The sequence below is a fragment of the Stylophora pistillata genome, chromosome 8 (genome assembly GCF_964205215.1).
Source record: "Stylophora pistillata chromosome 8, jaStyPist1.2, whole genome shotgun sequence".
NCBI lineage: Eukaryota > Metazoa > Cnidaria > Anthozoa > Scleractinia > Pocilloporidae > Stylophora > Stylophora pistillata.
In genome coordinates this window covers 770,670-842,024 of record NC_142526.1, presented here as the reverse complement: position 1 = coordinate 842,024, position 71,355 = coordinate 770,670, and the positions used below count along the sequence as shown (strand labels likewise).

The window sequence follows — 71,355 nt, the reverse complement described above, 5'->3', positions numbered from 1 at the left end:
CAAATAAGATATACCAAATACACGTAAAATATACTGACTACAGACTTTCGGAGGCCAATTCACGACGCCGCAGTTCTTCGCATTGTACTTGCAGGGACTGTATCTGATTTCTATGGCGTCGTACAGCTAGATAAATCTTTATAAATGCCACTGAGATTAACAGGTGAAAGAAAATCGAAGGAATATAGATGAGTGGGTACGCAATGTGCAACGGAACCCAGAACCACGTCAGCGAAAGAAATGCACTCAGCATCCAATTGAAGATAACCACAACAAGCACGCGGTTGTGAGTTACAAGTTCATGGTATCTTAAGTGAAGGTGAATGGCTAAGAACCTATCCAAGCTGATAGCTGCAACGCCACTCAAAGAAGCCATGCAAAACAGTACTGATAAAGCATACACTGTCTTGTAGAAAAGACATCCAGGAGATTGTTGCAACAACAACTTTACACAACCTGAAGTATACAATGGCTGAGCAAATATACCAATGCAAACATCTGAAACAGCAAGACTCATTAGCAAAGTCCTCAGAGATTTTGGTAAAAAGGATGTTTTTCGTACAGCGTGGATCATTAAAGCGTTCAACATTGTAGAAGTATAACTTGAGAAAAAGTTTAAGAGGACATTTGTGATAAACGCACTGCGAAGCTTTCTCGCTTCAGTAATATCTGGCCATAGTTGCAGCAAATATTCGCAAAATGAGTCTACCATCGTATGGCTTCTAATTACTTGCAGAATTGTATTGTGAATGTGAACTTGGCATCTATATCACGAAGTTTAAATTATGTCAGTTTCCTTCAAACGGGCGAAATTGGAATCACGGCCTCTTTTCTGTTTCCATCCGTTTTCACATGCACCTAGTTACATCTTTATTGTTGTGGAACCCAGTTTCAAAATTTCACTGCTCGTGTATTTGCTTTTGAAATCAATCAAAGCCTTCTACCTGATTACACAACAGAACGGCAAAATGAATGTCAGTGTTTACTTCCGAATGTCAATTTTTGAAATTTTAATGAATTTGCACCGAGCAAAAGGTTTTGAACTCACGGAGTTTGTCAGTGCAACATCCTATGTCTTATATATAAAATTAATTTGAGAGGGAAAGAAAATGTTTGTCTTATTTTATGAAAAAAAATAGGGAATAGAAAAAAAAAAACACACGTGCGAAAAGACCAAGTTAGCTTTCTCAATTTAGTTAAATAAATCATGATTTGATTTCATATAACATACAAGCAACTAAGGGATCCTCGCAAGAGGTCCTTATAGCCCCTTATACATTTTGGGCGCTTCTGTTTGATCTGCCAAGTCGTGTGTTGGAAACGAGACGAGGTTATTACTTTAGGTTAAAAAGAAACCCACAACATTTGCCTCCTTCCCAGTATGCGACTTTGTTCCTTAGTTGGTAGTAGCACCCAAAAAAAGTCTTTCAAGCTTCTTTTCTGCAATTTCTTCAATTGCACAGCAAACTTGCTGGTGTTATTTATTTCATTCCATGTTCGCTTTAGGTACAGTTTCTCATTTCTTTAAGTTTGAAGAATAAAATTAATTCCAGGCTCTGACACTGGTTTCCACAGTTACATGGCATGTGTTCATTAAATGCTGAACGCCCATTTAGCAGTATTTCAAAGAGCTAAGAGGATATAAGATATTTTGAAGGCAGTATTACTTGTAGTTTACTGCTGCTTAAAAGACATAGTCTGCGTGAAGAACCCGAATAACAAAAAGAAATTTTCAATTCAAAAAATACGGATAATTGAGCGTCATTTTGAGAATTTTCCTGAAGTGCATCGCAAAGTCGTAATTAAAAGATTCCAAAAAAGAGATAATAATGCTGAAGTAGAGCTTTTCTGGTGTTCTCCTATACTACATCGCGATTACAGAGAAAATTAAAGTACTATCAAAGACAAAGAGTGCATACCGTCCTTTATAATCCCACAGAAAGATTTAGTTCTTCGCAAAGGAGACATTTTAAAGGCCGAATGTCTAATAAGTTGGATGGCTGATCATTATTCTAATTATTATCGGCAGTGTGGTCACAACAGCGTTTCGGAATTTGTCTCATAGTCTCGCAGAGGCCTTGAATAAGAGTAAGGGAAATTTCATAAAATATTCTTGAAGGGTTAAGTGTGCCTCTGATATTAATGACAGTAACGGAGATAACAAAGGGCAAATAAAAAACAAATGAAACCAGATATACGTAGAAGACATTGAGGTCTCAAATGATAACCTAACCTTTCGCAAACTTTCCATGTAAGTGCTGAAAATGAGACAACGGTGGCCGCCATTTTAAATGTTACTTGGCAACCTAAACCCGCCGAATTTGATTCGACAAAATCTCAATCCTTTTTAATTTGTTTCATAGTAGTCTATAACAGCAGTAACGAATACTTAATAAATACTCACATAAATCGCCCCCTCCGCTGGATTTCTACATAGTTGGCTACCACAATATTTGTACTTCTTAGCTGCTTAGTTTGGGCTCCAGAATCTGTGTACTTTGTGAGAAATTTAGAAATAGGCTTTTCCTATTTCAAACGACTAGTACCTTGTTCAAACCTTGACTTGAATTTACAAATTATCTCAGAAAACCACTCAGGGTATTACTTTAGAAAGGGAATAGTGAAGTTCACTTCAACTGTCTCAAGCTTTTACAGCCGACCTTTAGCTAGCCATGTTTTTAAAACAGTCTTTCTGTAGTTCTAACATATTGAGTAGGGGATTCTTGATAACTTCCAGTTTTTAAAACATTTCATCCTGATTCCTTCTTCCCCTCTTCTTCCTCATGTTCTCTTTCCAGCAACTAATTGCTGAGACAAAATACTTGGGTTACTCAGAGCCATCATTGCAACTTTAGTTCATTAGCACAGTTGAAATAGATGAGAATGAATTGGGAATGAAATAACAATTCACGCTGGTTTTCAGTGATTCTATTTATTTAGTACTTTTTACCTTCAGAATGATTTAAACGTCTCCGGATACGGCAATAAAATCAAGGTTAGTGAAATTATTTACAGCACAGTTGTTTGGAAATACAATGTCCTCAATATCGCCAACACCCAATGTATATAAAAAAATAAGCAGTTTAATATTGCGTTTAGCCACTGATATAGTACAATTTTATAGCATTGGAAGGAACTAGAGTATGTGTAGTGATGTTAAAGGATAGTGCAAAACAGGAAACCTGTCGCATCCAACACATTTCTAGTGCCCTGTACCACAAGAGAAAGATGATTCAAGAATATAGTGCATAATTGACACTCAACCGATAATTAAATAGTAACAAATAATCATATTAGCAATGTGATAACAATGCTATAATAATAATAATAATAATAATAATAATAATAATAATGCTATAATAATAATAGTTACAGTAACGATAATAATGGTAACAATGTGAGGCGTGAGTAGTCCAGTGGTCAGTGTGATGGACTCTGGGTCGGTTGGCCCAGGTTCAAGTCCTGGCTGGGGCATGACGTTGTGTCCTTAAGCAAGACACTTCACTCACATTGCTTCGTCTTCTCGGATAAGACGTAAAGCCGTGGGTCCCGTCTCCTGCAGGGTCAGGGGCAGGAGACGTAAATTTCCCATGCACGAGATTACTGTGTAGTGGATGTCCTACCCGGGGGTGGGATGGGTGAGGTGAGATCGCTACATGGACTGCAGCGGCTGCCAGAGGCGCCTGATAAAAATGCTGACGTCCGATCTCAACCTTACGATACTGTTAAGCGCGACTGAATATATCCACATAGAAGTCTGCGCTATATAAATGTAAAAATGTAAATGTAAAATGTAAATATAGTAGTAGTAATGGCAATAATTTATAGGGTCTAGTACAAGAACCTCGCTGTTCCTCTATTTGTCTATGCTCTGGGCTTTAACAATGATTTAAATTATGTTTATTTCAAATTTTTGCTGTTAATTATAAATTATTTCTTTTATTTCATTCCATTTTTTTTTAGAATTATTGTCTCCTACAGCAACGCATTCCATGTTGTAGGATATTTCACCATGTTCATCATGTTGATTCCAGGATAATCCTATTCGATGGAATGATGGAACGGTGCAATATGGAATTAATACATAGAAAGTAAGTGATTCAGTCAGTGAGATACTCACTCATAAAAAGGCTACGAAGGTAAATGCTTCCCCAAAAGATGTGATATTTTGAACCGTTTTAGGCTGAAAACGGATTTATTAAAATGAACACTTCAGAAAATATCGAGCATATATTCAGGTGCCTTCAACATCACCCCTTATTTTTCTAATGAACATTTAAATTGGGATTCACCTTCATTTTCATAGAGGTGTTAACTTTTGGCATCAGCCTTTTTGTATGAATTTAGGAAACTACATTTGTCTCCTAACCGTACGTGGTTTTTTTTGTTGTTCGTAGCAAAAGCGTGTTCCTGACGCTGTTGAAATAGTCGTAATCTCGCGCGTAAACGACTCTTTCATGATCGACGGATAGAATAGTACAAGATTAGAGGTTTATATGTGATGCATTGTATAAAAGGAGAAAATCTACGAAATCACAATAAATTCCAAGATGGATCTAAAAATCAATGGTTCATTCCAAAAACCACAGCAGTCTAACTTTGTAATTTTCAACTACTATGATTTACAATAAGACCGATATGCTTTTGATAATCAATTCTCTTTTGAGGCAATAAGGGTGTTCTCTGGTCATGACAAAACGATTCTTACATTTTACGTAAAAAATATTGCATTTTCATGGGGCGGGTGGATTACAGCCGAATATTACTAATTTATGGAGGAAAAATGAAAAACATTATCGAAAGTAATAGGAATAAGGAACGAGATCGGGAAAGATCGATGAGTATCTAGAAGCTCTAAAAGTGTGAATAAAATCACAAACAAAACGTGGAACTCGTGAATACAAACATAATTTACCAAACGTCATGTTCATTGGGGATAAATGTTAAAAACAGGTGAAAGGTAAATTAACAATTTGCCGTCGGTGGTGCACTCAAAACCACGCAAACCATTTTTCGCTTCTGTTGGGAGCTTGACTTTCCCAGATGACCAGGAAGAGATAAAAGATTTTTTACGTTATGAAGGGCTGAAAACTGATATACTTTCTCTTATTGAGACAGTACAGGAGATACCGTTAAGCTTAGAATCGCTCTATTCAACATAAGTTACTATGGATACAGTGCAAGCAGAAAGTTACAATTGATGAAGAGAACAAAGATATCTAAATAAAAATCGGACATTAGCCAGGATGTCGGATTACAAATAATCCATAGACGTTATATTTGTTCAAAACAGACCGGATCGTTGTTGATCTTTCTCCAGTTATCTGTAATAATGTTTATTAGAAGTAAAGTCAACAAGTCTTCTTTAAATTGAATGAATTGTTAGTAGTAGTTAAGACAAAATGTTTCTTTTGACGAGTACCAGAGCGCATGAAAGGTACCCAAAATTGAATTGCTAGCAAATATATGAATTGCAAATTTGTTACATTGAATTTTAAAACTGGAAATAATCTCAAAAGTAAAATTTAATTATTTTGTTTTAATTAAACTATGTAATATAATATTGATTATTAAAAGGTAAAGTTCTGCTCGAAAAAAGATTTGTCATAATCCTTCAGTTCTATGCTTTGGTATTTTTTTTTGTTCTTTGCGTTCCTTGTTTGGTAATGGTGTGGAGACGCCTTAATCGTTGGGAGATGTTTGGCGAGTGGGCCCCCTCATGGTATCTTTTGGAGTGTATCTAAACAAAGTTCACTGCGTCTTTCATCTAATCTGGGTAGTTTTAGATATTAGAGAGCTTCTCTTTATGAAAGCGCGGGTGCGATGATTTTTAAGGCGTGTTTCTGTCGATCTACCTCTAAAGAGAGGTAAAAGGGAAAGGCGTGGTGGCATCCTACACAACAATTTTCAAGCGCAGATCGTATCAAGAATATATAAATTGTAATTAGGTCTTTCACCTCAACGCCCGTTCTGCTTAATAAATGAAGTATGTGGAGACGTTTAGAAACTTAATTGATAACAGTACCATTTATATGGTTGTTCCCCTTTAAGCTGTCACGAATCGCTAGTCAAAGTACTTTATGAGAGGTAACAAGTTCTACCAGTTGATTGTCGATCTTTACTAGTGGGAGTTCCGTAGTTTCCTAAAGAAAGCACATCTGCAATTCTTTTTTTTTTTTTTTTAGTGTTGAATTTCGTGTAACAACTTGAGCTGCAAGAGACGATGGTATTCAGACTTGATTGGGTCTTTGAATTACTGTTCGTTTCAAGACCTTCGGACAAAGATACATCGTCGACGCACTTTCCGATGCAAGTTTCATGCTTAGAAATGTTCAGTTTGTTGACCATTACCAGAAAATGTATTAGGAAGAGTTTTGTTTCTTGGGGAACATCGGCTTTAATTGGAAGCCAGTCAGCGATCGAGTCGCGCATTATGTATGTTGACTAATCGCCAAAAGGGTGTTAAAACTCTTTGTCGGCGGTTAGTCGAGAAATTTATCATCCATTGTATTAAGGATGCGCAAACTCCTAGGTCTAGAGGTTTTTGCTATAAGCCCATAATGTCCGATAAAGTCGAACGCTACAAAAAAGATATTTAAAAAGCAAAGGCGAAGATGGTGTACAGATGAATCAAGGTAAGAGAGCCAAGTATGAATCATGTCAAGTAAACAATAAGTTGTGGAAGTTCCCTTCCAACAACCAAACTGTTTTGGGTCGATTTTATCCTTAATTTCCTCTATTTACCATGTCAGCGCGAAGTCCTCGATTACTTTGGAAAGGCAAGGAGTCAGGGAGATAGGTGTGGTATCGCCCTCATCCCTGGGTGGTTGTACTCTCGAGATTGGCATGATGTTTGACTCTTTCCAGATTGTGGGAACAATGCCAGAACGTAGTGAAGTGTTGAAGAAGGTAATGAAAGGTTCAGCCAATTCTTAAGCAAACTCTTTAACGATACGAGACGGTACGTTATCCGGTCCTTGTGCCTTGGAAGGTTTGATGGCGAGCAATTTATTGTTCTTGCAGACTTCGTAGGCCTGGACAGTATTGACGTCATCAGCGGCAGGGAGAAAAGCCGGTAGTGTATAAATATCAAGAGGAGGAATTTCTTCATTAACTGAAATGTAGAACTCGATTAAACTTTTAGCGAGATCTTCTTGACTAATGGTTCTCCCCTTACGCTCCAGTTTGAAGTACGACTGAAGACTTTGTAGATTGGCCGGTTATTTTGTCGAGAATTTTCCACCACTTGCGGGAGTCCTTGTCGTTGCCGGACGACAATTTTACTCGGCTGACTCGATTTTTTTTAATGACTTTATTCGCTCGCGATACTCCAAACTCAACTCAACTCTCTTCTAGACACGAGAACGTGGCCCATAGTAACGAGCCGACCTGTCAACTCACATAGCAATGCAAAAAATAAATAAATAAATAAATAAATGTACAGGAAGCGGGAGGAACAGTCCTCTTTCTTTAAATGTTGTACCTTGTTTTTATAAACGTCTTCGTGTGGTAAACGAAGACGGTAGATTGTCAACAGAAGGACTAGGTCCGAGATCGGTGAACCAATCATGTAAGTTAACCCATCTTCCAAATGCATCAACTCCAGAAAGTGAGTAGTGACGCAGAAGACGCTTAAGAACACCGCGTTGAATGCAACGAAGAGGATAAGCTGTGACGTAACAGTGGCTGTCAAAGTGGAAAGGATTGATCGATTAAGAAATCCACCTTTTCAAGTCTAAGAATTGATTAAGATTAAAATTCCTTGTTAAATGGCTTTTGTTTGAGTTTGCTTTGCTTTATTTTCAGGATTTCATTTTTGTAACATAAATCGAGACACGTCTCTGTTGATCATAAACCCAAAAGAACTTTTGCTTTCTTGGGGGAATTTTGTAAGTTGTTTGAGATATAACCGATAGTGAAAAAAACTATTTTCTTTGAAATGAAAAGAAATAGAATGTGATAAAAAGGTAATATCTCATGTATCAACTTTACTCGGTAGCGAGATTAAAGACGTGTTGCGAGGAAGACTGGTAACTAGGTAAGACTTTCGATAAAGTCGAGATAAGCCATTGATTTTCTAAAGCTTCTGTTTCAAGCATGAGCCCTTCTTCTTCGCTCTAACGAAGGGCTAACGACCGAAACGCTAACTTTAAGATCTCCAATTGGTGGCCAATTCACATCATCAACTCAGTTGATACAATCAAATTTAATGATCTAGTCTAATAATCTAATAAGTTTAATAATTTGCAAAATTCTTTAAATGGAATTTAAAACTAATTTTGTTGCTAGTGATTACGAGCTTAATATTCACTTCTTGAACGTAATTTTTCTATGAGACAATTTCGGTGAAATATTTATCGAAGCCGTGCTGTGACATACTGTGACGTCCTTGTCTCGTGAAGCACAAAGTAGGTGACAGACGAATTCGGAATCAAATTTCTGTCGAGATAACTTGCCTTTTCAATTGTTTCCAGTTAATTCTTTATGCTTCCGGAGGTATGCTCGGGGAAATGGATGTTTTACCGTGTTTGCCTTTAATTAAAAAAAAATAATAATAAAATACTCAATTCATTTAAAAATGTAAATAAAACATCCAGTGATCAGAAATCAATTTGTTTTAAGAGGAAGTATCTATTATGTGCCATAAAAGCCGTTTCTGAATTTAACCCATCCGAAATCATCTATGCAAAGTGTTATTTTTGCATGTATTTTGTGTTTGGCCTCATATTTGGAATCACTCATGAACAGAAGATTCGTATCGATGGGTAAAATCATACGGATAATGGAATGGTATGAAAAGGTCTATATGATATTTGGTAATTTCAGGACGAGAAAAAGAAAGGAAGCACTAATAATAATAATAATAATAATAATAATAATAATAACGGTTTATTCACAGTATATCCACATAAAAAGGTGTGGCTCTTCATCTGTGAAGGCCTACGATACTAAAATTTAATATTAAAACTAATTTATAATGACTAACTAAATTGTAATAAAAACTATACATGAAAGTAAATATGCAGAATATATTGGTTGGTGGTGGTGGTTGTTTCTATATCTTTACAAGGAAGACAAAGCGCGCGCCTTCAAGAACGCCTTGCAGAGCCTGCAGTATTCTTTAAAATCTGTGCAATTCCTTATATTTGCTGGCAATTCGTTAAAAATCATGGCTGCTGAATGCTGAAAGGTGCCCTGTACAAATGGAACATAAAGCCTTGGAGCAACACCGGAACGGAGATGCCTAACGGGTTTAATGACTTGAAAATTTAAATAGGAGGGCCAGTTATCAGAATACAGTGCTTTAAAATAGTCTTTAGTAGTGAGTAGTCCCTTAGCTCCAGGATAGGTAGACAGCCAAGATCCAAAATGGTAGATATACTGTTTACATATTTACAAGTGATGAAACTAGCCATAGCGAACTGGAGCCTTTGCAGTCTAGCTGAGAGGAACTTTGGTAGTGGATAAAAAACAATGTCACAGTAGCTTATTTTAGACAGAATTAATGTTTCTACCAAATGTTTCCGTAGTTTAAAATTAGTAAAGTTCCTTATTTTTCTTAAGGTTCTCAGAGTCGCATGACAAGATTTAAGAATAAAACTGGAATGAAATTCCCATTTAAGATTTGAGTCAATTTGTACTCCCAGGAGTTTTGTAACATTTATATGTTCGAGTGGTTTACCGGAGATTTCTAATCCCAACTCCAGATTTCCGAGAGAGTGAACATGAGCCATCTGTGGAGTTGAGATAAGAATGGCTTTGGTTTTCCTAGAATTTAGGGCCAAGTTTGAATCATTTGACCAGGCGCCGAGGCCTGCCAGGGTTGCATTCATGCTTTCCGCTTGAGATGTGATCTGCGGTGTAGAACAGCTAGTGTATAATGTTGTATCGTCGGCATATTGGAAACTTTTGACTGTAGGTGGAAGAATATCTTGAAGATCCGCGACGTAGAGATTGAACAACATCGGTCCAAGGATTGAGCCTTGGGGGATTCCAAATTCGGAGAGCACAGGTGACGATTTGCAATCATCAATTTGAACGTAATGTCTCCTGCCGCATAGGTAATTAGCCAGCCATTCGAGGACATGCTTTGAAAAACCTAGGTGATGCAACTTGGTTATCGCCGTTTTAAAACAAACGGTATCAAATGCTTTCGAAAAGTCTGCTAGTACCATAAGAGTTACCTCTTTTCTTTTCATGGCACTCTCTAGGTCGTCCCTTATACCTAAGAGTACCGAAGAGGTCGAATGCCCCTTACGAAAGCTCGAGATGGTGTCTCTAAGGAGAGATTCTCTAGTGCAGAAATCAGTCATTTGCGAAGCAACAAGCTTCTCAAATACCTTAGAAAGTATGGGAAGAATCGACACTGGACGCAAGTGATCTTCCGAGACAGGTGTGTCAACTTTTGGAATGGAGCTGATACGCGCGAGTTTCCAGGCATGCGGGAAGTACAGCTTTGAAATACAGTTATTGATGATAGTTGTGAGTGAGCCGGCCAAGCATCTAGCAGCCAGCTTTACAAACCGGGCAGGCAATTGGTCGGGTCCAGTCGAACAGTCACTGCGCAGTTGTTTAAGGGTTCGCAGGACTTCTCTTTGTGTAACACTTTCCAGGTGGAAGGCGCCCTCTTTATCCGTAAGACCGCGGATGAACTGGAAAAGTTCATCTTGGTTGGTCGATTCAACATCAAGCGTTCTCCTTGCGGTCGTAGCAAAATGAAGATTAAGCTTGTCTGGGTCGAACCTTAAAGGCTGTCGACAGGGTAATATAGTATCTAATATAGTATCTTTCAACTATGACGTTTCAAAAAGTAACTTGTTGGATGGTTTTGAATGGTTAGACTATTTAAAGGTGTGCTTGTAATTGGCAATTTGCGGCTGAACTGAGAAACACTACTGAGTGAAATACCCAGCTAGGGAGATTTAAGATTTTTAATACTGTATTGAAGTTACCGGCTAATCAATCAAAAGAAGTGTGGTTGTACATTTCCTCAGGATGAAGGAGGGTAGATATTGTTGATAATTACAGTGAATAAGAATACCTGTCGGTGACACAAAGTACCTCTTACATATGAATACATTTCTTGCTATCACTGCTTTGTAAAATGCGAAACTAAGGGTGATTTACCAAAACTATGAATGAAAATAAAACCTCAATACGTCTTTGTTCATAAGAGTACAGAGAGAGTAAATTGTTATCTTTGAAAAATTAGTTTACCTCAGACTTAAATCATAAAATTGTTGTTTAGTTTATAAGCCTGAATTTCCCGTTGCTTCTGAAAAAGTTCAGCTACAGCTTGATTATTTGCAATATTATCGTGAAAAAAGTGGTTTTTGGAGATTGTCTCTAACATTGTGCCATGGCTCTTGTATCACCCGCTTAAGAGGAAGCGATTTGTGTACCAAGCAAGTATTTGTCGTACTATGTTAATAATCGAGCGTCGAATGTGTCTCATTTTCCAACAGTAGAGTATTGGGTTCAGGGTGGAATTCAGAAATACCAGAGAATACGAAAACAACTGTAGTCCCGCTAATGTGGTAGTGGTCTTAAACCCTCTCATTCTTAAGACCGAAGTGCAGACAAAAAACGGCAGGTAACAAATTAGTAATACAAGATACACGTAGAATACACCGACTGCTGATTTTATTAGCCCCGCAAAATTGGCTATTTCACCAGGATGCGGAGCATCACACTGTATTTGCAGGGACTGTATCTGATTCTTGTGTCGTCGAACAGCAAAATAAATCCTGATGTAGGCCATTGCTGTCAGAGCGTGAAGTAGAATCCCGAGATCAATAAGAATTGAGCTTGTAATCTGCATCGGCAACCAGAGCCACATCATGGAGAGAAACGCACTCAGTGTCCATGTGGAGATCACCATAACAACGACACGCTTGTGAGTCACAAGTTCTTGATATCTCAAATGAAAATGAACAGCCAAGAATCTGTCCAGGCTTATGGCCACACTGCCACCGAAGGAAGCTATGCAAAACATCGTCAGTGTGATACGAAAGCCCTTAAAGGACACACACTCAGAATTGTCGTTTTGCATCAACTTGACAAGAGTTGAGATGAAGAATGGCTGACCAAACAAACTAACACCCATATCAGATACAGCAAGATTAATCAGCAACACCCTAAGTGTTCTCGGCAAGGCTGATGCCTTCCGTATTCCATGGATTGCCAATATGTTTAACATTGTTCCTGTATAACAAAGAAAACTGTTGAGGAAGACGTTTGTGATTCTCGTCGGGCGAAGCCTCGATACTTCGGTTTTATCTCGCATTTGTTGCAGCCATCGGTCACAAAGTGAGGTCTCCATGGGAGGAACTTAGGGTCAGAAGAGGAATGCTGCTGAAATATTGTGGGGATGCACTTGAAACAGTGCAGGACAATATACTACCTGACGAAACACTGAGAATTAAGAGAATTGATATATATAAATAATGGCGCGGTATGCAAATTCCACCGGAGTAGAATCACTCCGCAAAATCCTAATGTAACACAAAGCAAGAAGGAGGTGGAAAACAGGTAACTCTCTATCTTATGTAGATAAGACAATGAGAGCTCTCTTTCCTTACCGGACGGATAATTATTTTTCCTTTGCTTGAATTTGCCTTAAATGACATCGTTATATATCTTGAAATATGAATAAGAAAATGAAACTATTCCCCATGTTTGCCTTCAAATTCAAATAAAGATCTGTATTTGACTACGCAGCTGAGCAAAGTACTGAGTAATGGGTGCATTATCAAGTGTCATCGTTAAACGAAAACGGATCGTTTTAAAAGCTGTTGACTATTTTTACAAAATAGACGTTAGTTTTACGAAAAGTTTTTTGTATAGGCTTTGTCATATCTTTGGCTTCATATCTGGAATGGTAAGTGAACCAGAAGTTCATGGAATGGAGAAAATGAATTCCCCAAACTTATGATATGTATATTACAAAAACAGTAACTAAGCAGAAAATAAAAAAGTAAAAACATCAAATAAAAGGCTACGGCACTCAATGCACAAACAAACGTTTAAACGTGAAAGTAAAAGCTTGCGATAAGAATTAACCAATTTACCAATGAATACAGCCTCCGGAAGCTGCTTGAAGTTTTCACGGCTGCTTGACATGTACTTGGGAAACACCATTTAAAGAAAGTAGTCGGAACACTTTGATGGTCGATAAAGGATGTGTATCGGCGTGGATTAAAAGAGAGTGTGAACTCTGCGGATACTTATAGCCTTACCAACAGAAGGCCGGAATACCATGATGACTGATAAAAAAAAAAGAAATATTTGCCATTTTAAATGGAAGTGTTTGCAAATCTACAGCGGCCTGTGATGTACTCATACCATTCGGTGGTTTCAAAACTCACTTAAAGCCGACTGGAGGCAGTTTTGAATGCTAAAAACTTATTTGCTAAGGGGTACTAAAAGAAATTTCCAGTTTAACTTCAACTTCCAGAGAATTACCTGCCGGAACTTTAGAGTAACTTTAACATAACAAAAGTCTCCAACCTTCTCTCTATCAGCCGACTACAGTTCTCTCATTCTAGTTTTGTTTGACTTATTTAAGAGAAACATTGTCTTTCTAGGCACTTGTCATTTGGAGACCACAAAAAAGATTCCGCAAGAATTGGTCGTCATTTTTGCATGAATAATTTCGTCTTAGCTCTCTTTGCTAAAATGAGTAGACTATTAGATGAACAGATTCGCAAACTTCAGTATGTACAGAACGCGGCAGCGCTCTTACTTACCAGCGTACACAAAAAGGATCATACGAAGCAAAAGCTAAGGGAACTGCATTGGCTACCAAAGCAGCTGATCAATTAAAGACAAATTTAGCAGCATTCTAATCTTGAAAGGGGCTTAATTTATTTTTTCGGAAGTTCAATAAACAGCTAGGCCTGTCCTTAACAAACAAATTCTCAAGTCGAGGAAAATCCACCGATGATATTTCCAAATCTGTTATTAAAGCTGCTCAACAATATTTCCCTCTGACACCAACATTTTGACGTCGACTGATGTGTCAAGCCCAATGTTTTCAAGCACTGATACTTCGAAAATTATTAATTCTAGAGTTTGCCCTCAGAAATTTAAGATGACAAAAAACAATTAAATTCCGGAGATGAATTGATAATACATCAGAAACATTTATTTTATCCAGTTACAGTAATAAAGACAGTGCAGCAAGAAACAGGTCGTTTCGTATAAAGATACTTTGGCTCGATACACGTTTAAGAACTTGCCGCCGTTGACTTCCCATTGGTCGTTCATGTTAAGATGACGTAATTCAACGTGAAAACATTGGGGAATATCTCAAACTTTTATTATAACACTGAATTACTTTATAAGTTATACGTTGATCGAGACGGGAAAAACAACAATTGTGAAAACAAGGCTAAGGTGAGGGCAGAAGGAGGGAAGAAATGTTGACCAAGAAGGTTATCTTTTTGCTTCTAATCCTAACTGCTGCAGCAGAGGGTGAGTAGCCAAGCCATAAAGTGATATAAAATTCACTTGCTCTTACTACTTCAGAGATTTTTTCCAATAAGCAAGGATCATTCGTGATCAGTGAAGTGATTGTAAGGTCAGTCTATCGATGTGAATTTATCCTCAGTTTCATAATGGAACGAACACGATGAAGACTTTGTAATTCGATACAAGCGTTTGCTCCAAACAGAATCAAGATTGGAGTTGTTGAAGAAGTGTAGAGAGTCACGAATTGTAGAATTTTATTTGCATGAACTTTTTTCCTTTTTCGTTTAGCACCCCGATGAAGAAATAACTTTCGACTGAGATTAAACTTTTCAATGTTAAATGATCACACGTCCCTAGACTAGATTTTTCTTTTCGTTTAGTGTTCTTAACATCACAAACACATGTCTACTAGAACTCCTCCATATCTTTTAATTCATCCTCTTCTTCTTCATTTAGCTACGTGAATAATAGATACCACGCAATATACACCAGTGTAATTAAAAAATCGTGCCAAAAGTCTTTTTTATCCACGGCAAGTCATCAGGCAATGAGAATTGTTTCTATCATTTATTGGCTGGTTGGCTTGAAATAACAGAACTCAAGTTCCTTATTGCTTTCAGTTATTCATCTCGAAAAGTTCACTTCTGTCTACATTCGAAAGCGTTGATATGCGACTATGATCAGTTTTCTATAATAAGCAATCTTTTTACACACACAGAATCGAGACAATATTTGATCATATTCAGGAAGGAACTCGTAAAAAAATATTGAATTTGACAGCCGCAATACCGAAATTATTCTTAAAATGTTTAAAAGACGACATAATTACGAATGCTAGAAAACTACTCATCATCATTATCCACGTGGCAATAAATTTTTAAAAGCATTTTTGGCTTGAGGACATCTTAACCCTAGCCGTAACTCTTAATGTTTTTGTGAAACTTCGATCCAGTCCACTATCAGTGACATACGAGTCTGAGATGAAACAAGGAAAAGTAACCACTCACGAAACGCCGCATACGAAGCTTTTGAGGTCGCTTTTTTTCATCACTACGCGCACTTTTAATTCTAAGAGTCAAGGCCTAACAATGACTTGAACGGAAACTTCTCATCACACGAGTATCGTGGGAACCATTACACGATTGAGTTCCTTCCTTGATTCTTTCTACATGCGAAATGTTTTTCGTATCCTTTGTGTTTTTTGGGTATTTTATATATTCTGCATATCAATATCAGCTAAGTGCGTAAGATTGGAACAGTTGTTTACCCGCTGGTAATAATAGCAATCGATCTCTCGGATGAGCTAGAAGCTTAGGAGTATGGTTTGAATAAAAAAATGTTAATCTACCAATTATCTCAAGTATACCACATACTCAAGTGTCAGCTCTCTAAGAACTTCGAATTGGGTTTATGATTTGGATTTTTTACCTTTCTTTATAACTATTTATTTTTCACAAGTATTGCTAACTAACTCATTTAGTAATGTAAACCGCCTTTCTCTTTATGAATAGCGGATATAATTTGTATTGTATTGTATTTTTAACTTGAAGCTATTTTATAGGCTTGCGTCATTTATTCTAGTAGCATGATGAAAGTTAAGCAAAAGAGGTAATACTGATTACGCTCTAAGGACAGTGTTTAGGAGTTATTTTTTTAATATTCTTGTGAGCAATATTGATCAACGTATGAAAATTGCGCCATAGACATCACTGATTTTTAGTGTTATCAAATTAATTTCTATGATGCTAGTTTGCCGAATTAATAAAATTTTATTTTTAATTTCTTCAGGTTGGTTTTGGCGCTCGAAGGTCTGCTATGGAAAATACGGCTGCTTCTATAAGCATCCTGGAGTTCGTTGGGGGTTGATCACTGTCAGACCAAAACTACCAGAAAGCCCATCTAATGTTGGCACGAAATTCAACATGTATACAAGAAGTGGGTCTGGAGAAGTTGATGACGTAGATAGAAGTAGGCTGGGAGTAGCTAAATTCAACATCAGGCGTCGAACTATCTTCTTGATTCATGGCTGGAGGGGTAAGTACCAGAATTGCTTACAACTCAAGCTCCCAAACTTATAGTAAAGCCTGAAGGCGTCATCTTGGGTACTCACTAACCCTGCATATTTTAAAATGATTGCGTCAGATCAATTGACCGGTAAACAATGGACTTGAGTTTTTTCTCTCCTCTCGTGAAAAATAAATTGTCACGGTCATAAACAGGAACATATAAAGCTTCAAGACTTAATCCTTAATAACGAATTTTTCCAAAACACGTAATGTAATCTTTTGAAGTTGTTCACTCACTTCCATTAACAGAACTATTCGAAATGGCTAGGAAGGCCTTCAAGGTTGCTTCAGCTGAGGGACGTGCTTTGAGAATTTTTTCATTTCTGGTATCTTCCCTGGCCACAAAATATTCTTGAAAATATGTCAGTGAGCATAGATAATTTGTTTTGACTACCTGAAAAAGTAGAATTTGAGGTGCAAAATTAGAACTACTCTAACTTAATCCCTCTCTCGTGAAATATATCGCATCTAGATAATCCAAGAAACTGGGCCTTACGTATGAAAGACGCACTTTTGCAGCGGGAGGACTGCAATGTGGTTGTGGTGGACTGGTCTATAGGAGCAAAGAAAGGTTATTTTCAATCTGCAGGAAACACTCGACTTGTTGGGGCTCAAATAGCAGAACTCATAAGGTTCCTGATAATCAGTGCCTCTGGATCATCTGACTTGGCCAAGAGGTTTTACGTTATAGGACTTAGTCTTGGTGGTCAGACGGCAGGCTATGCTGGAAACTATCTGAAGGATAAAGCAAGAATGACACTTGGCCGTATTACAGGTAGCCCTAGAGAAAAAATTTGATTTCAAAACATGGATATCACTGAGTTCCCACAATAAAAAACCACCTACCTCAAAATTTGTCGTCAAATTGGAGAAAACGTAAAAAACATTTCAAGTTTCGTACATACCTATAAGCAAGCACAGGCTTAAAAAAAAAAACAGGGGAATGCTTGATTTGAAGAGTAACTAAGAAGTCGGTTAGTCCACATTTTGTTCTCGCCGCTACCTGGATGTTATGTCGGTCGTATAGGCAGCATTTTTAAAACTCGCGCAACATGTTTGCAAGTCTTGTTCAGGAATCCTCCATGTTTATCTTGTTTGCAGTTGAGCTGCGAATTATATCAATGGGGCACTGCTTTTAGCTCGCATGACATTCATATTATGCCCTCTATTGCAATATTGACATGACACAGCCCTTGCTTACACTTTTTTCTTAGGATTAGATCCAGCGGGACCCCTTTTTACCAATGTCCACGATCCCCGCTTCCGACTGGATCCAGGCGATGCTGGATACGTTGACGTCATACATACCGACATGCCTCGGCGGGGCAGTGTCTTTGGTCTCGGGATGCGCAGGGATGCTGGTCACACGGACTTTTTTGTAAATGGTGGCATCAGGCAGCCTGGCTGTGCACAACATCTGAAAGAGCTGGGTGGGTTACATTACATGAGGAAAATACGTATAATTCTTCTCACTGTATTTAAGTGCTCTTGGATTTGTAACAATTTAAGCTCTGGGCTTAGTCGTAAGCAAAGGTGTTCTAACTAATTAACATACCACAACCTTTATCATTTATCTAGGATTTGTATTATCATGGACTTTAAATTTGAAATTAATTGTGAGGAGGTTGAGGGATCCAGCATTTGATTGCGCTTCTATATCAAAATTTGCGACCGTATTGGGAAGGGGCTGCCAGTATGCCTGACTTTTTTGAGTTGTCCCTTAACGCGAGAAATTATGCCGAAAGGGTGCTGCGAAGAGCGGTTGTAGAACCTTTTATGCTAAGGGTCGTATAATAAAAATCAACAAAATGAAAAAAGTACCAACGACAAGTATAAAAGAAAGAGAAATTTTAGAAAGAGCCGATACAAGCGGAAAGGAACCAAAATGTATAAACGAATAAACAAAACTGTGTAAGAAAACAGGATAGGATTACCGTGGTGATTCTTAAACCAAGCATTAAAACCTAACGAAAACCGTCATGGTTACCTAAACACTCATTGGAAAATGTCTCCACATTATTCAGATATCATGCGGACAGTGATCTGTGACCATGTGAGGTCTGTAGAATACTACTATGCTTCTTTACAAAACCAATGCTCCTGGAAAGCGTATCCATGCCAAACCTTCACAGACTGTGAGAAGGGAAAGTACACGAAATGCACTGGTAAATGCCCCTCTATGGGATATGGCGCCGACCAAACGAAAAAAACTGGGAGATTTTACTTGAGGACAACGAGCAAAGCCCCTTTTTGCGGTACGTGGGTTTCTTTTGTTAGTCTTTGCTTATGGCGCGAAGCCCATATTAAGAATTAACCTTCCGTCACAAGACGAAGAATGATTTTGTGGGCATTTAAAACTTGATTTTATTCATCGTGGCAAGTATGTCGTGAGAGCTTTTTATCATGGTCGTTATTTTCTGTTTCCTGTTCTTTGTTCATTTACTTGATAACTTTTTCCTGTTTTCTTCGATCTCTTCAAATCGCAAACGTAATATTTCTTTTGACCGCGGATGATAAATGACGAGTTCACCCTGAATCCCAAAAACCAGTCTTACAGTACAATCAACTAGATTACGAAGTCACTTCTTTCGGCTCAACATTCTGAACGGGTACCTCACAGTTTTAACGTTGACACAAAGATTATATGCGATTATGACACTGATTATATGCGATGATACTGTTTTTATTTGGTTCTTTAGGGTTGAGCTGAAGTATCAAACTGGGAAGGATTGCTGTTCAACGATTGGAAAAATGCGCTTCGCCAAGCCGAATACTTGATGAAAGATTAAATGTCTTTATTCCTTGAGTTGTGTCTCAGTTTGTTTTACTTTGTTTATTTATTCCTTTAAAACATAGATCTAGATACGCGTTTGTTGGTTATAAACCCAAAGAGGAATTACATCTTTCTGGAGGGATATTTTGTAAATTGTTTGAAAGGTAGTTTAAAATGAAAAATAAGAAAAAGGAAAATACTGGTCAAGGACATGTTTTTAAAGAACTCGTGGTGCTGCATTGAGCGAGGGGTAACAAGAAAGCTTTTGGTTTTGGTTTTCTATAAATGGTATCATGCTACAGGAGATCAATGAAAAAAACTTAGGAGCATCCTAATCTTGAAACGGCTAGATCAATGTTATACAAAAGGGAAAATTGATTTTTCAACGCTCTAATTATCATCAGTTAAGAAATCGTAATTCCAGCAACTTGAACCACCTTACTTAAACATGAATCAATAATTCTCGAGTTCGCCCTTAAACTATAAAATTGAAAAAAATAATAAAATAATCATTTTCATGATAGAAATGAATATGTTAAAAACACTTATGTTATCCAATTATAGTTTGACAGAAACTGACAAATATATGTCATTTGATTTTAATAACGCTTTAATTTAATCCTGACTTTACTTTTTCTTATTCAAAATTGAATCTTTAAATTTCCCAGAATTTATTTTTACTCTTATTATTTTATAAATTCTGGGAAATATAAAAGTTCAATTTTGAATGATAAAACCGCCGTCAAGTGATAAAAAGTCTAAACTATAATTAAAAACCAAATGTTTCTTTGAAAAATGATTGCGATATGTGAAAATATATTTAATTAAAAGCTTTTCCTATAAACGGTATCATACCACAGCTGATCGATCAAAGAGAAATTTAGCAGCATCCTAATCTTGAGACGGCTAAATGGAATGTTTTAAAATTGACTTAATGGTAAAACCTTTTCCCCAAAGAGTCGAAATCCTTAGTTGGAGATAAATCTATTGGTGATTTTGTGAGACCTTTCGCAAAAACTGTTTAAAGGATTTCCTTCCTAACAGCATATTAATTTCTAATGTCACGTTCAGGCCGCTATCTCAAACATCTTAAAATCCTTTGGTTAACACACGCGTGAAAGTCATTCGACATCTAGGAGGGAAAGCTGATTTTCCAAAATTCCTAGTATCACCTGTTGGGGTTTAAGAAAACTACTTTGGAAGAAAAATTTAGGTTTATGAGAACCTATATTCAGCCACCTAAAGCGATTAACAACTTAAAACATTAATAATTTTGCACTCGCCTTCAAACAATGACCAATTTGCACATATTAATGAATAACACGACAGAACATTTATCTTTTCCAATAACAGTATGACTGAGATTAAGAAAACAACTCGTTTCGTGAAATGGTATTCAGGCTCAATGCAAACTCCCCATTGTTCGGAAATGAATGAAAAAATTTGAAATATTGGGGAATATTGCAGTCTTTACAATAACACTGTATTACTTTCAAAAATATTTGAAAATACAAATTAAGATACACTGATGGTTAAAAGCGTTTCTGAAATTAGTGACAATAAAAATGCTCCCGACGTTTCGGTCGCAATCACGGACCTTCTTCAGAGGAAGTGAAAAAAAAATTCTATGCAAAAGCGCAGATATAAACAAGACGCTGTTTAAAACTCAAGATACATGTCGAGATACGTGACGGGAGCCAAGTGTAAATACTCCTTGGGGAGTACTACACTTGACTCAATAATCACATTGCTGAACATCATTGACTTACCAACCACAATATTGACTGGGACTCTGCGCAATGTCTAACCTACAGCACTGACTACTTTCAACGACTGACTCTGGAAAGCTGGTTTACTAACTTAGAACAGACTCCCCTAAACAGGTGACAACTACTACCGGCCCCATACAAACGACTCATTCACGACATAAACGAACCGAACAGAACGACCTAACTTTACCGACGGATCGGAACAGACCAATCACGACCGACTTACGCCACTTGAATCTTACAGCTAATCACATTATGGCAAAACTGACCAATCATTTTACACGAACTGAAATAAGCACATTCTACTGACGACAACTATTTACTTGACTCTGATGATGACTTCCACACAGGTTGTCGAAACTTCAGTCTCTACCACTCACAACAGTCCTTCTCAGGACTACACTCACCCGGACGATCACCCTACACTTTCACTTGACTCTCGCTAACAAGAAAAAGTGACACGTATTTTTAAATGTACCCACCTGGTGACAAACCCAGTTTTAATACTGTATTACTTCATAAGATATAAGAATTACGCTGTTCGAATCGGGACGAACAACTTCTAAATTGAAATAACGGAAACAAAGTTAAAGCCCAAGGAAGAAAGCAATGGTAAAGAAGAAAGTTATCTTCCTGCCTGTAATCCTCCCTGCAGTAGCTCAGGGTAAGTAGTCAAGCCACAAGTGGTCAATTATTGCTACTTATTTTAAGTACTCCTCCAACAACCAAGGAACATTCGTGTTCAGTTAAGATATCCTGAGTTCAGTCTAAAGATGTTAAGTAGCTCTCAGTTTCATCATTGCACGAACAAAAAGAAGACTTTTCGTTGGGATGTAAGGGTTTGCTCCAAGCATAAACAAGATTGGGTTAATTTAGAAGCGAAGAGAAATACGAGTTAATCGCAGTTGACCAATTCTCGGTAGTTTATTTAGGCGTCGGCTCGAATCTTCCTTTATATTTGGCACCTAGATGAAAAAAATACTTTTGAAAGTAATTCAATTTCCCAACGTCATCGTATCAGAGTTCCTTTCTTTGCTTTTTGCTTTCTGAAAGCCACATACCTACACCTATTAGCAAGATCTTCTCCTCATCTTTTCTTCATCTTCTTCTTATTGATATTTATATGTGCATGATAGATGCCATGCGATTTAATCAGTTCATCAGTCATCAGGTGATCTGAGGAAGTGTTTTACATGGATTGAATAACTGGCTAGAGATATCAGAACTTCAATTTCTTTAATTTTTCAATTCCACTTCGTATTTCTCGAAAGAGTCGCTCTAATTTGTATTCATAGCGAAAAGATCCCATTCGGTGTTTTATTTTGTTAAATTAGGCAATTATAAATTTAGTTTTTACATGTATTTGTGCAGGATCTCGTGAAATATTAGGCGCGAGACAGATGTACTTACAAATTTGGACCGAAACTTTTTAAAAAATTCCAGTTGTAACAGAAATACGAATATTAATAAACTAATGATCATCGTTAATCTACATAGAAATGAATTTGTAAATGCATTTACCCGTGGGCGGACTCCTTAATTTTCAAATGCAACCTAGACTATATGGAGGTGAATTTATGATTTAAGTAGCTGGGCAGTGACGTAAGTAGCTGAGCAGTGACGTAAGCATCTGAAATGATATACGGAGAATCCTTAATCGTGACACACCCTGCAAACAAAGCAAACAGAGCACATTTAACTATCTAGGCAGACTCGATGCCTGCGAGTAACTCAGGCGGAATCACTCCATCACACGAATATCGTGCGAGCTATGACGCACATGAGTCCTTTTCTTGATTTTCTCTACGGACGAAATTCTAACCTCTCGTTTAAAAAATTCGAGGATTTTCATTCTGCATATCAATGTCAGCTAAATGATTAAGATTAGTACAGTTTTTTTACACTCTGGTAACGATAGTAATCGGTTTGTTGGTTTTGCTAGAAACTCAGGAGTGTGTTTTGAACCAAAATTGTTACTGTGTAGACATATTAGCTAGCATATCACATACCCAAGCGCTTGCACATAGTGCAGCTCTCCATGAACTTAACCTTTCAATACTTATCGAATTAGGTTTTTTATTTATACTCATATCTCAGCCAATTTATGGGCTGGTGCCATCTTAGTTTCATGAAATGATGAAAGGTATTATTATCATTACTATCATTATTGTCATTGCTATTATTACTGTGAAGCGCTATTGATCAACATAAATATGTAAATAACACTATATACATGCATTATTGATTATTATATTAACATTCATTATTAAGATACTGACGTGCTAAAATGAATTTCTGACTCTTTGTTATTCTTTTTCTGCAGGCTGATTTTATTCGCCCAAGGAGGTCTGCTATGAAAAGTACGGCTGCTTCAGTAAAATTAAACAGTGGTTGCTCATGGCTAGTCTAAGCCTGCCACAAAGTCCATCTGTCATTGATACTAAATTCATCATGTTCACCAAAAATGGAACTGGCGAGGTTAATGATGTTGATATAAATAGACTGTGGGCAGCTGAGTTTAACATTACGCGACGGAATATCTTCTTGATTGATGGCTGGATGGGTAAGTAATACGACCGCTTTTACCTCGAGCTCTTAAACCTGACCTAATCGAAGGACATGAATTTTTCTTTGGTGCTTGTGAATCTCCTAAATAGTAATAAAAACAATTGTGATATCCACCGAGGGAACTGAGCTCGCCAAGGCGGTTTTCAGTAGGGACAGTCTGTCAAACGGGACTCATTCCATACACATGCTGCAGTAAGTTCTTTTAGGTCATTTTTTGTTCATTCATGCTTTTCGGAAATATAGTATAGATCCATATTAAAAGACTCTGAAAACCTCAGAGTCTAAATGAAAGTTATGACTAGTCTTAAGCTTAGCATCTCTCTCATAAATCCTATCCTATATTATTTAGAAAGTCCAGAAAACTTGGCCCTTGAAAATGAAAGACTTACTTTTAGAGCGAGAGGACTGCAATGTGGTTGTGGTCGACTGTTCTATAGGTGCAAAGAAATTCTATCCCCAAGCCGCTGGAAACGCTCGACTTGTAGGGGCTCCGGTGGGGGAGCTCATAAAAGTCCTGATTTCCAGTGTTGGGGGGTCACCTGACTTGGCCGAGGGGTTTTATGTGGTGGGAGGCAGCCTTGGTGCTCAGACGGCAGGATATGCTTGAGATTACCTAAAGCATAAAGTCAGCATCAAACTGGGCCGTATTACAGGTAACTCTGGTGAAAAGATATTGATCTCAGCCCATGGATGCCCACAAGATTCTCAAGGAATCAACCTCCTCCATCAAAAAGCGTTGTAAAATTGGAGAAACCGTTGAAAAAGACTCAAAATTCGTAATCTAAAAAGCAAGCCCAGAAAAAATAAGGGTGATTCTAAGTGTGAGACATTGTTTAGTCCACATTAGTGTAAGCACTACTACCTGAGGGTAATTTTGCTCGAATTTACGTGACATTTTCAAAACTCGCCCAAATTGTTTGCAACTCTCCCTTAGTAATTCTTCTTTTTTACCTTGTTTGCAATTCAGCTTGGAAATATATCAATAAGGGGCTGCTTTAAGTTTGTATTGTATTCATCCTACGCCCTATCTTTTTTTTTGCAGGAATGGATCCAGCAGGACCCCTTTTCACCGATATCCGCCATCCTCCCTTTCGATTGGATCGAGGTGATGCTGGATACGTTGACGTCATACACACCTACATGCCACAGCGTTTCAGTTTCATTGGTCTTGGAATGCTAAAGGAAGCTGGGCATACGGACTTTTTTGTAAATGGTGGCGTGAGTCAGCCTGGGTGTGAAAAACGTGAGCTAGACTCTGGTAGGTTAGAGTACATTAGGGTAGATTAGAATACCTATCATACTGCATTAAAGCACACCGTGTTTCAGTTTTATCCGTCTTGGGAGGCGAAAAGACGGGGGGCATACGGACTTTTTAACATAGAGTGGCGTCAGTCGGCTTGGGCGTAAAAGGCTGGGAAAGTTACAATGCAAAATGATAAAAGAAGAGTGCTTCTTATTGCATTAAAGTGCACCTAAATTCGAGAAAGCAGCAAGTCAAGCAATATTTTTATCGTTAACCAAAAGACCATTAACTTCTGTTATTATTCATGTTATCGTCATCAAGGTAAAACATTTCTTTCTGTTGTCGAATCAGGCTTTTTTGATTGTTGGTTTTCAGCCTTCGAGTTTTGAAACTCATTAGAGGGAGATTGATAGGAAAAACAGATAAGTGGTTTGAGGACGAAACAAAATTGCGCAAGAAAACTGTTTAGTAAACGATAATGGTAATGAACTCTTTAAGACGCTGAAATATGCAAATGTATTCACATTCATAAGATATCCTCAAAAAAACGCTCTGTGACCATGCGAGGTCACTATACTACTACTTTGCCTCAATAAAAAACCAGTGCTCCTTGGAAGCGCGTCCATGCGCTTCCTTGCCAGCCTGTGAGAGAAGAGAGTACACAGAATGTATTGGTGAATGCCCCACTATGGGATATTCTGCCGACGAAACTAAACGAAATGGCCACTTTTATCTGAAGACAACGAGCAAAGTTCTTTTTTGCGATATGTGGATTTCTGATGTTCGTCTGTTCAAAGTTCAAAGCCCAGGTTAAAAATCAAACTGTCATCTCGAGTCGTATTACAGTTTTGTACCCATTCAGTTTAATACATTCCTTTGTTAATTGATGCAAGTTTTCTGTCATTGCTTTTTCTATTGTAGTTGTTTTCTGTTTTCTGTTTACTATTCTTTGTTGATTTTATTTTGCGAATCTCTCCCTATCGTAAAAGCAATATCTCTTTTGACTGCGGATGATAAGTGGCGAGTTCACCCTGACAGGTTTCCTGCAGTGAAAGCAATTACAGAAATTGAAGATTGAAAATAGATTCAGGCTTCCGCCGCCCTTAGGCCTAAGCTTTTCAGAATTAGTCTAACAGTACAACCAACTCCGTCACAAAGCCATTATCTAGGCTTGAAGCTATGAGCGATTTTTCTTTTCCCTTTACAGCTGTTTACTTGCGAAAACTGCTGCTTTGTTTGTGAACCTTTTGAAGGGTCTTTCTTTTTTCATGAAGAAGGATTACGCCAGCGTAGCAGAATAGAGACAAACCTAAGAAAACACGACAAGTAAAAAGGTTAGAGAACCACTATATGCAATTGTATGATATACTTTCGTCTTGGATTGTTAGGATTGATGAACCGAAGTTTCAGATTGTGGAAAGGATTGCTGTCCATCGATTGAAAAAATTCACCTTTTCGAGTCAAATGATTAATCAAATGTTAAATGTCTTTGCTCACTGATTCGTGTTTCAGTTTGTTTTACTTTGTTTGTTTCAGTTTTTTCTTTTTAAACATAAATCTGGACATACGTTTTTTGCTTACAACAGAAAAAGCAATGTCACTCACTGGAGGATAGTTTTTAAAATGTTTGGGAGATAATTGAAAATAAAAAAAGCAGTGTCCCTTGAATGAGAAGAAGGACAATTCTGGTCAAATTAGGTTTATCTTACAAATGAACATTGAACAACGACGGCAAATTGCCAAAGAAAATATCGCGCCGCGTCGGGTTGGGGGTGTCATAAAGTTAATTTCGTTTTATCAACTGAGTTTAGAAAGTAAATTAGCCACCACGAAGAGTTTATCAAGCTGCCGTTTGAAGCATCGGCCTTTTGTCAGCGCTTTGTCGAAGGGTAATCGCTCGAAACGGCGAATTCACAAACTCTACACAGTGGCTAATTTACATTATCTGCTTTGCCGATGTAACTAATCCGTGAGTTGGTTTGCGTTGTTCTTCGTTGCTCGCCCAAACATGTTAACCTCTTCACAAGTTTTCAAATTCTGTGGTTTTATTCAAAGGGAGCTCACACTCGCACATGCACCACCTTTCTAAATAAACCGGTGGTTACCTTCAAATTAAACTAGAAAAAGAACAACAACTTGCTGTAGGAAACCTTTGGTTGAAAACAATCTTTGGATATCCCTTCAACGTTCCAGAACCTTCCTTTTCTACGAGAGTTGGTTTTCGAATAAGCATCACTGTAGCGTCTACACAGATGCTCCTAAGACTTCTTTCACAATACCCCCTTTTCCACTGGAAACTTTTCTCAAACTTCCAATCTACTTCCATTGTGTCTCTCTAGAGACACAATGATAATTACAAGAGAGTTGAAATAGAGAGGCTTACTTTAGGCCGGATAATCTGTTTTTAACAACTGCTTCGATAATGTAAATTGCTACCGTTAGGAGTTTACAGATTTAGAAACTTTTTACGGTCACTTCTTTACATTATAAGGTCAGTTTATAAAGCAAAAATTTTCTTGTAATACCCCCCTACCAACGCAACACCACGGTTTCTATAGAAACTTACCCGGTTTTATTTCTATAGGCCAGTTGTATGTTTTACGGTTGAAATCTTAGAAGTATATTAAGTTTCAATTTTTCACAACACACTTAGAGGCGAATATTTTTAGCTTGATTAAACCGAGTGCAGAAATTACTTATGCAATTCTTCATTGGTTGTTTTATCTCAACTGTGACAGTACAGTCAACTCGTGACATAGAATAATCCCTCTTTAAGCGACAATAGCCGGGCTTAATCCTCTATTTATTATTTAAATTTTCTCACCAAGCTAACAACTTTGACTAGAAAAACCGAAACAACTCAGCGGTGGGCGAGACCTGGGAGATGTGGCAACGAAATACTTTCTGGTTTTTGTCCTACTCATCGGATTGACTTAGGGTATTTAGATGAAGACATTGTCAAGCATTGGCGATAGAGATTGATGCGCAGTGCACTTTCGCAAACAGGTGCTGAGAATTGATCAGCTCTCTGAACAAATGTCATCTGTGAGTAGTTATTCACTGAATTCTAAACTCTCTTTAAAGATAACGGAACTCTCAACGCTCTGTGAAGATAAGACATTCAAATTATAGGGTTTGGGATATTCGTGGCCTGTACTCTTAGTCAAAAAGAAGCTTCACGAGATAACTGATACATTCGCCATTAAGGACGTGTATTTACAGATTAAGATCGGATAAAGAACTATAATGTAAAGGATCACCTTTTCCTTTCCTTGAGAGGTCGCACGATGCTATATTAATCGTTTCGTTGTTTTCCTTCAATAAGTTGTATGTGATTATTCGACCAAATCGTGATTAGTGCTCGCAGCACTCAACACGTACACTGCTTGCAGTTTTGTTGTATAGTATTCGAGGAATTGTAATAGATATGAATAAAGGCTGATAGTTTCGAAAGAAACTGTTTGGGGCTGCGTCGGTGGGAGTAACGAAATAATTTGGATATATCAACAAAGTTGAAATGGTAAATTGGCCACCGTAATGAGTGTAATGCCGCGTAACCGTCGCTCCGACGAAGGGCTAACGCTCGAAACGTCAGCTTCTGTAATCATTACGGTGGCCAATTTACCATTTCAACTTCGTTGATATATCCAAATTGTAATAGATAGTTTGTAATCAGTTTCCTATCCAGTTTTATGTGACCTCAAGGACTTCGTTAAGTTAATTTTGCTTTTATTTGAGAAGGAAATGCCAGTTCCTTGAAATCTGTGGAGTTTAAGTATTTTGGCAAGGATCAATTACTCTCACGCACGTTTTAGGATACATGTTAATTTATTTACAGAGTTGAATCTTATAGGTTTGAAGCGAATTGATGAGGAGCTGAAATAAACGTTCAAACACCATGTGTATCTACTGTAGCCAATCCTCATTTTGAATGTTGTGAGTCGAACTCTGTTAATCTTTCTGCTCCACTGATTGCAACGTGTTTTTTATGTGTTTAAAGAAGGGCAAGTTTACCTGTTAAACCAGTTGAGAGTGTTTCAAAGTGTCAGTTATGTGCATTTGCCTTTTGACTCAAACTTTTTGTTTAGTAACTCAGCTGGGAGAATTTGGTGTGATAATAATTGATGAAAGGTTTTCCTATTCTAATCGCTTATGACTGGAACGACGTGACTTCGTAGCGAAATGACGTGACGCTGTTTTGGAACGAAGCGACCGAAAATCTGAATAATTAATAGATATTTCGACTATCCTTCCAACTTACGTACTTCATTCAGATTAGCGGTAGACGCATTGCTAATAGAACAAAAGGAAAATATAAAAAGATACCGCTCAACGGTAGTATTTCTTAGACTCCTCATTCAACTTACAACATTTCGGCTTTCCAAAAATGACTACCACTTACATATATGTTGCAGGCATATTGCATTTGAAAGCCAATTACGAGATTAACTGGCATAACCTAGAGATATTATGACATCTTTTTTTCCTAACTCGATGATTTATAGGTCCTTTTTAATACGGGCAACCGGTAAAGAAATCTAACCCAATTGCTGAAAACAGATTAAAAAATTGGCTGATAAAAATATGTATCCTGCTGCTGGTCAATGACAACAAACAAACTTAGCGGCATCCTATTTTGAAAAGGCTAAATGAAATTTATCGAGATGCACTCATAAATCAAAATCCTCAAGTGAAGGGCCATGATTTCCCCCCTAACATAAGCATATGAATGTCGATTGGCATGTTACACCAGCTGTTTTAAACTCAGTCATTTAGTCAACGCTACGTAAGAGTCGTGCGACAGCAGAGAGGGGAAGTTGGTTCTTCAACGTGCTGAATATCGCCACCTTATATTCAGCCACCTTGAGCAACTGACATCTCAATTGATTCTCCAGTTTACACTCAAACTGTTAAGTTAACAAAGAATGATTGATATTTGCATTTATATTGAGTTTTGCGGATATATCTTATCCAGTTCTAGTGTGACAGAGACTAAGAAAAACAAGTTGTTCCTTATATCATTGTTTAAGCTCCTTACCGAATTAAAAACTTGACTTTCTGGTGACTTCCCATTGGTTGTTCATTCCATGCGTGACGTTTTTAAGGCTCCACATTGGCAGGGTTCTAACCTTTTCAAGTTAAACTTTATCATTTGACAAGATATGGTCATTACGCTGATCGATTTCGGACAAACAACTTCACCGAAACTGAAACCACGAAACGGAAACTAGGCTAAGGCGACGGTCGAAGTAAGAAAACAATGTTGACAAAGAAAGTTATCTTCTTGCTTATAATCCTAACTGCAGCAGCAGAGGGTGAGTAATTCATCCACATAGCGGTTTTTTTTAATCTAAGCTACTTCAAGAATCCATCTCCTGAGCGAATAGTACAAGATAATTTGGCTGTATCATCTGTGTTGAAAATTTAAATTGGGCACCGTAAAGAATTATCAACCTGAAGTTTCGAGCGTTAACCCTTCGTCAGAGCAATCCACAATTCCTCTATTCGCTCCGACGAAGGGCTAACGCTCAAAACGTCAGCTTTTGTAATCGTTACGGTGGCCAATTTACCATTTCAACCTTGTTGATATATCCAAATTATTTCCTTACTTCCACCGAAGCAGCCCCAAACAGTTTCTTTCGAAACTATCAGCCTTTATCTTGTAATACCCCCCACTGACGCAGAATCACAATTTCTTTAGAAACTTGTCACCTTAGTAGGATATTATGCGTTCTATCCAACGATTTATTGTTTAGGTATCTCTCAGGCTCATGATTGAAGAAACAGCGCAAGGACTTTACGGCTAAAAGCATTAGCTCTGAAAATAGTCAAGACTAAGATTTCTGATACAATGAATATATGAAGTTCATATATTTTGAACTGCGGTATTAAATACGTATGATACACGATCCTTCGCAGTAGATAGCGCTATTTATGCAATAGCGAAAATCAGACCTGAAAAAAATCAGGCCTGTTAGGGATTCGAACCACTGATTCGAACCACTGATTCGAACCACTGATTCGAACCACTGTCAGTGGTTCGAATCCCGTACAGGCCTGATTTTTTTTAGGTCTGATTTTCGCTATTGCATAAATAGCGCTATCCACTGCGAGGGATCGTGCATCATACGTATTTAATACCGCAGTTCAAAATATATGAACCTCATATATTCATTGTATCTGACTTATCATCACGGGTTCATTACGAATCAACTTAACGGCCTGCTCCCAGTTGGCTTGTTAGCTCAATTGGTAGAGCGCTGCACTAGTATAGTAGGTCAGTGGTTCGATTCCCGTACAGGCCTGATTTTTTTCAGGTGTGATTTTCGCTATTGCATAAATAGCGCTCTCTACTGCGAAGGATCGTGCATCACACGTACTAAGATTTCTGTTCAAGGGTTATTTGTTTATTTCTCCTCGTATGTTTTCAGGCGACGAGAATATATTTATGTTTAAAAGACTAACTGGCTTAAGATACAGGAACTTTGCAATTAGTCCATATTTCAATTTAAATTATCATATTCCGAAAGGGTTCATATTACTTGATTTTCATTCGAAAGGGAAAATATGACGGTGATATTGTACTTTGATATTGTAGGCAATAATTTTACACCCGCATTCGAGACTATATTTAGTTTAAAACCAGGAAGGAACTATTAAAACGAACTTGTTACCTAAATTAGTTTCACAATTTTAAAACTTTTTCAGATCTAACATAAACGACAAATCCCAGAAAGCAAATAGCCTTCATTAATCTACGTGGCAATGAACTTTGAAAACCCATTTTGGGGCGGGGCACCTCTTTGTTATTTAAATCTATCCATTCAGCTAATCGCCACCCGGTTAGCTGAATGGATAGAGCGCTGGACTGTTGTGCGGGAGGTCGAGGGTTCGAGCCCCGGCTGTACCAACACTCAAGGTCTTAAAATAATTGAGAAGAATTTGCTACCTTTCTATAACATCAAGAAATGGGTAGATATTCTAGTTTTCTCAGATAGGGACGAATAAATGGAGGTCCCGTCTCCTGCAGGGTTGGGGTAGGAGACGTTAATTTAACACACACGAGATTACTGTGTGATGGATGTCCTCCCCTGGGGTGGGATGGAAACTGCCAGAAGTTTTCATGGCTGCTTGGCATGTGCTTAGTAAACACCACTTTAAGAAAGTAGTCGGGACACTTTAATGGTCCATGGAGGATGTGTATGGGCTTGGATAAAATAGAAAGTTGAAATCCGAGGCTGTTTCTGTCTATGCCAACAGAAGGCCGGAACACCATGATGACAGATCAAAGAAAGCGATAGTTGTCATTTTAAATGGAAGTGCTTGCAAATCCTGAGAGGTCTGTGATGTACTCATACCATTCGATGGTTTCAAAGCTCACTTAAAGCCGACTGGAGGTAGTTCTGAAAACTTATTTGGAAAGGAGTAGTAAGGTTAAGTTAAAGTTAAAACTTCAATTTTCAGAAAATTGCCTGCCTGAACTTCAGAGTAACTTTGACGTAACGATAGTTTTTAACCTTTTTTCCACCGGGCGCCTCAGTTCTCTTTTTCTCGTTGTATGTGACTCATTTAAAAGAAATATTGTCTTTGTGGGCATTTGTCATTTAGAGACTATGAGAAAGATTCCGCAAGAATTTACTGTCACATTTGAACAATTCGTTATTTTTATTATTGTTATTAAAGGATTATGAAAGCATGGCCAATCAATATCATATCTGAGATCCATTGGCATGATCAGAATCATGGCTTGCGAGACGTCCCTTGACAGCGGTCCTCCCCCTTACTTTGTAGCTAGCAGTAATGCTCTTGTCGTCAAAAATTTCATCTCAGATGAAAACAGGTTTCCCTCAGGGACCAAGGATTTAGACATTCTTTTTTTTTTTTGTTGTACGTTAGTACAGCAAGAATCTTTAACTCTTCTCACAAACCCAAAGCCAAACTCTTACATGTACCAGCTTTCTGACGGCTATCCTCAGCTGAGAAAACAACAAGTTGCTCGGGAAAACCTTAAGTTTTCAAAGATACTTCAGACATGTATCTGTTGTTTTAATATCTGACTCAGGATTCTTGAAGTCTTAGAGCGCAAGCCTTCAAATGAGCTCCACAAAAATACGGATAGACCGTGACTGCTTTTAAGCTTTTGTGGAACTCTATCCAGTGCCTCTATTCCCACTGTACATTTCCCGAAACTTTCCAATCTATCGTTATGTAACTTATATCCATAAAAAGAGAGTTTCAATTGGAAGGTATCTTTTGGTGGTTATAAAGAAGCAGTCGGGACGAAAAACCCTTAAAAATTTACCCCGGTTGACCTAGCCTCATAACTCGAAAAATTTGTTTAGTAACAATTATAAAAATTATAGGGAGAGAGCCTTAAGTGTTGCTGCTCTGTGATGATAAAAAAGAATTCATCCTAGGAGATGAATTAATAATACATCAGAAACATTTATTTTATCCAGTCACAGTACGAAAGACAGTGTAGCAAGAAACAGGTCGTTTCGTTTCAAGATACTTAGGCTCGATACACGCTTAAACACGAAGGCGCGCTTTAAAAGGAGCCTTAGGTCCCACTGGACCATTTGTCGATCAACCGTCGTGTAATGTAGAACTCTTAGAGTCAAGTCAGCTTGAGCTACAGCTAATCCAAAGCAGTGAGCAGCGTGTGCATTCCTCAAAATTGTTTTATGTCCTCATCACAATACAAGAATTTTTGAGATTTTTATTTCCTTTCTCCAATGGAAACTGTCTTTATTTGTGGTAGTAAATTTAAGATCGAAGTAGGTTGTTCGCACGTTACCTCATGCCACCATGCTGGTGGAAGTAAACATTAGATATCTTATTAGCTCCTTTTGTTCGTCTACCAGCATTTAAATTTGACCCGCACATGTCAACGGTGAGTGACAAATGAGCCCAGGTCTTACTAGGAAAGACTTCCTTATATAGCGCGCCTTCGTGTTTAAGAACTTGTCTCCGTTGACTTCCCATTGGTCGTTCGTTTTAAGATGACGTAATTCAACGTCAAAACATTGGGGAATATCCCAAACTTTTATTATAACACTTAATTACTTTATAAGTTATACGTCGATCGAGAAGGGACAAAGAACAATCGCGAACACAAGGTTAAGGTGAGGGCTGAAGGAAGGAAGAAATGTTGACCAAGAAAGTTATCTTTTTGCTTCTAATCCTAACTGCTGCAGCAGAGGGTTAGTAGCCAAGCCATAAAGTGATTTAAAATTCACTTGTACCCACTGCTTCAGAGATCTCTCTAATGAGCAAGGATCATTCGTGATCAGTGAAGTGATTGTAAGGTCGGTCTATCGATGTGAATTTATCCTCAGTTTCATAATTGAACGAACAAGATGAAGACTTTGTATTCCGATACGAGCGTTTGTTCCAAACAGAATCAAGATTGCAGTTGTTGAAGAAGTGTAGAGAATCACGAATTGTAGAATTTTATTTGCATGAACTTTTTTCCTTCTTTGTTTAGCACCCCGATGAAGAAATAACTTTCGACTGATATTAAACTTTTTAAGTTAAATAATCACACGTCCCTAGCCTAGATTTTTCTTTTCGTTTAGTATTCTTAACATCACAAACACATGTCTACCAGAACTCCTCCATATCTTTTACTTCATCCTGTTCTTCTTCATTTCACTTCGTGAATAATAGATACCACGCAATATACATCAGTGTAATGTACAAATCGGACCAAAAGTCTTTTTTATCCACGGTAAGTCATCAAGCAGTGAGAAATGTTTCTATCATTTATTGGCAGGTTGGCTTGAAATAACAGAACTCAAGTTCCTTATTGCTTTCAATTATTCATCTCGAAAAGTTCACGTCTGTTTACAATCGAAAGCGTTGATATGCGACTATGATCAGTTTTCTATAATAAGCAATATTTTTACACACACAGAATCGAGACAATATTTGATCATATTCAGGAAGGAACTCGTAAAAAAATATTGAATTTGACAGCCGCAATACCGAAATTATTCTTAAAATGTTTAAAAGACGACATAATTACGAATGCTAGAAAACTACTCATCATCATTATCCACGTGGCAATAAATTTTTAAAAGCATTTTTGGCTTGAAGACATCTTAACCCTAGCCGTAACTCTTAATGTTTTTGTGAAACTTCGATCCAGTCCACTATCAGTGACGTAAGGATCTAACTTCGACCCAATCCGATATCAGTGACATGCGAGTCTGAGATGAAACAAGGAAAAGTAACCACTCACGAAACGCCGCATACGAAGCTTTTGAGGTCGCTTTTTTTTCATCACTACGCGCACTTTTAATTCTAAGAAGAGTCAAGGCCTAACAATGACTTGAACGGAAACTTCTCATCACACGAGTATCGTGGGAACCATTACACGATTGAGTTCCTTCCTTGATTCTTTCTACATGCGAAATGTCTTTCGTATCCTTTGTGTTTTTTGGGTATTTTATATATTCTGCATATCAATATCAGCTAAGTGCGTAAGATTGGAACAGTTGTTTACCCGCTGGTAATAATAGCAATCGATCTGTCGGATGAGCTAGAAGCTTAGGAGTATGGTTTGAATAAAAAATGTTAATCTACCAATTATCTCAAGTATACCACATACTCAAGTGTCAGCTCTCTAAGAACTTCGAATTGGGTTTATGATTTAGATTTTTTACCTTTCTTTATAACTATTTATTTTTCACAAGTATGGCTAACTAACTCATTTAATAATGTAAACCCCCTTTCTCTTTATGAATAGCGGATATAATTTGTATTGTATTGTATTTTTAACTTGAAGCTATTTTATAGGCTTGCGTCATTTATTCTAGTAGCAAGATGAAAGTTAAGCAAAAGAGCCAATACTGATTACGCTCTAAGGACAGTGTTTAGGAGTTATTTTGTTAATATTCTTGTGAGCAATATTGATCAACGTATGAAAATTGCGCCATTGACATCATTGATTTTTAGTGTTATCAAATTAATTTCTATGATGCTAGTTTGCCGAATTAATAAAATTTTATTTTTAATTTCTTCAGGTTGGTTTTGGCGCTCGAAGGTCTGCTATGGAAAATACGGCTGCTTCTATAAGCATCCTGGAGTTCGTTGGGGGTTGATCACTGTCAGACCAAAACTACCAGAAAGCCCATCTAATGTTGGCACGAAATTCAACATGTATACAAGAAGTGGGTCTGCAGAAGTTGATGACGTAGATAGAAGTAGGCTGGGAGTAGCTAAATTCAACATCAGGCGTCGAACTATCTTCTTGATTCATGGCTGGAGGGGTAAGTACCAGAACTGCTTACAACTCAAGCTCCCAAACTTATAGTAAAGCCTGGGGGCGTCATCTTGGGTACTCACTAACCCTGCATATATTAAAATGATAGCGTCAGATCAATTGACCGGTAAACAATGGACTTGAGTTTTTTCTCTCCTCTCGTGAAAAATAAATTGTCACGGTCATAAACAGGAAAATATAAAGCTTCAAGACTTAATCCTTCATACCGAATTTTTCCAAAACACTTACTGTAAATTTTTTAAGTTCTTTACTCACTGCCATTAACAGAACTATTCGAAATGGCTAGGAAGGCCTTCAAGGTTGCCTCAGCTGAAAGACGTGCTTTGAGAATTTTTTCATTTCTGGCATCTTCCCTGGCCACAAAATATTCTTGAAAATATGTCAGTGAGCATAGATAATTTGTTTTGACTATCTAAAAAAGTAGGATTTGAGGTGCAAAATTAGAACTACTCTAACTTAATCCCTCTCTCGTGAAATATATCGCATCTAGATAATCCAAGAAACTGGGCCTTACGTATGAAAGACGCACTTTTGCAGCGGGAGGACTGCAATGTGGTTGTGGTGGACTGGTCTATAGGAGCAAAGAAAGGTTATTTTCAATCTGCAGGAAACACTCGACTTGTTGGGGCTCAAATAGCAGAACTCATAAGGTTCCTGATAATCAGTGCCTCTGGATCATCTGACTTGGCCAAGAGGTTTTACGTTATAGGACTTAGTCTTGGTGGTCAGACGGCAGGCTATGCTGGAAACTATCTGAAGGATAAAGCAAGAATGACACTTGGCCGTATTACAGGTAGCCCTAGAGAAAAAATTTGATTTCAAAACATGGATATCACTGAGTTCCCACAATAAAAAACCACCTACCTCAAAATTTGTCGTCAAATTAGAGAAAACGTAAAAAACATTTCAAGTTTCGTACATACCTATAAGCAAGCGCAGGCTTAAAAAAAAACCGGGGAATGCTTGATTTGAAGAGTAACTAAGATGTCGGTTAGTCCACATTTTGTTCTCGCCGCTACCTGGATGTTATGTCGGTCGTATAGGCAGCATTTTTAAAAATCGCGCAACATGTTTGCAAATCTTGTTCAGGAATCCTCCATGTTTATGTTGTTTGCAGTTGAGCTGCGAATTATATCAATAGGGCACTGCTTTTAGCTCGCATGACATTCATATTATGCCCTCTATTGCAATATTGACATGACACAGCCCTTGCTTACACTTTTTTCTTAGGATTAGATCCAGCGGGACCCCTTTTTACCAATGTCCACGATCCCCGCTTCCGACTGGATCCAGGCGATGCTGGATACGTTGACGTCATACATACCGACATGCCTCGGCGGGGCAGTGTCTTTGGTCTCGGGATGCGCAGGATTGCTGGTCACACGGACTTTTTTGTAAATGGTGGCATCAGGCAGCCTGGCTGTGCACAACATCTGAAAGAGCTGGGTAGGTTACATTACATGAGGAAAATACGTATAATTCTTCTCACTGTATTTAAGTGCTCTTGGATTTGTAACAATTTAAGCTCTGGGCTAAGTGGTAAGCAAAGTTGTTCTAACTAATTAACATACCACAACCTTTATCATTTATCTAGGATTTGTATTCCCTTGGACTTTAAATTCGAAATTAATTGTGAGGAGGTTGAGGGATCCAGCATTTGATTGCGCTTCTATATCAAAATTTGCGACCGTATTGGGAAGGGGCTGCCAGTATGCCTGACTTTTTTGAGTTGTCCCTTAACGTGAGAAATTAGGCCGAAAGGGTGCTGCGAAGAGCGGTTGTAGAACCTTTTATTCTAAGGGTCGTATAATAAAAATCAACAAAATGAAAAAAGCACCAACGACAAGTATAAAAGAAAGAGAAATTTTAGAAAGAGCCGATGCAAGCTCAAAGGAACCAAAATGTATAAACGAATAAACAAAACTGTGTAAGAAAACAGGATTGGATTAACGTGGTGATTCTTAAACCAAGCTTTAAAACCTAACGAAAACCGTCATGGTTACCTAAACACTCATTGGAAAATGTTTCCATATTATTCAGATATCATGCGGACAGTGATCTGTGACCATGTGAGGTCTGTAGATTACTACTATGCTTCTTTACAAAACCGATGCTCCTGGAAAGCGTATCCATGCCAAACCTTCACAGACTGTGAGAAGGGAAAGTACACGAAATGCATTGGTGAATGCCCCTCTATGGGATATGGCGCCGACCAAACGAAAAAAACTGGGAGATTTTACTTGAGAACAACGAGCAAAGCCCCTTTTTGCGGTACGTGGGTTTCTTTTGTTAGTCTTTGCTTATGGCGCGAAGCCCATATTAAGAATTAACCTTCCGTCACAAGACGAAGAATGATTTTGTGGGCAGTTAAAACTTGATTTTATTCATCGTGGCAAGTATGTCGTGAGAGCTTTTTATCATGGTCGTTATTTTCTGTTTGCTGTTCTTTGTTCATTTACTTGATCACTTTTTCCTGTTTTCTTCGATCTCTTCAAATCGCAAACGTAATATTTCTTTTGACCGCGGATGATAAATGACGAGTTCACCCTGAATCCCAAAAACCAGTCTTACAGTACAATCAACCAGATTACGAAGTCACTTCTTTCGGCTCAACATTCTGAACGGGTACCTCACAGTTTTATCGTTGACACAAAGAGGGAGTTTTCTCTTTGCTTTAATTGCTGTTGACTGTTAGAAAATTGCTGCTTTCCATGTGAACGTAATGAACGGGCTATTTTTTTATGGAGAAGTATAACACCGACGTAGCAGACAGAGACAAACCTAAGAAAACATGACAAGGAAAAAGAACTGATTATATGCGATGATACCGTTTTTATTTGGTTCTTTAGGGTTGAGCTGAAGTATCAAACTGGAAAGGATTGCTGTTCAAGGATTGGAAAAATGCGCTTCGTCAAGCCGAATACTTGATGAAAGATTAAATGTCTTTATTCCTTAAGTTGTGTCTCAGTTTGTTTTACTTTGTTTATTTATTCCTTTAAAACATAGATCTAGATACGCGTTTGTTGGTTATAAACCCAAAGAGCAATTACATCTTTCTGGAGGGATGTTTTGTAAATTGTTTTGAAAGGTAGTTTAAAATGAAAAATAAGAAAAAGGAAAATACTGGTCAAGGACATGTTTTTAAAGAACTCGTGGTGCTGCATTGAGCGAGGGGTAACAAGAAAACTTTTGGTTTTGGTTTTCTATAAATGGTATCATGCTACAAGAGATCAATGAAAAAAACTTAGGAGCATCCTAATCTTGAAACGGCTAGATCAATGTTATACAAAAGGGAAAATTGATTTTTCAACGCTCTAATTATCATCAGTTAAGAAATCGTAATTCCAGCAACTTGAACCACCTTACTTAAACATGAATCAATAATTCTCGAGTTCGCCCTTAAACTATAAAATTGAAAAAAATAATAAAATAATCATTTTCATGATAGAAATGTATATGTTAAAAACACTTATGTTATCCAATTATAGTTTGACAGAAACTGACAAATATATGTCATTTGATTTGAATAACGCTTTAATTTTTTCCTGACTTTACTTTTTCTTATTCAAAATTGAATCTTTAAATTTCCCAGAATTTATTTTTACTCTTATTATTTTATAAATTCTGGGAAATATAAAAATCTAATTTTGAATGATAAAACCGCGGTCAAGTGATAAAAAGTCTAAACTATAATTAAAAACCAAATGTTTCTTTGAAAAATGATTGCGATATGTGAAAATATATTTAATTAAAAGCTTTTCCTATAAACGGTATCATACCACAGCTGATCGATCAAAGAGAAATTTAGCAGCATCCTAATCTTGAGACGGCTAAATCGAATGTTTTAAAATTGACTTAATGGTAAAAGCTTTTCCCCAAAAAGTCGAAATCCTTAGCTGGAGATAAATCTATTGGTGATTTTGCGAGACCTTTCGCAAAAACTGTTTAAAGGATTTCCTTCCTAACAGCATATTAATTTCTAATGTCACGTTCAGGCCGCTATCTCAAACATCTTAAGATCCTTTGGTTAACACACGCGTGAAAGTCATTCGACATCTAGGAGGGAAAGCTGATTTTCCAAAATTCTTAGTATCACCTGTTGGGGTTTAAGAAAACTACTTGGAAGAAAAATTTAGGTTTATGAGAACCTATATTCAGCCACCTAAAGCGATTAACAACTTAAAACATTAATAATTTTGCGCTCGCCTTCAAACAATGACCAATTTGCATATATTAATGAATAACACGACAGAACATTTATCTTTTCCAATAACAGTATGACTGAGATTAAGAAAACAACTCGTTTCGTGAAATGGTATTCAGGCTCAATGCAAACTCCCCATTGGTCGGAAATGAATGAAAAACTTTGAAATATTGGGGAATATTGTAGTCTTTACAATAACACTGTATTACTTTCAAAAATATTTGAAAATACAAATTAAGATACACTGATGGTTAAAAGCGTTTCTGAAATTAGTGACAATAAAAATGCTCCCGACGTTTCGGTCGCAATCACGGACCTTCTTCAGAGGAAGTGAAAAAAAAATTCTATGCAAAAGCGCAGATATAAACAAGACGCTGTTAAAAATTCAAGATACATGTCGAGATACGTGACGGGAGCCAAGTGTAAATACTCTTTGGGGAGTACTACACTTGACTCAATAATCACATTGCTGAACATTATCGACTTACGAACCACAATATTGACTGGGACTCTGCGCAATGTCTAACCTACAGCACTGACTACTTTCAACGACTGACTCTGGAAAGCTGGTTTACTAACTTAGAACAGACTCCCCTAAACAGGTGACAACTACTACCGGCCCCATACAAACGACTCGTTCACGACATAAACGAACCGAACAGAACGACCTAACTTTACCGACGGAGCGGAACAGACCAATCACGACCGACTTACACCACTTGAATCTTACAGCTAATCACATTATGGCAAAACTGACCAATCATTTTACACGAACTGAAATAAGCACATTCTACTGACGACAACTATTTACTTGACTCTGATGATGACTTCCACACAGGTTGTCGAAACTTCAGTCTCTACCACTCACAACAGTCCTTCTCAGGACTACACTCACCCGGACGATCACCCTACACTTTCACTTGACTCTCGCTAACAAGAAAAAGTGACACGTATTTTTAAATGTACCCACCTGGTGACAAACCCAGTTTCAATACTGTATTACTTCATAAGATATAAGAATTACGCTGTTCGAATCGGGACGAACAACTTCTAAATTGAAATAACGGAAACAAAGTTAAAGCCCAAGGAAGAAAGCAATGGTAAAGAAGAAAGTTATCTTCCTGCCTGTAATCCTCACTGCAGTAGCTCAGGGTAAGTAGTCAAGCCACAAGTGGTCAATGATTGCCACTTATTTCAAGTACTCCTCCAACAACCAAGGAACATTCGTGTTCGCTTAAGTTATCCTGAGTTCAGTCTAAAGATGTTAAGTAGTTCTCAGTTTCATCATTGCACGAAGAAGAAGAAGACTTTGCGTTGGGATGTAAGGGTTTGCTCCAAGCATAAACAAGATTGGGTTGATTTAGAAGCGAAAAGAAATACGAGTTAATCGCAGTTCACCAATTCTCGTGGGTAGTTTATTTAGGCGTTGGCTCGAATCTTCCTTCATATTTAGCACCTAGATGAAAAAAAGACTTTTGAAAGTAATTCAACTTCCCAACGTCATCGTATCAGAGTTCCTTTCTTTGCTTTTAGCATTCTGAAAGCCACATACCTACACATATTAGCAAGATCTTCTCCTCATCTTTTCTTCATCTTCTTCTTATTGGTATCTATATGTGCATGATAGATGCCATGCGATCTAATCAGTTCATCAGTCATCAGGTGATCTGAGGAAGTGTTTTTCATTGTTTGAATAACTGGCTAGAGATATCAGAACTTCAATTTCTTTAATTTTTCAATTCCACTTCGTATTTCTCGAAAGAGTCGCTTTAATTTGTATTCATAGCGAAAAGATCCCATTCGGTGTTTTATTTTGTTAAATTAGGCAATTATAAATTTAGTTTATACATGTATTTGTGAAGGATCTCGTGAAATATTGGGCGCGAGACAGATGTACTTACAAATATGGACCGAAAATTTTTAAAAAATTCCAGTTGTAACAGAAATACGAATATTAATAAACTAATGATCATCGTTAATCTACATAGAAATGAATTTGTAAATGCATTTATGCGTGGGCGGATTCCTTAATTTTCAAATGCCACCAAGACTATATGGAGATGAATTTATGATTTAAGTAGCTGAGCAGTGACGTAAGTAGCTGAGCAGTGACGTAAGCATCTGAAATGATATACGGAGAATCCTTAATCGTGACACACCCTGCAAACAAAGCAAACAGAGCACATTTAACTATCTAGGTAGACTCGATGCCTGCGAGTGACTCAGGCGGAATCCCTCCATCACACGAATATCGTGCGAACTATGACGCACATGAGTCCTTTTCTTGATTTTCTCTACAGACGAAATTCTAACCTCTCCTTTAAAAAATTCGAGGATTTTCATTCTGCATATCAATTTCAGCTAAATGATTAAGATCAGTACAGTTTTTTTACACTCTGGTAACGATAGTAATCGGTTTGTTGGATTTGCTAGAAACTCAGGAGTGTGTTTTGAACCAAAATTTTTACTGTGTATACATATTAGCTAGCATATCACATACCCAAGCGCTTGCACATAGTGCAGCTCTCCATGAACTTAACCTTTCAATACTTATCGAATTAGGTTTTTTATTTATACTCATATCTCAGCCAATTTATGGGCTGGTACCATCTTAGTTTCATGAAATGATGAAAGGTATTATTATCATTACTATCATTATTGTCATTGCTATTATTACTGTGAAGCGCTATTGATCAACATAAATATGTAAATAACACTATATACATGCATTATTGATTATTATATTAACATTCATTATTAAGATACTTACGTGCTAAAAAGAATTTCTGACCCTTTGTTATTCTTCTTCTGCAGGCTGATTTTATTCGCCCAAGGAGGTCTGCTATGAAAAGTACGGCTGCTTCAGTAAAATTAAACAGTGGTTGCTCATGGCTAGTCTAAGCCTGCCACAAAGTCCATCTGTCATTGATACTAAATTCATCATGTTCACCAAAAATGGAACTGGCGAGGTTAATGATGTTGATATAAATAGACTGTGGGCAGCTGAGTTTAACATTACGCGACGGAATATCTTCTTGATTGATGGCTGGATGGGTAAGTAATACGACCGCTTTTACCTCGAGCTCTTAAACCTGACCTAATCGAAGGACATGAATTTTTCTTTGGTGCTTGCGAATCACCTAAATAGTAATAAAAACAATTGTGATATCCACCGAGGGAACTGAGCTCGCCAAGGCGGTTTTCAGTGGGGACAGTCTGTCAAACGGGACTCATTCCATACACATGCTGCAGTAAGTTCTTTTAGGTCATTTTTTGTTCATTCATGCTTTTTGGAAATATAGAATAGATCCATATTAAAAGACTCTGAAAACCTCAGAGTCTAAATGAAAGTTATGACTAGTCTTAAGCTTAGCATCTCTCTCATAAATCATATCACATTTAGAAAGTCCAGAAAACTTGGCCCTTGAAAATGAAAGACTTACTTTTAGAGCGAGAGGACTGCAATGTGGTTGTGGTCGACTGTTCTATAGGTGCAAAGAAATTCTATCCCCAAGCCGCTGGAAACGCTCGACTTGTAGGGGCTCCGGTGGGGGAGCTCATAAAAGTCCTGATTTCCAGTGTTGGGGGGTCACCTGACTTGGCCGAGGGGTTTTATGTGGTGGGAGGCAGCCTTGGTGCTCAGACGGCAGGATATGCTTGAGATTACCTAAAGCATAAAGTCAGCATCAAACTGGGCCGTATTACAGGTATCTCTGGTGAAAAGATATTGATCTCAGCCCATGGATGCCCACAAGATTCTCAAGGAATCAACCTCCTCCATCAAAAAGCGTTGTAAAATTGGAGAAACCGTTGAAAAAGACTCAAAATTCGTAATCTAAAAAACAAGCCCAGAAAAATTAAGGGTGATTCTAAGTGTGAGACATTGTTTAGTCCACATTAGTGTAAGCACTACTACCTGAGGGTAATTTTGCTCGAATTTACGTGACATTTTCAAAACTCGCCCAAATTGTTTGCAACTCTCCCTTAGTAATTCTTTTTTTTTACCTTGTTTGCAATTCAGCTTGGAAATATATCAATAAGGGGCTGCTTTAAGTTTGTATTGTATTCATCCTATGCCCTATCTTTTTTTTGCAGGAATGGATCCAGCAGGACCCCTTTTCACCGATATCCGCCATCCTCCCTTTCGATTGGATCGAGGTGATGCTGGATACGTTGACGTCATACACACCTGCATGCCACAGCGTTTCAGTTTCATTGGTCTTGGAATGCTAAGGGAAGCTGGCCATACGGAATTTTTTGGAAATGGTGGCGTGAGTCAGCCTGGGCGTGAAAAACGTGAGTTAGACTCTGGTAGGTTAGAGTACATTAGGGTGGATTAGAATGCCTATCATACTGCATTAAAGCACACCGTGTTTCAGTTTTATCGGTCTTGGGAGGCGAAAAGAAGGGGGGCATACGGACTTTTTACCATAGAGTGGCGTCAGTCGGCTTGGGCGTAAAAGGCTGGGAAAGTTACAATGCAAAATGATAAAAGAAGAGTGCTTCTTATTGCATTAAAGTGCACCTAAATTCGTGAAAGCAGCAAGTCAAGCAATATTTTTATCGTTAACCAAAAGACCATTAACTTCTGTTAATAATAATAATAATAATAATAATAATAATAATAATAATAATAACGAATTTTTATACAGGATTGAAAACCCATCAGTGTGTAACACTGTTGTCCTTGGGGTCCTGTCAAAATAATAAATAAATAAATAAAATAAAACTTAACAAGATATAATCATTGATCTTAAGGTCTAGAAAAGCATACAATAAAATAAAATGCTCTGAAAAAGGATACCTATAACCACGTTTAGATCGAATTTAACTAAAATAATCTCGAAATTTGTTCTTAAATTTCAGTCTCGAATCTAACGACCTTAGTTCAGCAGGCAGGTTGTTGAAAGTCTTTGCTCCTTGGTAATAGAAGCTCTTTTTACCAAATTCTAAACGTAGTTTGGGTAATTTCACTGATATACCGTTATTCCTAGTGGCCTTAGAATGAACCAGTCTTTCGAAGTAGTTCTTAAAGGGTGTGCAAACATTATTCAGGAGAGAGTCGAAAACAAACAAACAGCTTTTACGCTTGATCAAATTGTTCACGGATGGGGGATTAAAAGAACTATTGCCAATAACTTTAAAGCCTCGTCGTTCGATGTTCTTTATCATTTCCTTTCGGTAATCCGGAAAGCTAAGACCAAGTGTTCCGCAATAGGTAAAAATAGGTGCGATCATAGTGTTATAGATCGATTCTGCACACTTTTGGTCGATCAAAGGACGAATTGATCGCAAGAGATTAATTCTGGTTGCAGCTTTTTTATAGATTCGGTCAAAATGTGATGCAAGGTTTAGTGATGAGTCAAGGTGAACACCTAAGTACTTATAGGTAGAGGTGTTATTGATGAGTGACCCATTAACAGAAAGTTTAAGTTCCTTGTCTTGAAGGTTGATTCTTTTAGCTGTTCCAAATAACATAGACTCCGTCTTGTCCTTTTTTAGGTTAATGATCAGTTCGTTGTCTTTAAACCACTCGCACAGGTTATTCATATCCTCGCTAAGGCTTCTCTGTATAGTATCAATATCTTTAGAAGAGGTATAGATGACTGAATCGTCGGCATAAGTGATAATCTTCGAGTGTTGAAGCGGTTTATGTACATCGTTGAAAAAGATAATGAATAAGATAGGACCCAGGATACTTCCCTGAGGAACACCTGTGAGAATGGGTTGAGGTTCTGATAGCACGCCTTTATATTGGACAACTTGTGATCTGCAGAAAAGGTAATCAGTGAACCATGCGAGTTCTGTTCCACGAACTCCGTAAGTTGAAAGCTTGCTCAGGAGGCCAGAGTGACTGATGGTGTCAAACGCCTTTGATAGATCGATGAAAACACAGCCTGTCAGGTTACCATTCTCACCTTCTCTTCTGATAACATCGGTTACATGAGTAACGGCCAGTTCAGTAGAGCGCATGCGACGGAAGCCGTACTGAAAATGAGAAAGTAGACCATTCTGTTCAAAATGAGCCATCAGCTGCTTAAATACCACTTTCTCCAGGATCTTTGACATTGAAGGAAGTATTGAAATAGGCCTATAATTGTCGATTTCGGCCATTGAACCAGATTTAAAAAGTGGTACAATTTTAGCCGCTTTCCAGTCAGTAGGTATAGACCCTGTTGCGAGAGACAGGTTAATTATATGCGTGAGAGGCTTGGCTATTATATCAGCAGAGTCCTTTAACATTCCAGAAGGAAAGTTGTCAAGGCCAGAGGACTTATTTCTCTTAAGGCTCTTTAATGCATTAAAGATAACCTTATCCGAGACTGATCTAAACTCAAAGTTATTATTCATGTTATCGTCATCAAGGTAAAACATTTCTTTCTGTTGTCGAATCGGGCTTTTTTGATTGTTGGTTTTCAGCCTTCGAGTTTTGAAATTCATTAGAGGGAGATTGATAGGAAAAACAGATAAGTGGTTTGACGACGAAACAAAATTGCGCAAGAAAACTGTTTAGTAAACGATAATGGTAATGAACTCTTTAAGACGCTGAAATATGCAAATGTGTTCACATTCCTAAGATATCCTCAACAAAACGCTCTGTGACCATGCGAGGTCGCTATACTACTACTTTGCCTCAATAAAAAACCAGTGCTCCTGGGAAGCGCGTCCATGCGCTTCCTTGCCAGCCTGTGAGAGAAGAGAGTACACGGAATGTATTGGTGAATGCCCCTCTACGGGATATTCTGCCGACGAAACTAAACGAAATGACAACTTTTATCTGAAGACAACGAGCAAAGTCCCTTTTTGTGATATGTGGGTTTCTGATGTTCGTCTGTTCAAAGTGCAAAGCCCAGGTTAAAAATTAAACTGCCATCTCAAGTCGTATTATAGTTTTGTACCCATTCAGTTTAATACATTCCTTTGTTAATTGATGCAAGTTTTCTGTCATTGCTTTTTCTATCGTAGTTGTTTTCTGTTTTTTTGTTTACTATTCTTTTTTGATTTCATTTTCCGAATCTCTTCCTATCGTAAAAGCAATATCTCTTTTGACTGCGGATGATAAGTGGCGAGTTCACCCTGACAGGTTGCCTGCAGTGAAAGCAATTACAGAAATTGAAGATTGAAAATAGATTCAGGCTTCCGCCGCCCTTAGGCCTAAGCTTTTCAGAAATTAGTCTAACAGTACAACCAACTCCGTCACAAAGCCATTATATAGGCTTGAAGCTATGAGGGATTTTTCTTTTCCCTTTACAGCTGTTTACTTTCGAAAATTGCTGCTTTGTTTGTCAACCTTTTGAAGTGTCTTTCTTTTTTCATGAAGAAGGATTACGCCAGCTAGCAGAATAGAGACAAACCTAAGAAAAAACGACAAGTAAAAAGGTTAGAGAACCACTATATGCAATTATATGATATACTTTCGTCTTGAATTGTTAGGATTGATGAACTGAAGTTTCAGATTGTGGAAAGGATTGCTGTCCATCGATTGAAAAAATTCACCTTTTCGAGTCGAATGATTAATCAAATGTTAAATGTCTTTGCTCATTGATTTGTGTTTCAGTTGGTTTTCTTTGTTTGTTTTTTTTCTTTTAAAACATAATAGACATACGTTTTTTGCTTACAACAGAAAAGGCAATGTCAATTACTGGAGGATAGTTTTTTTAAAATGTTTGGGAGATAATTGAAAATAAAAAAAGCAGTGTCCCTTGAAATGAGAAGAAGGACAATTCTGGTCAAGTTATATTAGGTTTATCTTACAAATCAACATTGAACAACGAGGGCAAATTGCTATAGAAAATATTGCGCCGCGTCGGGTTGGATTAGCCACCACGAAGAGTTTGTCAAGCTGCCGTTTGAAGCATCGGCCTTTTGCCAGCGCTTTGTCGAAGGATAATCGCTCGAAACGGCAAAATCACAAACTCTACACAGTGGTTAATTTACATTATCTGCTTTGCCGATGTAACCAAGCCGTGATTTGGTTTGCGTTTTTCGTCGTTGCTCGCCCAAACAGTTTAACCTCTTGACAAGTTTTCAAATTCTGTGGTTTTATTCAAAGGGAGCTCACACTCGCACATACACCAGCTTTCTAAATAAACCGGTGGTTATCTTCAAATTAAACTAGAAAAACAACAACAGTTTGCTGTAGGAAACCTTTGGTTGAAAACAATCTTTGGATATCTCATCAACGTTCCAGAACCTTCCTTTTCTAAGAGAGTCGGCTTTCGAATAAGCATCACTGCAGCGTCTACACAGATGCTCCTAAGACTTCTTTCCCAATGCCCCCTTTTCCACTGGAAACTTTCCTCAAACTTCCAATCTACCTCTAGAGACAATGATAATTACAAGAGAGTTGAAATAGAGAGGCTTACTTTAGGCCGGATAATCTGTTTTTAACAACTGCTTCGATAATGTAAATTGCTACCGTTAGGAGTTTACAGATTTAGAAACTTTTTACGGTCACTTGTTTACATTATAAGGTCAGTTTATAAAGCAAAAATTTTCTTGTAATACCCCCCCTACCAACGCAACACCACGGTTTCTATAGAAACTTACCCGGTTTTATTTCTATAGGCCAGTTGTATGTTTTACGGTTGAAATCTTAGAAGTATATTAAGTTTCAACTTTCACAACACACTTAGAGGCGAATATTTTTAGCTTGATTAAACCGAGTGCAGAAATTACTTATGCAATTCTTCATTGGTTGTTTTATCTCAACTGTGACAGTACAGTCAACTCGTGACATAGAATAATCCCTCTTTAAGCGACAATAGCCTGGCTTAATCCTCTATTTATTATTTAAATTTTCTCACCAAGCTAACAACTTTGACTAGAAGAACCGAAACAACTCAGCGGTGGGCGAGACCTGGGAGATGTGGCAACGAAATACTTTCTGGTTTTTGTCCTACTCATCGGATTGACTTAGGGTATTTAGATGAAGACATTGTCAAGCATTGGCGATAGAGATTGATGCGCAGTGCACTTTCGCAAAAAGGTGCTGAGAATTGATCAGCTTTCTGAACAAATGTCATCTGTGAGTAGTTATTCAATGAATTCTAAACTCTCTTTAAAGATAACGGAACTCTCAACGCTCTGTGAAGATAAGACATTCAAATTATAGGGTTTGGGATTTCCGTGGCCTGTACTCTTAGTCAAAAAGAAACTTCACGAGATAATTGATACATTCGCCATTAAGGAAGTGTAATTTACAGATTAAGATCGGATAAAGAATTATAATGTAAAGGATCACCTTTTCCTTTCCTTGAGAGGTCGCACGATGCTATATTAATCGTTTCGTTGTTTTCCTTCAATAAGTTGTATGTGATTATTCGACCAAATCGTGATTAGTGCTCGCAGCACTCAACACGTACACTGCTTGCAGTTTTGTTGTATAGTATTCGAGGAATTGTAATACATAGTTTGTAATCAGTTTCCTATCCAGTTTTATGTGACCTCAAGGACTTCGTTAAGTTAGTTTTGCTTTTATTTGAGAAGGAAATGCCAGTTCCTTGAGATCCGTGGAGTTTAAGTATTTTAGCAAGGATCGATGACTCTACGCACGTTTTAGGATACATGTTAATTTATTTACAGAGTTGAATCTTATAGGTTTGAAGCGAATTGATGAGGAGCTGAAATAAACGTTCAAACACCATGTGTATCTACAGTAGCCAATCCTCATTTTGAATGTTGTGAGTCGAACTCTGGTAATCTTGCTGCTCCACTGATTGCAACGTGTTTTTTATGTGTTTAAAGAAGGGCAAGTTTACCTGTTAAACCAGTTGAGAGTGTTTCAAAGTGTCAGTTATGTGCCTTTGCCTTTTGACTTAAACTTTTTGTTTAGTAACTCAGCTGGGAGAATTTGGTGTGATAATAATTGATGAAAGGTTTTCCTATTCTAATCGCTTATGACTGGAACGACGTGACTTCGTAGCGAAATGACGTGACGCTGTTTTGGAACGAAGCGACCGAAAATCTGAATAATTAATAGATATTTCGACTATCCTTCCAACTTACGTACTTCATTCAGATTAGCGGTAGACGCATTGCTAATAGAACAAAAGGAAAATATAAAAAGATACCGCTCAACGGTAGTATTTCTTAGACTCCTCATTCAACTTACAACATTTCGGCTTTCCAAAAATGACTACCACTTACATATATGTTGCAGGCATATTGCATTCGAAAGCCAATTACGAGATTAACTGGCATAACCTAGAGATATTATGACATCTTTTTTTCCTAATTCGATGATTTATAGGTCCTTTTTAATACGGGAAACCGGTAAAGAAATCTAACCCAATTGCTGAAAACAGATTAAAAAATTGGCTGATAAAAATATGTATCCTGCTGCTGGTCAATGAAAACAAACAAACTTAGCGGCATCCTATTTTGAAAAGGCTAAATGAAATTTATCGAGATGCACTCATAAATCAAAATCCTCAAGTGAAGGGCCATGATTTCCCCCTAACATAAGCATATGAATGTCGATTGGCATGTTACACCAGCTGTTTCAAGCTCAGTCGTTTAGTCAACGCTACGTAAAAGACGTGCGACAGCAGAGAGGGGAAGTTGGTTCTTCAACGCGCTGAATGTCGCCACCTTTTATTCAGCCACCTTGAGCAACTGACATCTCAATTGATTCTCCAGTTTACACTCTAACTGTTAAGTTAACAAAGAATGATTGATATTTGCATTTATATTGAGTTTTGCGGATATATCTTATTCAGTTCTAGTATGACAGAGATTAAGAAAAACAAGTTGTTCCTTATATTATTGTTTAAGCTCCTTACCTAATTAAAAACTTGACTTTTTGGTGACTTCCCATTGGTTGTTCATTCCATGCGTGACGTGCTTAAGGCTCCATATTGGTAAGGTTCTAACCTTTTCAAGTTAAACTTTATCATTTGACGAGACATCGTCATTATGCTGATCGATTTCGGACAAACAACTTCACCGAAACTGAAACCACGAAACGGAAACTAGGCTAAGGCGACGGTCGAAGTAAGAAAGCAATGTTGACAAAGAAAGTTATCTTCTTGCTTATAATCCTAACTGCAGCAGCAGAGGGTGAGTAATTCATCCACTTAGCGGTTTTTTTTAATCTAAGCTACTTCAACAATCCATCTTCTGAGCGAATATCATTTGCTCTGACGAAGGGCTATCGCTCGAAACTTCAGGTTCATAACTCTTACGGTGGCAAATTTAAATTTTCAACACAGATGATACAGCCGAATTATCTTGTAATACCCCCAATGACGCAGAATCACAATTTCTTTAGAAACTTGCCACCTTTGTAGGTTATTACGCGTTCTATCCAACGATTTATTGTTTATTTATCGATCTGTCAGCCTCATGATTGAAGGAACAGCGCAAGGACTTTACGGCTAAAAGCATTAGCTCTGAACATAGTCAAGACTAAGATTTCTGTTCAAGGGTTATTTGTTTATTTCTCCTCGTAAGTTTTCAGGCGACGAGAATATATTTGCAAAGACTAGCAAAAACTAACGATAAAAACCGACGTTTCGGTGTCATCATGACGCCATTGTCAAGGAGAAATAAAAAATGAAGTTTGTGGCAAGGTGTAACACTAAATTAGCATAAATATGTTACGAGCTAATTAAACAAATACTTTTGCGCGAATTGAATCGCTTTGCACGTTCAGAGTGGGTTTTAAGTCTCTGATGAAAAGCATTTCGTTCACCAAACAATCGAACTTGTTACTACACTTTTTGAGAATGCTAAAACGTTTCAGTAGGTCTTTCGGGACTTCGCTGTGCCGTTCGTGGTAGTGTTTATATATTGAAGATGCCTTTCGTTTATATATAAACACTACCACGAACGGCACAGCGAAGTCCCGAAAGACCTACTGAAACGTTTTAGCATTCTCAAAAAGTGTAGTAACAAGTTCGATTGTTTGGTGAACGAAATGCTTTTCATCAGAGACTTAAAACCCACTCTGAACGTGCAAAGCGATTCAATTCGCGCAAAAGTATTTGTTTAATTAGCTCGTAACATATTTATGCTAATTTAGTGTTACACCTTGCCACAAACTTCATTTTTTATTTCTCCTTGACAATGGCGTCATGATGACACCGAAACGTCGGTTTTTATCGTTAGTTTTTGCTAGTCTTTGCATTTCTAAATCTTTATTGAGAATATATTTATGTTTAAAAGACTAACTGGCTTAAGATACGGGAACTTTGCAATAAGTCCATATTTCAATTTAAATTATCATATTCCGAAAGGGGTCCAAATTACTTGATTTTCATTCGAAAGGGAAAATATGACGGTGGTATTGTAGGCAATACTTTTACACTCGCAGTCGAGACTATATTTAGTTTAAAACCAGGAAGGAACTATTAAAACGAACTTGTTACCTAAATTAGTTTCACAATTTTTAAACGGTCTCAGATCTAACATAAACGACAAATCCCAGAAAGCAAATAACCTTCATTAATCTACGTGGCAGTGAATTTTGAAAACCCATTTTGGGGCGGGGCACCTCTTTGTTGTTTAAATGAAATTACGATCCCATCAAATTCCAGCGAAGAAAGCATTTAAGATCGAACAAGGAGAAGTACCTACTCACAACACACCATAAACAAAGCCTCAAAGGTTTCTGTTTACATGATTATATGCACATTTAATTCTTAGAAGAGTTACGGCCAGAAATAGGCAGAATATTTCTCTCATAATTTTCTCTAAATTCGTAGGCCTTCCTATAAACATTGGAAATTTTCAGGTATTTTCATTTTGCATGTCAAATGTCGGGGTTTATCAGTACCAGCCAAATAAGCTACAGCGCAATAACAGATAACGCGTAGATGATTATGACGTGACGAACCTATATGCAGTTTAGCATTCTTTCATTCACACAACAAGAAATAATTAGCAATATATATCTAAAAATAAGCTATGTACGATTGTCCATGCCTTTTCACATGTATACCTCTCGACTCAAAGATTGTACTACTTGATGTATGAACTTCCAAACGTGAACATTTTTCAAGCTATAGCTTAACCAAATGCCCTGAATGGGCAATGGACACATCTAGTACTCACTCATAGTGCCAGCTCTCCATTAACCTCACGGACTACCCGTCACATATCGTATCAAGTTTATGATTTTTATATAAATTCAAGGAATGGCGTCATCTTATTTCAGAAACTCGACTAACGTTAAATAAAACAGCCAAAACTGGTTACCCTTTAATAATAGGCTATTATCTTATAAGCTATTAATTAGATTAAGCACCGCGAAAACGGCGAACACTGAACGTCGGCTAGTCGTTTGTCGTTTGCCGTTCCGTCCGCGATGTTCGTCTGTTTAAACTTCCCGACGACACGGCAGAACAAATGTTCTCAGTCGCCATTCAGTGCGACTAGAAATGATGGATACGAAGAAGTAATGTATTTTCCGCTTAAATTTGAACTCTATTAGCTTTACAAGCAGTTCATATAGAAGTAAGATGATCAACTAAGCTTAGCTATAAAAGCAAGCGATCAAAATGTACAAATAGTCGGTAAAAATGGGCTGCAAGTACTCACATTTTCGCGTTCCCTATAAACGGGAAAAATGTCCTCCTCGAGTAGAAACGGCGGCCGGCAAACGGCAAACGCGGGAAATTTCAGGTCACGTGAACCTCTCTGCCGTTCGCGGGAAAAAAAATATGTGGTGCTTAATCTCTCTATTATTAGGATTTCCATGGGAATCAACGCGACTAATACTTGACGGTAGCTTTTTTACTTTCGCTGTACCGGCTTCATGGAACACGATGACGAGCTATGTCGATGTGTCGAAATATGGACGCTTTGCTTCCTGGTTTTTTCTGCAGGTTTTTTATTTAAAAAGAAGGGGGAAGCGAAGAAGTGCTATGGAAAATATGGCTGCTTCCATAAACATCCTGGAGTTAAATGGGGGTTGATCACTGTAAGACCAAAACTACCACAAAGTCCATCTGATGTTGGCACTAAATTTACTATGTTCACCAGAGGTGGCTTCGGAGAAGTTAATGATGTTGATAAAGGTGGACTGAGAGTGGCTAAGTTCGACAGCAGGCGACAAAAAACTATATTCGTGATTCATGGGTGGAGGGGTAAGTAACACGACTATTTGAAAGCCGAGCATTTAAACCTGGGATGTAAAGTCTGGGAGCATCACCTTAGGTTTAAACCATCCCCGAAAATTTCGAAATCATTAAGACCCAGATCCATAAAGAGGCAATGAAAAGGCTTCAAATGTGTTTCCCTTCCACTCGTGAAAAGGTTGTTGATAGTAATTAGAGCGTAACAAACTTTAGGACTTCATTTCCCAGATGGAATTTTCTCGGGAAATCCAGCATGGATCCATGAATGACCACTCCAATCAGAGGCACGAGGGCCTCTTTGCATATAGAACACCATGTCTCGTCCAGGCTTAAGACCGTTCGCTGAGAGGTCCTTGAAAAGTTTTCAAGAAGCAAGAACCTCCGGATAAGTCATGGGAATTTAAATAATCTACCTTAGATGTTTGTAATACATATAAACCCTAATTTGGTCGAGTGTTATGCCCGAAAACAACTATTTCTTCATTTCGCTCTCCAGGAATCTTAAACCAACCAATCAGAAAATTCATATAAGCTATACAGACGTCCAAGTTAACCTCATTTTTTTATGATTTTCTTACATTTTTTAATAGTATTTGCTTCTGGTATCCTCTTTTAACAGAAAATTTCGCATAATATGTTCCTGGGCTTAGATAGTTGGTACTGAAAGGCTTAAAGAAATAAACAAATAAGAATTTTGATGCAAAGCTATGACTAAAGAATTTAATATATTTCTCGTGTACCATATCAAATCTAGAGGATACAGGAAATTGGGCCACTCGAATGAAAGACGCACTGAAAAAGCGAGGCGACTTCAACATAATTTTAGTGGACTGGAAAAAAGGAGCAGATAAAGATTATTTCCAGGCTGCAGGAAACACTCGACTTGTGGGGGCTCAAGTTGCGGAGCTCATAAGGTTCCTGATTTCCAGTGCCTCTGGGTCACCTACCTCTCCAGAGAAATTTTACATCATAGGATTTAGCCTTGGTGCTCATGCAGCAGGATATGCTGGGACTTATCTGAAGGATAACGCCAGAATGACACTTGGCCGTATTACAGGTACTTCTGAAAAAAATGTTTTCTGACAAGAGATGCCATTAAACCCGAAGTCGTCTTTAGTTAAAGTTGTCGTCAACTTGGAGAAACCATCACAAGTAGGAAATTAATGAAAAGTAAATTTAATCTAAGCAACGAGCAACGAGCAAAGGTCTTGCGAAATATGGGGAATTCGATGTTTTCGTTCAGTCCACATTTTGTTCGTACTGCTTTGTACTTTGAGTCAAAATTTGCTTAAAAGTCTCGTTCAAAAATCCTTCTTGATCACCTTGTTTCCCATTCGGATGGGAAACCAATAAGTAAAGGACTGCTTTTACCTGTGTTTCTATTTAAGCCCTTAAACTGACTGAAACTCGACTTCGGAACAACCCTTGCTACTGCCTCCTTGTATTTGTTTTTTGTTTGTTTTTTTTTTTAAGGATTGGATCCAGCGGGACCCCTTTTTACCAATGTCCGCGATGCTCGGTTCCGACTAGATCCAAGTGATGCTAGATACGTTGACGTCATACACACCGACATGCCACCGAAAAGTGGTATATTCGGTTTCGGGATGCGTAAGGAGGCTGGCCATGCAGACTTTTTTCCAAATGGAGGCGTCAAACAGCCTGGCTGTAGACAAAGCCTCGCCAAACTGGGTATGTGACAGTTGCTTCTTCAAGAGACCACTAACAGGTTATTACTTAATGTAGATCATGGTATTTTGCTTCAGAAATTAACTCATTATGGATTTCGGAGGTTAATTAACGATTGGTTCAGATCTTATCTACACGAGAGAACGCAAGTGACGGTAGTTGGAAATAGGTCGTCTAATAAGTCAATTATTACTTGTGGAGTTCCTCAAGGTTCAGTTTCAGGACCATTACTCTTTCTCCTGTATGTTAACGACATTTGCTGCAGCTCAAAGAAATTGAAATTTTATTTATATGCTGATGATAGAAATATTCTTCAAACAAACTAACCCTTAACCTCAAAAAAACTAATTTCGTAATTTTTCGCGCTTACCAAAAATGCCTCATTTTCTTCCCACAGTATACATTAGCGATAGCCAAACAAATACATAAACTCACCTGGAATGTAAAGACCATGTGAAATACCTCGGTGTCCTAATCGATTATAAACTGTCATGGAAAAACCATATTGACTCTATAATATTGAACCTTAGCAAAACCCGAGGTCAGTGGTTCGAATCCCGTACAGGCCTGAAAATTTTTTCAGGTCTGATTTTCACCATTGCTCAAATAGTGCTTTACTGCGAAGGATCGTGCACATAAACGTTTCATAACCGCAGTTCATACATATGTTTCATATGTTTGTTGTTGTTTGATTTATCATCTACGGGTTTATGTAGAATTGATTTGATGGCCTGCTCCCAGTTGGCTTGTTAGCTCAATTGGTAGAGCGCTGCACTAGTATCGCAGAGGTCAGTGGTTCGAATCCCGTACAGGCCTGAAATTTTTTTCAGGTCTGATTTTCACTATTGCTCAAATAGTGCTTTACTGCGAAGGATCGTGCACATATACGTAGACTTAGTTTGTTTTCACATTTACCATCTATTTATTCATCTGTAGTTTTAACTGTGTGTATTTTGTGTAGTGTTATTGTTATTATATATTGTTAAATAAACGTGTAAACGTGAAATAAACGTGTCTCACTATCAAGGCAATACATGGTTTTTCTGGACTCTCAACCCAGGACATTGTTTGTCGGCTGTCGAACAGCATTACATCGGGATTTTAATCTAACTTACACTTCGTTGTGATCGAGTGGGTCCCAGTTCCCAATTCCCAATTCCTTCTACTTTGGGATCCAGTTTTTTATAGTGTTCCTTATTAAATATTTTGAGAAAGACCTGCCACTGTACATCAGTAAGTTGTTCATCTCGGACAAATCCCGAGAGGCGCAAGATATTACAGCTAAAGGAAAAATAGCGGCTGATATAGTCACTTGAGCCTCGTTATTTACGCGTGTTTGGAATTCATATACTTTCCAGAAATCAAAATGGTGGCCATAATAACACAGGCCGCGATCCTTTTTCCTTAACTTCCGCCATACTTTCTTTTCATCTTTTCCTTTTCATCATCGTCTACTTTATGTGCTCCAAATTTATATTGTAATCTTTTTTCATTTGAGTTTTTTCTCCTTAAACCAAGGATTGTAAAGTACACGATTAAAATGACTGCCACCGTTAAACACTGTTCTAAAATTGCTTTATATTGTTTAGACATCTTCCGGACCGTAATCTGTGACCATATGAGGGCTCCAGAATTCTACATTAAATCAGTAAACCAATGCTCCTGGAGAGTGCATCCTTGCAAGAGTCTTGAAGATTGTGAGAGAGGAAATTACGCAATATGCAATAGCGGATGCTCCTCAATGGGATTTAGAGCCGACAAACCAAAAAGAACTGGCAGATTTTATCTGAAGACAACCAGCAACTCGCCATTTTGCTGTATGTTGTTTTATATTTTGGTTGTTGTTGCTTTGTGTTCTTTCAGATCCTTTCGTGAGACGCACCGTTATTCCAACTCAGATTAACAGTTAAAAACTGCCATTTTAAGTTGTCTGAATACTTTTAATGCATTTAACCGAAGATTATGTTAATGGAGGTTTACCGTAACTGCCCTATGTTATCGTGGTTCACTTTTCCGTAGCAGAATAGAGACAAAAATATGAAAATATGACGAACGGAAAAGGAATAGGACTATTATATTCAATTATACTACTTTTTTGGATCCTTAGGAAGGCGAAAAAGTGGAAAGAGTTGCTGACTGACGCCTTGATTAAAGAATCCAGCTTCTCAAGTCTACGGATTGATTGAGGATTAAATGTCTTCGTTTCCTTGATTTGTGTTTGAGTTTTGTTTTTCCTTGCTTGCATTTTTTTTTCTTTTTTAAAAGAAAGAGTCTTTACAGGTCTCTTTTGCCTATAGCTTTTGGAGAATTTTCGTCCTCTTTTGGTTTTGTCACCTGCCAAAGAGATAATTGAAAATGGCAAAAAGGACATGCCTCATTGTCCACCTCTCAAACACAATATTAATTGGAAAGATGGGAATGTTACCATTTCCTAAGATATCAGTTATTAATTTTACTCCTTGACGAGACCTAAGAAAGAATGCAAGAAGGGCTAATAAGCGAGATTTTCAAGAGAGTTGAGGTTAAGCAGTGGTAATCTTTGCATCTGGCAGCAACTGAGTGGCCAGCGAGTCAAAGCTTGGAACGTTGAAGGTCAATCGAGGGCTGTACTCAATGAAACATCTTTGTTAATGACACAATCTGAAAACACAATCAACAACAGCTTTTAACGTAAAAAGCGATAAACGTGTGTTCGTCCACTGGCCACCACGCTTGATTAGGTCATTCCCCTTTTCGCACTCATTAGTTAGCATTAATAAGAGAAAAAACAACATTCTGTGCATGTGTTTCCCTTAATTCCTCATACATATATCCTGCAGTTAGCTACATCGCACTCAGTCTAAACATGGTAGGAGAAACAAATTGTGTTTCTTTACTGCTCTTGTATGCATTTGTTAAGTTGCAACTTTCAGGTTGCATCGTGGGCCAAACAAAATCTTGCTTTGTCCATTTCTTGATATAAGAAATAACATCCTAGTTAAAGTTTGATGACACGCCCAATGATCACTCCTCCAGTGATAGAGGGTTTCTGAACCAGGCCAGTGTGTTACGTAACATGTTCATGATAGATTGTACAATGTGTGTCATCTGCCAACAATAAAGTATTGGATTCAAAGTCGAATTAAGGAATACAAGATAATTCTAGAAAGAGATAAACACTTTCAACAGAACACTTGGACCGTTAAGTGCTACGGCAATGTAACAAAATGCAGAAGGTAAGTAACAAATAAGATATACCAAATACACGTAAAATATACTGACTACAGACTTTCGGAGGCCAGCAGTATTTACCAATTCACGACGTCGCAGTTCTTCGCATTGTACTTGCAGGGACTGTATCTGATTTTTATGGCGTCGTACAGCTACATAAATCTTTATACATGCCACTGAGCTTAACAGATGAAAGAAAATCGAGGGAATATAGATAAGTGGGTACGCAATGTGCGACGGAACCCAGAACCAAGTCAGCGAAAGAAATGCACTAAGCATCCAATTGAAGATAACCACAACAAGCACACGGTTGTGAGTTACAGGTTCATGGTATCTTAAGTGAAGGTGAATGGCTTAAAGTCTATCCAAGCTCATAGCTGCAACGCCACTCAAAGAGGCCATGCAAAACAGTAGTGATAAAGCATACACTACATATGATGAACGAAAGCATACACTGTCTTGTAGAAAAGATATCCAGGAGATTGTTGCAGCAACAACTTAACATAACCTAAAGTATACAATGGCTGAGCAAATATATCAATGCAAACATCTGAAACAGCAAGACTCATTAGCAAAGTCTTGAGAGATTTTGGTAAAAAGGATGTTTTTCGAACCGCGTGGATCGTTAAAGCGTTCAATATCGTGGAAGTATAGCATAAGAAAAAGTTTAAGAGGACATTTGTGATAAACGCCCAGCGTAGCTTCCTCACTTCTAGAATATCTGGCCACAGTTGCAGCAAATATTCGCAAAATGAGTCTACCATCTTATGGCTTCTAATTACTTGCAGAATTGTCTTGTGAATGTGAACTTGGCATGTGTATCACGAAGTTTAAATTATGTCAGTTTCCTTCAAACGAACGAAATTGGAGTCACGGCCACTTTTCCGTGTCCATCCGTTTTCACATGCACCTAGTTACATTTTTATGCTTGTGGAACCCAGTTTGAAAATTTCACTGCTCGTGTATTTGCTTTTGAAAGCAATCAAGGCCTTCTATCTGGTTACACAACAGATCGTGGACGTGAAGAACAGCGAAATGAATGTCAGTGTTTACTTTCGAATGTCAATTTTTGAAATTTTAATGAATTTGCACCGAGCAAAAGGTTTTGAAGTCACGGAGTTTGTCAGTGCAACATCCTATGTCACATATATAAAATTAACTTGAGAGGGAAAGAAAATGTTTGTCTTATTTTATGAAAAAAAAAGAAGGGAATAGAAAAAAAAAAAGACACGTGCAAAAAGACCAAGTTATCCTTCTCAATTTAATTAAATAAATCATTATTTGATTTGCAGATAGCATACAAGCAACCAAGTGGGCCTTATAGCCCCTTCTACATTTTGGGTGCTTCTGTTTGATCTACCAAGCCATGTGTTGGAAACGAGACGAGGTTATTACCTTAGCTAAAAAAGAAACCCACAACATTTGCCTCGTTCCCAGTATGCGGCTTCGTTCCTTAGTTTGTAGTAGCACCCGAAAAAAGTCTTTCAAGCTTCTTTTCTGCAATTTCTTCAATTGCACAGCAAACTTTGTTGGTATTATTTATTACATTCCATGTTCGCTTTAGCTACAGTTTCTCATTTCTTTAAGTGTGAAGAATAAATTGAGTTCCAGGCTCTGACACTGGTTTCCACAGTTACGTGGCATGTGTTCATTAAATGCTGAACGCCGGCCCATTTAGCAGTATTTCAAAGAGCTAAGAGGATATAAGGCAGTATTACTTGTAGTTTACTTCTGCTAAAAAATATAGTCTGCGTGAAGAATCTGAATAACAAAAAGAGATTTCAATAAAAAATACGCATAATTGAGCATCATTTTGAGAATTTTCATGAAGTGCATCGCAAAGTCTTAATTAAAGGCCCATTTCCATCCGAGATAGTAGTTGGAATAAGGCCGGTTTTGGCTCATTTCGTTAAATTATCGCGTGTCTACGATAATTAGTACCTCTTTAAGTAGGATTTTTAACTTGAAATCGATAAATTATCATGCTGTCACGATAATTTAATGTGAAATCATCTTTTTTAAATTATTTCGTAATAATTCGAATTATTCATTTAAGCTTGTTCAGACTGAATTATTTCATAATAATTTAAATTATTCATTCAAGTTTGTTCAGACCGACCTACAATATCCTATTGCGAGTGTGTTCACTCTGTCTGGTAGAATGATTCGCTTGTCATCATCAGCGGACAGAGCGACTTTGTTGATCTCTTCCATAAACATCTCATGCTTTCGACTTCTGAGGGTATTCATTTTTCGATGCTGTTTTTTACCACCAAACAGACATCTCTTATAGTCATTGAAGCTGATGGTACTCTCTACCACTCTCGTCTTCACTCCCTTACACTTTTTCTTCTCATCCCCCCCATCAAACATCTTGTAGCTGTACAGTTTTGCCCTCAGACCAACAAACTCTTCAATAATTTTTCCACTCGCCTCATCCTTGAACTTTCCAATAACTTTCTTGTTCACCCCAGTTGGCAACCCAGAAGAATGCTCTTTTGGAATGTTGCTCGTGTCAAACAAACAGTCCGCATCATCAATTATGTCTTTGTAAAAATTCTCAGTCTGAATCTCATAGCAAAGACTGTCAGTGTCGGTGAAAAGAAGCTTTGCTCTGTCTCCATACTTGGATTTGATGTAGTTGTAATGAAAGTCATACATCAGAGTCTTGCTGAGATCGAGGATGCACATTCCGAGATAGAGAGGTTTGTTGAAGAGAATTTGCGTCTTCCTCATCTCATGACGAGCTTTGCTCAAGAAAAAAATTCTCAGCAGGCATCGTAAACTGATGCCGAGGTTTGGGGAAGAAGGCGTTGGGTGGATGTCATCACATTAATTACACCACAATGTAATTATACAGATTAGCGCCCACGAATCCACGAGAGATACGCGATTGCGTGCGAGTTAACGCGGGGTCATCTGTTGGCGATGAAAATCAAAATCATGAAATGAAATGAAGTTTGTTGTGCGCGTAATGGTCATAAAATACTGCGTTTTCTCTGTTTCTGCCTGTTTCCTTAAAACGACATTTTTAATCACGTAGTCTTTCAAAGATCCTTCCTTTTCACAGAAGAGGCAATATCGGCGAGGCGCCGTATTCGAAAAAGCCTCTCTTTCGATTATTTAGGTATGATTCTTTCGCTTGGTTTGCCATAAAACAGTAACAAAAGATATCGCAATTTTCATGTGCCGTACGACCTGAATAACAACCGTATCGAATTTCCAGTATTGCGTCAGTTGGTGGATCGATCAGTGTTCACGCTTTGCGATCGTAGTACACGATGTTATTGTTTTGGGATCATTCAAGGTTTCCGGGAAACGAGCCCAAAAGCCGGATCAATGCTGCCATCTGGGCACGGCACACGAAATCGAGTATAACGAGGACGTTAAAAAGAACGAGCGCGTTCTACACAAAATCGAGTATAACGAGCACGTCAAAAAGGACGAGCGCGTTCTACGCGAGATTGAGTATAACGAGCGCGTTGAAAAGAACGACCACGTTAACCTTAAAATCCGGATCAATGCTGCCATCTGGGCACTGCCCACGAAATCGAGTACAACGAGGACGTTAAAAAGAACGAGCGCGTTCTACACGAAATCGGGATCAATGCTGCCATCTGGGCACGGCACACGAAATCGAGTATAACGAGGACGTTAAAAAGAACGAGCGCGTTCTACACGAAATCGAGTATAACGAGCACGTCAAAAAGGACGAGCGCGTTCTACGCGAGATCGAGTATAACGAGCGCGTTGAAAAGAACGACCACGTTAACCTTAAAATCCAATACAACGAGGACGTTAAAAAGAACGTCCTCGTTTATACGATTTCATCGTATGGTTCAACGATCTTTCGGATCACTCACAGTTTCTGGGCAACGAGTCGATTTTAAATCGTCACGATTTATAAGTCACTCGATAAACGATTTAAAGCGAGACTCGTTTGTTTGTGAATAGAAACGAGACTCGTTTATAGAAACGAGACTCGTTTGTAGAAACGAGACTCGTTTGTAGAAACGAGACTCGTTTTTAGAAACGAGACTCGTTTGACAAAACGAGAGTCGTTTTGCGAAAGAAGGCTCGTGTGCCAAACTTTGCTCTTGGCGCATGCGCAGAAGTATAGTTTTTTTTCCAGGGTAAAGTTTTAGGTTCAAGATAAGCTGGGATTTTGCTGCAATTTGTTAAGGTAATCTCTATTTTCTTTTTCTTGGGATTACAAAGTGCAGGGAAGGCCTAAACCGATATTTTTATAGAGCTTCTGGCATAAATTTCAGCAGATAAAGTAGCACTGGATATTTGTGTCGAATTAAGTTCAAAGCTTGAATCGGATCCTATCCCATTACTAAGGTTACTTCATTTTTCCACAACAAGAGGGAAACCAGAAATTAAAACCATGAAAGATGTACATTTTGATAAATAAAAATTAAATGCAGAAACTTCATATTCATTATGCAAGGAATATTTCATCATATTTTGCTGTTTTAGACTTTTTTTCCCTTCAAGCAGACGCATAGCTGTTTGAACTTGGGCTTTCTCTATCGCACATCTGGAGTTATCTTTAGGAGACTGCCCTATTGCCATTTGTGCTGTCGTTACGCAATTTTGTCATTTCCAATCATGGATAAGTCTACTTGTTTTTATTTTTGCCTGCTAGAGTGTAATGAATGTTGTTATGGTACTAGACAATAATCAAAAAAATATATTACTATATAGCAGTAGGTTCTTACAGATGCCAAAGGTTGAAATTGAAAAAAAAAAAAAGCCGAATTTATTTCGGGCGTTTCCTTCGGAAAGCCCGAGTAACTTATGAAAACTGTATTCATAGAATACATGATCTAAAAGTACATGATCATTTCTTTCTTAAAATGAATTTTTTCGTCGTAAACTATCTTTTATCTCAGGGATCTCATCAAAATAAACGCAAATCAAAATGACAAATCTAATTCGCTATGAAAAAATGCTCTGACATGTTTATGTTTAGGAAAATTTTCTAGATTATTACAGAGATGAGATTGCTTCGGTAAGGATATTTTTAAGAAAGAGAGCTTTGATTTAGTGATTGTTTGTGAATTTTTAAGAAACAGATAACGAGATTAATAATTATGTACCTAGCAGCTGCCATCCTGGGGGTCGACCCTGGGGTCATACGGGGGAATAGACTTTCGTCGCCAATTTTGCATTGAAGTGCATTTGCACCTCCGAGACGAGACACATGGGAAAACACCCACTGGATTTTTACCATTGCCGCCATCTTGAGAATAAAAGATCCTTACCATGGTGACTGGCTATTACCATTGATACCTACAGATGTAAAAAAACTACTACTACTACTACTACTTTTTCCAGTTAGTCGCCGGCAAAAAGCCACATAGGATGTTTTTAACTTTGAGCCCTGTATAGCCCTGTATAGTAAACACAAGCTGAAGTAAGTTTTAGTTTGTGGCAAATAACATTCTTTTGGAGCATTACATTGTTTGAGTTAGTAGAGCATACTTCTTTGTCCCCAGGGGAAGGGCATTGGTAGCTTTATATTGAACAATGTTATTGTTGGTTAGGGGGCTTAGGAAATTCCTTTGCAAATGCCCAGGGGTTCCCCGGGGTCACCCTTTCCCCCCCTGGGACGGCCGCTGATAAGTGCATAATGACCATAATGACTGAAACAAAAACTTTTGTTATCAGTTGCATATAATTATAGCTCGTTGACCTCTTTGCCTCTGGAAAATGTTGTCAAATAATACCATCTGGCCCGATTACAGTCGACTAATACATATTGGAAAACTTTATATCATTTATTCTCATCACATTTGCAAAGATAACTTTTTGACAGGTATTGAAAGAAAAGTTAAGGCTATTTCAATATAGAAGACATTGCATGATAATTTTTGCACTTATTAATAACTTCATCTACACTTTAACTAGGTTTTTCGTTTCCTTCTTGCTGAGATTCATTATTTTTCTTCTTTCTTCTCTTTCGGGTCTTCTTTTTCTTCCTTTCTGGTTCTGTGAGGATAGTAAGAAGAAATTGTTGTCGTCAGTTGTTTATAGGTTTTTGGTCATGCGGGATTGGCCTGAATTTCCCATTTTGGAATGCTTTGAGCAAATTAGAAAACTGGAGAAATTCTTCAGCCATGAAACTTAATGAATTTTGTTTGTTAAATCTTACCCTCACTTAAAGTTTTCCTCTCTTCAATGTCATGTCTTTGCCCTCCCATGTCCTTGTCATCTTTAAAGTTAAAGGGAAAGGCCTTGATTTTTTTTCTTCTTGCAGTTGGCAGTTAAATTTGTATTATGCATGAGTCTATAAAAACATAACTTTATAAAGGTGATTTCTTGTTACTTTATGTAAAGTTTGCTATGTTTAGAAGTACAGAAACAAATAGGTTTACAGCTTCATTTTTTCATTTTTCATTTTTTAAAATTCTGTAAAGAAAATTTTTCCACTTACCAGGAATAGTGGAATCAAGGGATTTATCAGTATCGGGCTTCATACACGAGTAAGTCCCTTTAGAACTTCTGCAATAGAACCTTCTGCTATCACATCACACTCTACACACAGTTCCCGCAAGCCAGCATCCTGGAAGCGTTTGCCAGTGTTGGACAACATGGTGCATGCTGTGTGGAATACTTCCATTTTCATAACCATATCTTTCAATTTTGCGTTTTGTTTCCATTGTCCCTCGCTTGCCTTTGCATACAGTGTTAAGTCAATGACGAAGCCGATGCTCTTTAAGTTGAGCGTGTTCTTTACCTTGAGAGACTGCACTAGAACCTTGTGAACGGTAGCCATGTCATTAGCAGGCACATCGATACTCGGGAGATACCTGTTGACAGCCAGTGAGATAGTTGAACCTCATTAAGGACAGAAATGTTAAATCCATCCTAGCCACTGGCTTTTTGGTTCCTGCACCAGAAAGGGTCTCCTCCAATCTATTTATAATACCCCACGGGAGTGTTGCTTTGATATATGGCTTGATAGTTTCAGGCAAAGGACCGATCTCATGCCCCAATCGGTGTGGCATCTGGATAAGTTGAACATTGTTCGGCATACGGTAACAGTATTTGCTTGGGTGGTTTTTGTACTCCTGCCGTAACTCCTTAAATAATGTCCTGGCCAAAAGAGGTAACAAGGCGCCGCACGCGATCAGAATATTCCGCCGAGATGTGTGTGTGTTGCCAGCAGTTTAGAGTATAGAAACGCATCTAGTTCTTCTGAAAGTTTGACTGCAGTATCACATAGCTCGGTAGGTTTCGGAGGCCATGACATCTTACTAATATTTGGGTGAAGTGCATCACAGAAGTACAGGCCAGCTTAAGATTCATATATAAATATGAAAGGAAACCCTCTGTATTAACATCTGAAGTTTCTTCTCGGATTACCCTAGACGTGGGTGTGATGGATTTTCAGAACGGTTTACTTTTAAGTGTAAGCAGATGCTGAAAGTGTGGCCTGAGAAAGGCTTTGAATGGCGACGCACCTCATTTCTGTGTTTTCAAACATACAACCATTTTTCGCGATTTTCTTTACATATCAAGAAAAACATCTCGATTTCTCCTTTGATGCTGATCATGATCACAGACTTTCTTTTTTTGAATTTGTTATTTCATGCTATTCTGACATCTTACTTTTCTACATTTACATATCCGCTCGCTTGCACCGGCTCTACAATCTCTTCTTTTCTACTTTTTATTCCAAACAAGTTAATGAAATGACTTATATCTACTTGTACGTCTTTGGCAGGAACAACAGCAATCCATCGTTTCATGAAAAACATCTTCCCGTCATTGCTTTGTGCAGTGGCTTTGGTTGGATGTTTTCCACGCATCGAGTGGCAGTTTGGGAGTTTACAATGGAAAAATTTGATTAAGACAAAAAAAAAAAAAAAAACTGTTAAAACATCGATCGATCCCTTCAGAAAAACACACTTTCTGTGTTGAGTCCATCACCTTTTCAATCAACCAATAAAAAAAATTCAATTGCCGTATTCTGGTTCTTGCTCACAAGAAAGTTGAGAAATCTCCAATTAAATCCATATATAATTAAACTATACCTGTGTGTTTTGAAAGGTAGAAACCAAAGAATTTGCTACAATAATATTTCTTCTGATTGGAAATTATTGAATCAAGGTACTACTCAAGGTAGCGTAAGCGGACACTAACTATTCCATATTTTTATAAATGATCTAGAGATCTATTTAGATACCCTGCCAGTGTTATTCTAGTATGCTGCTGTTTCACTGAAATATCATTGCTCCTGTTTACAAAGTTAAAGACATGTCTGAGACATTGGTCAAACATTTCTTAGAGTGGATAGAAAAAATGGAATGTTATTTAACCCCAGCAAATGTAAGGAGCTTACAGTCCTTGAAAGGCAATCATGAATTGTACCCTCCTGTGTTAGGGATCCCTAGTTGTACTTATGTGAGCATTCTAGGTGTCACCTTTTTTTTTGCCTCTATGTCCTTAGATGTCTACGTAAAGAGGAGTATAAGCAGGTACAAATAGACTTTCTTTTCGATTCCTTAGTACTTCCCCGATTTCACATATGCCCATATGGAGCATCAGACTCCGACCTCACCCCACTACAATGTTTTTTTCGATCGTTGGAAACGGAATTTTATTACAAGAAATCACAATTTACGATCAATTTTACAGAAGCAGCAGTATTTTTAAAAAGGTTTCTAAGGCCGCCAATCACCCCTGTCGCTTTTTATTCCGCTTGTAAAGGCCTGCAGCTACAACTTACGGACTACGTCTGGCACCAGAACAAGCATCAAAAGTAAACGTTTTAAAAATACATTCGTTGGTCGTTTAATTTTTAGACATAACCTATATGACAATTTTTAACTGTAATCAAGTGGTAAATTTAATTTTGTGGAATTATTAACCTTTTAACTCTTTTAACTCAAATTGCTTGTAACATTAGGACTGTATTTTTCTGTTTTGAATCAATAGAGACCATTATTATTATTGTTATTACTATTATTATTTATCATTATTAAGCGCGCTTATTTAAGGTTACTTCCTACCTTCAGAGGCTAATTTGTTTTGGGACTAGATTGAAGTTACACTTTTTAACTAGTGTTTGCAAAAGAAAAAAAATTAAAAATTTCAAAAAGCGTCCGACTTATTTAAAAAAAAAGTATTTTCGAATAAAAGTTAATAAATCAGGAAGGTGTCATAATCTCGTAAATGGGCGAACCCCCCGGGGGAATATTCGAATATTAGCTAGGAGGAATATTACATCGCGCCCTTGACAAATTTCATACGTGGAAGTAATCTGCTCGTAGAAAGTCTTTTCTCGTGGATATAACACAAAACTCAAAATTAGAGAAGAGTCCTTGGGTAAAGAAAAAGAGAAAAAGGTCCAAAGAAGAGAGAGATGGCAGCATTTTGTCAAAAAAAAAAGAAGAAAGAAAACAAAACAAAGCGACAAAGGTTCTTGGTTTGGCCAGGAGCCGTCGACAAGCTTGGCATCCACTGAAGATCGACAGCATTCAATTATCCTTGGGGCAAAGAGCGGAAAAATTAAAGTCAACACCACAGAAGGTTGTAAACAAGATTCTTCGTTGGAATCTGACGAAACCGATGGAGAAAAAGAAGAATGCGACAGATTTACCCTTTCTGCCGAGGGTTTTCTCTTCGCCGACTTTGTCCATTACAAAACGATCAACAGGGCGAGAAAAAAAAAAAAAGACTGCTACACGATACTTTTCCCGGGACAATCTTGATCCATTGTCATTGACGGCGGGTCTCGTCTTTCTCATTGGTTTGCGGTTTCGGGAGGCGAGATAATCTCCTGGTGTGGCGCAAGTTGTTTACAAACCTTTGGGAGCTAAAATCTCGTATTTGATTTTGAGAGGAATACATCCACTTTGAACGAATTTATAAGGTATGTAGATTTGACCAATTTTCGTGAAATTTCGCCAAAACATTCCCGGGATGATGACGAACAAAAGTGTGTCAGGAAATTTTGATCTTTTAAATATTTTTTACGTGGTGTCCATTTACGCAAAACGCTTCGCATATTTTTCGCTACTCTAACTTTAGATGCGAATATCCAGACAACCAATCAGAATATTGGAAAAGCCTGACACATTTTTGTTGATTGATACCTTGTGAATGAGACTAGGCAGCCATTTTTCTCGTGCCGCGGGATCCGATACCTGATAAATGCAATAGAAAAACACTCGGTCGTTTCACGCTTTTCCGGCTCCTGACACTTCCTAAGTGAAAAAATCGCCGAAATTATATTTCTATCGTAAATTGCATTTATTAACCTTTGTTTTGATGTCTAGTTTGTTAGGGTTTTCTTCCAACTAGCGCGCGTACGAATTTTCTCCCGAAGGACATCCGCGAAGGTAGGAGGTAACCTTAATTTTTGGGCTTTCAGGTTGGGCGCTTATTTGAGGCTGGGCGCTTATTTGAGGCTGGGCGCTTATTTGAGGCTGGGCGCTTATTTGAGGCTGGGCGCTTATTTGAGGCTGGGCGCTTATTTGAGGCTGGGCGCTTATTTGAGGCTGGGCGCTTATTTGAGGCTGGGCGCTTATTTGAGGCTGGGCGCTTATTTGAGGCTGGGCGCTTATTTGAGGCTGGGCGCTTATTTGAGGCTGGGCGCTTATGGTAACCCATTCTCCCTGAGGTCATACCGCTGACAAACGCCAAGATGCCCCTAGGCTCGAGATTGAACTTTCCCACGCCGGCAAAGGTCCTTGAATCAAGCGCAATGTCATTCAAATTTTTACTTTGCCATCAAGGTCGTAATTTTACATCTTAGATTTACTGGCTTCGTTCACGCCTTCAGCCTTATCTTTTTCTCCCTTCGATGTTTTTTTAAATTTTTAACAAGCACAGCGTGTTCCAACTTGATGTGACAGCTTAGACTTAGTTATGGCTTAGAGAGGAAACCAGCAGCTACAGCCACAATGGTACGCGTGTGTCGAGAATGGCAGTCGTTTTAGAAGTTGCTTAACGAGAATGTAGTGGAATACATCACATAAACAATCCATTTCTGTTACATGATGACACATCTATGCTTTTGAAATGATACCGGTTGCTACGTTGTTTACAAGGCAAGAGTCGAGAGTCGGGTAAGTACGTGACTAAATTCAGCTGAATTTTATAAGTTCACAGTTCAACTTATGTTACAAGTAAGCTAGTGCCACGTATTCTTATTACAGTATCATACATGCCAAGCAAAGGTTTTGATTACCCTCCAGTCCAATAGCCAAAGGGTTTTTGGGCGGAATTACGCGAAACAATTCCATGTTTAAATAAATTTGGCCCCAGCGTTTCATTATTCAATAACTATTTACAATCAGGCTTGTTTACTGGAGGTTTGAGATGGATCCAAAAACGAACGCAGCTCCTCTAAGGATTTGGGAAATTTTTCTTTATAAAGTTCCCTGTGAAATCTGTGTCACTACGTTCCGAAAGTAAAGATGACCCATGATCTGACCTTGAACTGAGTTCACTTGCAAACGAGGATACGTTCTTAATTTACGTTGATTTGGAGTCTGGCCCAGTTACAACGCCGAATTTTTCTAGGACACGAAGAAGCTAATCAACTACTTTAACCAAGTACGTCAAAATATCGATTTTTAACCCTGTCATGTTGGTTCGTTCCGAAGATTACCTTTTTCTTGGATTAAAAATTAAAGCTAATTTTAATAAGTAACTGGCGTGACCAAGCAACTATCATTATGCATTGTTTGCGGTATTATTTGTCTCCACATTTCTTATTCAATAAACAATTTAAAAAGAAAGCTCCTAACTGGTTCAAGGCCTTTTCTTGTTATTTCCATAATATTAGGTCAATCTTAGTCAGTAGGGCTCAATGTTTTGACCCTGTGAAAAGGTTATTCACTTGAAAAACGAGTGTAAGGGTGGCCCCTTATTTTTTTCAAGGTGAGAATTAAGTACAGTGATCTACGTATGCTGTTCCTCGGTGAAACCAAAAGTTGACCTTTTCATTTGCCAAATATTGTTTATAAATTATTGTA

General features: G+C 37.9%; 3 protein-coding genes, 2 long non-coding RNA genes and 2 pseudogenes across 11 annotated transcripts in view; 6 read left to right on the top strand and 1 right to left on the bottom strand.

The window, feature by feature from the left end:
• Nucleotides 1-14,319: 14,319 nt before the first annotated feature.
• LOC111341898 (pancreatic lipase-related protein 2) lies at nt 14,320-19,342 on the top strand. Its single transcript, XM_088730517.1, has 6 exons — nt 14,320-14,475; nt 16,261-16,506; nt 17,011-17,313; nt 17,753-17,968; nt 18,563-18,793; nt 19,238-19,342. Exons 1-6 carry the CDS (start codon nt 14,421-14,423, stop codon nt 19,246-19,248), a joined length of 1,062 nt encoding a protein of 353 aa, XP_088586643.1. The 5' UTR covers nt 14,320-14,420; the 3' UTR covers nt 19,249-19,342.
• Nucleotides 19,343-21,455: 2,113 nt separating this feature from the next.
• Nucleotides 21,456-25,720, top strand: LOC148724371 (pancreatic lipase-related protein 2-like; annotated as a pseudogene).
• Nucleotides 25,721-30,048: 4,328 nt separating this feature from the next.
• LOC111346637 (inactive pancreatic lipase-related protein 1) lies at nt 30,049-39,134 on the top strand. 3 transcript variants are annotated; one of them, XM_088731010.1, is made up of 6 exons: nt 30,049-30,206; nt 35,919-36,164; nt 36,669-36,971; nt 37,409-37,624; nt 38,219-38,449; nt 39,028-39,134. In XM_088731010.1, the coding sequence occupies exons 1-6, from the start codon at nt 30,152-30,154 to the stop codon at nt 39,036-39,038; spliced, it is 1,062 nt and encodes a 353-aa protein (XP_088587136.1). In that variant the 5' UTR covers nt 30,049-30,151; the 3' UTR covers nt 39,039-39,134. The 3 variants fall into 3 exon arrangements, with proteins under 3 accessions (XP_088587136.1, XP_088587135.1, XP_088587137.1); XM_088731009.1 differs by lacking the exon at nt 30,049-30,206 and adding an exon at nt 33,939-34,094; XM_088731011.1 differs by lacking the exon at nt 30,049-30,206 and adding an exon at nt 33,939-34,094 and having other exon boundaries at nt 38,926-39,134.
• Nucleotides 39,135-41,479: 2,345 nt separating this feature from the next.
• Nucleotides 41,480-47,241, top strand: LOC148724370 (pancreatic lipase-related protein 2-like; annotated as a pseudogene).
• A 4,006-nt stretch (nt 47,242-51,247) lies between these two features.
• On the top strand, nt 51,248-58,360 carry LOC111341899 (pancreatic triacylglycerol lipase-like). Of its 3 annotated transcripts, none has more exons than XM_088730844.1 (6): nt 51,252-51,443; nt 54,212-54,472; nt 55,218-55,520; nt 55,937-56,152; nt 57,739-57,970; nt 58,261-58,360. In XM_088730844.1, the coding sequence occupies exons 1-6, from the start codon at nt 51,389-51,391 to the stop codon at nt 58,283-58,285; spliced, it is 1,092 nt and encodes a 363-aa protein (XP_088586970.1). In that variant the 5' UTR covers nt 51,252-51,388; the 3' UTR covers nt 58,286-58,360. The 3 variants fall into 3 exon arrangements, with proteins under 3 accessions (XP_088586972.1, XP_088586970.1, XP_088586971.1); XM_088730845.1 differs by having other exon boundaries at nt 51,255-51,443; nt 57,739-57,966; nt 58,257-58,360; XM_088730846.1 differs by lacking the exon at nt 58,261-58,360 and having other exon boundaries at nt 51,248-51,443; nt 55,937-56,189; nt 57,739-57,862.
• Nucleotides 58,361-65,131: 6,771 nt separating this feature from the next.
• LOC148724369 (uncharacterized) lies at nt 65,132-66,527 on the bottom strand. Its single transcript, XR_015991206.1, has 2 exons — nt 65,802-66,527; nt 65,132-65,579 (listed from the first exon to the last, which is right to left on the bottom strand). It is a non-coding gene; the product is annotated as an uncharacterized LOC148724369 (long non-coding RNA).
• Nucleotides 66,528-67,803: 1,276 nt separating this feature from the next.
• The window catches only part of LOC148724368 (uncharacterized), a 6,353-nt gene continuing 2,801 nt past the window's right edge, over nt 67,804-71,355 (top strand). Inside the window, exons 1-2 of one of the 3 annotated variants that reach the window (XR_015990357.1) lie at nt 67,804-67,848; nt 70,208-70,443. This is a non-coding gene — a long non-coding RNA (uncharacterized LOC148724368). Of the gene's footprint in view, nt 67,849-69,568; nt 69,715-69,867; nt 70,444-71,355 lie in introns of those variants that run through there. The other 2 variants (XR_015990356.1, XR_015990355.1) reach the window with 2 other exon arrangements.

What these genes read in the sequence shown, in the direction of transcription:
- LOC111341898 (XM_088730517.1), top strand. Translation starts at nt 14,421, where the DNA reads ATGTTGACCAAGAAGGTTATCTTTTTGCTTCTAATCCTAACTGCTGCA. An exon ending in CCTAACTGCTGCAGCAGAGG is followed by an intron (nt 14,476 to 16,260) that starts GTGAGTAGCCAA and finishes TAATTTCTTCAG; the next exon opens with GTTGGTTTTGGCGCTCGAAG. An exon ending in CTTGATTCATGGCTGGAGGG is followed by an intron (nt 16,507 to 17,010) that starts GTAAGTACCAGA and finishes TATCGCATCTAG; the next exon opens with ATAATCCAAGAAACTGGGCC.
- LOC111346637 (XM_088731010.1), top strand. Translation starts at nt 30,152, where the DNA reads ATGTTGACAAAGAAAGTTATCTTCTTGCTTATAATCCTAACTGCAGCA. An exon ending in GACACTTGGCCGTATTACAG is followed by an intron (nt 36,972 to 37,408) that starts GTAGCCCTAGAG and finishes CTTTTTTCTTAG; the next exon opens with GATTAGATCCAGCGGGACCC. An exon ending in ACAACATCTGAAAGAGCTGG is followed by an intron (nt 37,625 to 38,218) that starts GTAGGTTACATT and finishes CATATTATTCAG; the next exon opens with ATATCATGCGGACAGTGATC.
- LOC111341899 (XM_088730844.1), top strand. Translation starts at nt 51,389, where the DNA reads ATGTTGACAAAGAAAGTTATCTTCTTGCTTATAATCCTAACTGCAGCA. An exon ending in CGTGATTCATGGGTGGAGGG is followed by an intron (nt 54,473 to 55,217) that starts GTAAGTAACACG and finishes TATCAAATCTAG; the next exon opens with AGGATACAGGAAATTGGGCC. An exon ending in ACAAAGCCTCGCCAAACTGG is followed by an intron (nt 56,153 to 57,738) that starts GTATGTGACAGT and finishes TATATTGTTTAG; the next exon opens with ACATCTTCCGGACCGTAATC.